Here is a 72,089-nt window from a genome sequence, read left to right on the forward strand (position 1 = left end):
ATGTGGTCAGTGCTTTTTCAACCCCATGCTCAGTTGGGGTCAGTGGTGCCTGGCAGGGAAGGGCAGGAAGAGAGCACCAGGGTGGGGGCATCTGCCATAAGTCAGGCATTGCAGTGCAGGACCCTGGTTGATGTTACCCAGTGCTGCAGAGAATCCAGCATGCTGCTTCCTCAGGAATTTTTCACAGGATTATAGACATTCACCACCCTACTTGGCCCAGAATACTTTTTTTTTTTTTTTTTGGTGGGACTGGAGTTTGAACTCAGGACTTCATGCTTGCAAAGCTGGTGCTCTACCACTTGAGCCACACCTCCAGTCCATTTTGCTTTTGCTCTGGTTATTTTGGAGGTGGGGGGTGGGTCTTGCAAAGTATTTGCTGGGGCTGGCCTCGAACCATGATCCTCCTGAACTCAGTCTCCTAAGTAGCTAGGATTATAGGCATGAGCCACTGGTGCCCAGCTGGACCAGAATACTTTTTAAACCCCCCTCAAAAAGAGAAAACTCAGTAGGGTATTTTGAGGAGCAATACAATTTTTCTCCTTTCTGAAATATTTAGATCTTTTAGCAAGACTCTTTTTCCCCAAGAGAAGGCACAAAGAGAATTGGTGGTATCTGCCCTTTGTGAGGCTCTGACGTCACCTGGAAGGTAGTGTGTCACCAGGGGGATTGCATGGGTGTCCCACCCTTGAGTTGTCAGGCAAGGAGCAAGTGAAGCAGGAACCAAAGTGACAGCACCCACTCTTGGAGATCCGGCCTTGCACCATGTGCACGAGGAGTTTCTGTGGAACCAGAATGGTTGAGTTTCTTGCTCACTGCATTGACTAAAATGAGGGTTTCATGAGCCGGAGAGAAATCCTAAACCTGCGTTTTCTCCTTCAAGTTGTGTTCGATGGCCATGTGGCAGTTTTTAAAAAGAGGTCCCCAGACTATCTGCCAGAATTGCCTGGGCCTTCTGGCCCTCACCCCAAATCTTCCAAACCAGGTTTTCTGAGGGGAGACTCATAAATCTGTATGCTGCCTAAGCCTCCCAAAGGCCTCCTGTGTACTCTCCCATGTTCAAGAACCACTGTCAAGGGTGCCCAGCCAATCCTTCCCTCCAGTCCCACCTCTGTCTCCCTTGTTGTCGCTCTTGCCTCCTGACCTTCCTGTCTGGCTCCCCAAAGCCTATTCCCTGCAATCCAAATGCCCACCCTACTGTCACCCCAAACTGTCCAGAAGTGTTCATGGGGAGCTTCCCTCTGGTAGGGATCTAGAGCTAGACATCAGGCTGAGACAGGGCCACTGTACCCCAGCATGACACTCAGGCCTAAACAGCCAAACTCCTGGCATCCTTATATTTCCTAATTTAAAAAAATTCATTTTTATTGCAGAAAAGGTCAATGTGGAAAAAAAAAAAAAAGAATAAGGAAGAAAATGGAAACTGCCACACACTTGCAAAGTAAATACAATAACTGACATATAAATGAACTTCCCCTTTCCTTTTCAAACGTTTTATGACCATTATGTCCTGTTTTATTAGTCTGGGCTACAAAATGCTCACAGCTATTTTAAGGTTAAACTTGGTAAGATTTGAACCCTGCCCTGATGAGGACTCTCTCTTTCCTACGGCTTCTCTTCCTGTGACTACTCTGTTCAAACACTGTTGCTCAGTTTTGTAGCTTGGTACAGGGCTATTGCAATGTGTTGTTGTTGCCTGTGGTTCCCCCCGCCTTTTTTTTCTGTGGTGCTGGGGTTTGAACTCAGGGCCTACACCTTGAGCCACCAGCCCTATTTTTGTGATTTTTTTTTTTCTAGATAAGGCCTTGTGAACTATTTTCTTGGACTGTCTTTGAACCTTGATCCTCCTGAGTACCTAAGATTACAGGTGGGAGCCACCCTTTGAATTAAATGAGATCAGGCATGTTCAGGGTTGTATGACCATAGACCTTCGGATTCAGAAGGTGACTTTTTATCGCCCTTCTAGAATTAGAGCTCAGACATGCCCTTTAGAGGCTAGAAACAACATAACACCCCTCTCGTAAGCTAGTTACTCCACACCAAAATGGAGTGGCTTCAGTGACATAGGGTTCCTAGGTCTTTCTCTCTCTATCTCATACACACACACACACATACACACACACACACACACTCACGTCTCCTTGACCTCCCACCTGACTTCCGCCAGCAAGAGAGGCTAAGGTCTGATGGTGGCTGTGGGTTCCTATCCAGGGCAGTTCTCCCCAAAACAAGGCAGGCCCCAGCCTGGGTGACCACGTCAGACTCCTCCCACACAAGGTGAGCTCTCAAGGTAGGAGTAGGGTGGGCGTGGCGAAGAATTCTAGGATGCTGTCTTCTCAGATGACCTTAGTTTTCAACCTCAACAAACAACAGTCAGGAGTTAGTTCAATCTCCTTCCTCTGGCAGTTTTGACAAAGTATCCACTTGCTGCTACTGGGATGTCCCAAGACTCAGGCAGAGAGACCACCTTTGTCAAATCAAAAGAGAAAAACAATGTTCTGCCATATTTTTCTTATAGGACAAAAGTGTAAAGTTCCACCCAGTGATTCTTCCTAAGGTGAGGAGCCTGTGACTGCTTAAAGCCAAGGTGGGAGGCATCTTTTGGATGCCATCTTATCTCAACCAAAGAGCATCAAATGAGGTCAGACTTCTCCTTGCCAGCTGCTCTGCCTTCCATAGTTACATAACTGACTTCTAGAATATTTTCTCATTACTAAAAATCACGTGGATTAGGCTATTTTTAAAAAGTACTAAACGGGCACTCTACCTATCCCTTCTTCCATTCCTAAATTATAACTTCTGGTAATAAAAATGTTTCAAATATAAATTATTTCTCGCAGAACTGGTTGAACTCAGGGCCTTGCACTTGGTAGGCAGGTGCTCTACTATTTGAGTCAGGTCTCTAGCCCTCTTTGAGTGGGCTATTTTTGAGACAGGCTCTCAGATTTATTCGCTGGGCTGGCCTGGATTTGATCCTCCTATGTAGTGAGGGTGACAGGTGTGAGCCAGTACACCCAGCTTTTTATTAGTTGGGATGGGTGTCTCACCCCCTTTTTTTGCCTAGGCTAGCCTAGAACCTCGATCCCTGCAATCTCCATCTCCCAGTAGCTGGGATTATAATGTGAGCCCCATCCCCAGCTTCAAATATAAATGATTTCTACAACGACATCTTAATGGAACTACTATCTGGGCTAATTCTGGACAACACTGAATCTGGCTTTGTTGCCTCACAGCACTCTGTTCCCTTTCTCCATTCCAGACCCTGTTCCTTCCCAGAGTATAGGGATGTTAGGCTGTTCCTCCCAAGTCTTCTGTTCTAGAACAAAAACATTTGGCAAAAACCAACTTATTCTAAGAAAAGCAACTCTGAACAAGGTAGAGGAATTTTAGTAATGCCCTGCTAGCAGAAGCATTTGGAGAGAAAGAGAGAGAGGGAAAGAAAGAGAAAGAGAGAGAGAGAGTACAAAGAATGAGTCACTAATGATGGCATTTGTCTTCTGTGGAGTAGAGACTTTGACATCCTTGTAATCACACCTCATGGTTGGATGCCTAACTGCTCTGCTCTACTGGAACCTAGCTCCAGATATTTCCAGACTGCTGGAAGAATTTGAATTGGAGTTTCGTGTGAGCACACTAAGGCATACTGTTTAAGACTGACAAAATATTAACAGTTGAAGGTGAGTGATGAGGACCTGGAAGTTCGTTGTGCCATTGTTTCCACTTGCTTGAAATAGGATGTTATGAAATGCTCTTTTAACCCAGAACTGGGGTAGTGATACTGCTGGGATTTTGAATATGTGTAGATTGGAATAGTGAAGAAACAGATTGTACTGAATCTGAAACGCATTTCTTCAGTCAGTCTAAAACTGACAGGTTCATTTTGAACACAGGGAATTAAATCATCACACAAAAATGTGCCACAAATCTAGCTCCTTCCCCTCTAGTAAAGTCGTATTTTTAGACTCCAGGAAGTAAAGTACCAGTATGTAAAAAGGGAGAGATCTTTGTACACAGCCCAGGTTCTCTGAAGAGATTATGAGACTTTTCATATATGCAAAGTAACCACCGTCCTGGGCTGGCCTTGGGCCCTGCCAGAACTAGTCATGAAGTCTGCACTAGCAGAAATGCAGTGTCCCCTGAGATGGTCACACATGCTTTACAGACTTGTAGTTAGAGTGACTATTGTTTCCTGACATGAGAACCTGTCATAAAACTATGGTCATTGGAACCTAGTTTAATAGCTGACCATGTGCCTTATAGCTCTTAGGATAGCTTGCATGCAAATACACAAAGAAAAACTCGGCCATCCAGAAATCTTAGGGGATGAGTCACTTTTACTCTTCGTGTTACTGGTATCTTTCAGCAAATAAGACTTTAACCCTTGTGTATGGAACTCCTTACAAAGTTATGAACCTCTATCATGTCACAGTCGCTCCTGATTTGGTGACTTAAGCACACAACACAGTTACTGCGTTTCTTAGCGTGGGAAGATGTGGACAGGGCTACCAGCTCCTACACTAAACGGTCCCACCTGATGCCTTGAACCAGCTCTTCTGCCTGCTCAGGTCTCAGCTAGCTCTGCTGCCCCCTCTCTGTTGCCAGCCTCCTCCCTCTGACTCTGCCCTTTGGTCTGTGGTTTCCATCTTCTGTGGACTGGAAAGAAGATTGTGGCCCTTTAGAATTGTGTATAAAGTACCTGGAGTCTAAATTATTCTAAATGAAGGGCTCAACTAAACTGTCACATTAGCACTGGATCTTATGAACTCCTTCCTGCCGGGTCAGAGGTCAGTATTCTAAAAAGGACAAGTCTTAGCATCAAAATACCATACAATTCTCAGAAGTACTGACATATCTGTGTTGTATTTTGGACTCCATGTTGCTTTTGTCACTTATTAACATTAGAGTGTTTCCATTCAGATGTCACCACAGTACACAATGACTAAACTCCACATTATCAAAAAGAGTTACTACCCATGAACCCAAAGTACATAGATTCACTCATTTGAAATTGAAAGTTGTGTGTGTTTATTTTAACTGCTCAAGAGGTGGTTAGGTGACAAGAGGGCAGTGCTACAGGGCAGTGTGGCACGGTAAAAGTGAAGGCATGGATGTGGTCTTTGGGTACCATGTGAAGTAGTGTTTGTAAAGTATTTGGTAAGCATTAACTTCTATTTTTAGGCAGAGAGAAGAGTGGGCCAGGACTGAAAATCGGTTCTAAAACAGAACAAGAGTAAATTTCTCCATCCTTTCCTTTTGCTTTAAGAAAAAAGATAAATAACACAGTAAATATGGATAATTTTCTCTTTTGAAATAAAAATAATAGTAAAATTTATTAGGAAAGGAATTTTGTATAACAAGATAAAAGTGGGGAGAAATGGGGAAAGAAGGGAGAAACATTTCCTGTTCTCCATGTAGGAAATGGGAGTAGAGATTCAAAATGGCAGCCCCCATTTTTTAGTCTTAACTGGAAAGCTGGGGGAATGCACATGGTCAAAGATAATGGATCTGGGTGGCTGAGATGGCTGCTAAAACAGGGAGGTGTCATCCTGGCCCACCCAAATCACAGAGAAAAAAAAAGTGTGCTTTAGAGCTTTCATTTGCCAGAATATTCTCCACTTATCCAAGAAGCCTAGGAGCTTAACATCTCAAAGACAGAAAGAAGGATAGGTCATTTTCTATATACTATTTCTCACTTAATAAAAATTAAAAATAAGGCAGATATTGGGGGGATCTCAGTTTGAAACCAACCCCAACAAAAAGTTAGTGAGACCCCATTTCAACAAATAAGCTTTGTGTGGTTGTGTGTGCCTGTGGACCCAACTACCTGGGAAGCCTAGAAAGGAGGATCACAGTCTGAGGCTGGTGCTGCAGGGAAAATGTGAGATACTACCTAAAATATAGGTAAAGAAAAAGGGCTAGGGTTGTGCCTGTCTTGCAAGTGCAAGGGCCTGAGTTCAAGTCCCATTACTGCCCTTCTGAGTTAAAAATATTTTGTTAAAATACCTTTTTAGTAAACATTTATAATTTACTATTAAATAGTGAAATAGAAAAATGGATAAGGGGAAGAAGGCATAGGAGTAGTTTGTAGCTCTTTTGTCTGTAAAACAACCGTTGCCTAAAACAGAATCCTAATGTAAATTACTGATGGCATCTCAATATTCTGTGGACATCTGACAAATAAAAATGCAAAGAAAAAGAAAGGAAATGGGCAGGGTAGTAAAAACATCCATGGGACTTGAGCCAACCAGAAAGCACTTCAAAGGTGACTTGTGCTTGGTGACTTCTGTGCGGCTTCTTACTGTATACAGAGAAGTCCCACAGGGAGGGACTAAGACGTGGAAGCAGTCAGGGTCAGGCCGGGGCCAAGGGCTCCTCAAGGGAGCAGTGAACGTGGCTGACTTTCCTCAGCTTTATGGTCTCATGAAACACACACTCACCTGCAAGCAAGTGAAGCCCTGAGTTGGTAATTAAACACTGATTTGGTAAATGAAAGGACAAAGTCTGAAGATGTGGCATTAAATTAGATGCACCGTTTTTCTCTCCAACTGTTGGTTGAGTCATTTCCAAAGGCAGACTGCAGAACCTCCGAGCTGTGGCTGGAAATGAGGAGGAAGATTAGCTCAGGTGCTGACCCCTTTTCGTTCATGAAGACCTGAGGCATGGGACATGGGGCAGGACTTTCGAAGCATTTAGTGAAAGCCAAACAACAGTCAAGAAAAAAAAAGAGACCCTTGCTCCTACACAGGAATGGGGACGCCTTCTCCCTGCTGCTAAGCTGCAGGCTGTCCACACATGAAAAAACAAGATGGTTGGTGGTTTTTGTTACAAACATTCAGCCCTAAACAAATACCTCAATTCATTCGTTAAGCAGCTGGTTGATCCATTTTGACTCATGCTGCCCAGGTGATGGAAATTCCACTGAAAACAGCAGGAGGAGTTGGATGAGACTAGGTAAAGTCAGGTGTCTGTGGAGCTGGGTGGGAAGAGGCAGTGATTCACAGCAGGATGAAGATAAGCCGGTTCTTGTCCAGATGAACTCACAGTGGTCCAGAGTCCATTTTCTGAAGTCATTTTAAAAGAGGAAGTTCACTTTAGTAAATAGAAAGTAAACCATGTCAGAGCTGCACAGGTGAGACTTCTGGCAAGATGCGACCATCAGCGTTGGAGGAGGGATGACGCCTGATGCCTCCTGGTGCACCATCCCAACCAACCAGTGAGCACTGATTTTGATGCCTGTAGGCTTCATCTGATCACACAAGGGGTCACGTACAAAGAGCAGAAGAGAAATGGGGTCAAGGTGAGGAGGACTTTGACCTTCATTACATTTTTAAAAATTAGTTACTAAGGTTTTTTTTTTTTCCTAGAGAAAAAAAGAGACAAAAGCTGTCAACTTTCCTTATAGCCTTGCTCTTATCATATAGTTTCCAAATCTGAGGCTGTAAGAAGTTGTATATAGACCACCATTGACAAAACTAATGTCGGATACATTTAGGGTAGACATTTTTGATACTGAACTTGTAGGTTGAACTTGATCCATGGTGGGAGGTTTGTATACCCTGAAGTGTACTGGTCTTAGCGGTTTGCTGGGAAGTGAGGGTGTGTGATCAGCCACCTTCTCACCAGCAGGAAAGGGTCCCCCATCCCCACACCAAACCAGATCTCATCCACCTGTCTGTCAGGCAAATCCGAAGCTTGACTTCTCCAGCTTGCCCTCACAGTGTTTGGTCAGTTTTGGAGAGGTCACCATCATGTGCTTTGCGTCACTCCTAGAAACTTCCAGAGGAGTGTGATCGTGTTGTCGTGTTTTGAAGAGAACTATCCTCAGAGCTACAAGACCACGGGTGTAGATCCACTTTTGCTCTTGAGGCCTGATGTTCATGGGCAGATAGGTCACCCGGCTCCCCAGGGCCTGACTGTAAGATGGGGGCGTCCCATCTCAGGGTCCCTCCTCCCTCTGAGGTTCTGCTGACCTATGAGTACTGTCACCAGTGGTAACAAAGGTCTGGTAAGCTGGCACTGACCCTCAGGGAAGGCAAGGAGGAACTTAGAGCCAACCGAACACAACCCGTCTCATTACAGGGCCAGGGCTACCAATGCCCTATGCGGCACAAGTGTCCGGGTGACAGAGGATACCAACAAGTGTGACAGTCAGTCAGGTTCTCAGGAAAGCAAGAGTCTTCCAGCTGGTAAGAACTTTTGTAAATGTCACAATGTACCCCCAGTACAACAATAATACGATAATAAAAAAGAATCTTCCAGCTTACTCTCCTGTGTTCCCTCAGCCTCTTTTGAATTGTCATGTCGAGATGATGACCCAAAATCCCATGTCAGGAAGTATTACATGTCAGATTCCATTACAAATCCCTTCTGTCCTGCTTTTAATGACAGAAGCATCGGATTGGAACTGACTCAAAGGATACAGGGCAGGAAACATCCACCCCTTCCTCCAGTAGAACTATTTCAACCCCCCCACCCCACTTTTTTTGGTGGAACTGGGGTTTGAAACTCAGGACTTCAGGGTTGGCAAAGCAGGCGCTCTATCACTTGAACCACACCTCCGGTCCATTTTGCTCTGTTTATTTTGGTGATGGGGTATATTGAACTATTTGCCCAGGCTAGCCTTGAACGGCAATTCCCAATCTCAGACTGCCAAGTAGCCAGGACTCCAGACATAAGTCTGTAGTTCTCTTCAAAACCTTTTGAAGAGAACCCACTCCATTCTTCAGACCCCTGTGAACAAATTTCTCTATTTGTATCTCATTTAATGTTCACCAGTCCTCAATGCTGAGAGCTGGCCAAAGGATTAGGACACATTTTAAATATTATTTAAAATTTTTGATAATGTAATACCTGGTACAAAATTCAAATAATACAAAAAGATAGTTAAGATAAAGTAATACTTCCTTCCACTGTGTACCCTAGCCTTTCTCTCTTCCATACAACGATCTGTTTCCCAGATTCCTGGGTATCTGTTCAAAGCTGTTCAACACAGGGTCTTGGGTTTTGGCTCAGTGGTAGAGCACAGGGCCCTGGTTTGATCCCCAGCCCTACAAAAGCAAAACAAAAAATATTCAGTACACCTATAAGACTTTGCATCTATATTCGTATTATTTCCTTTCACAAATGGAAGCATAACACATACTATTATGTGCTTGTTTCTTTCTCTCTTTTTATTTTTTGGTGGACCTGGGGTTTAAACTCAGAGTTTTGTGCTTACAAAGCATGCACTCTACTCTCTATCTCAGCCTCCCAAGTAGCTAGGACTATCGGCATGAACCACTGGCACCTGGTACTTTTTTGTTCTTAAAGCTGTATTTGGAACTCATTTATTTTAGAACATGTAGAGTTGCCCCATTCTTTTTAAATTTAATTTTTATTAGCATAAATTAATTGCACATAGGGGTTTCATTATATTTACAACACATGCCTATAATGTAGTTTGATAAGATTCATCCCATCTATATTACTCTTTCTTAACTCCTTTCTATCATTCTTTTTTGATTGCAGCATAGTATTCCACTATATAGATGGTCATAATTTATTTAACCCAGTCTTCTTTTAAGAGAACATTTTCCAAAATGTTGCTATGGCAAACAGTGCTACAATGAATATTCTTTACTACACCAGTGTCTTGTCATTCACTGTCTTGTACTGTTTCATGTTCATGTGTAAATGTCTATCTTTTCTTTTTTTGTGGTGCTGAGGATAGAACCCAAGGCCTTTCACATTTGTCTTTTCAGTGAGACTGTAAGTGCCTCGCAAACTGGAATAAACATTGTGTTGTTCTGTGATTCTAGAAAAAAAAATGCAGCCTATGCACAGAGTTTGGGTGTCATGAATATTGGATGAAAGAATTAAAACTTAACTGTAGGTAGGCATGTATATACCTGTAATCCCAGCACTCAGGAGGCTGAGGCAGGAGGATTGTGAGCTTGAGGCCAGCCTGGGCGACGTAGTGAGACTCTGCCTCAAAACAAAAACAAAAACAAAACAACCCTCAATTGTGTCAATGGTACACACTTAAGAGAGAAGCAAATAGTATTTGAAAGGTTAAGTGTATTGCCTAAATCACAGAGAACCAGCCAGTCAAAGGAAACACCAATAAAATGAAATAAGTAGATAAAACTAAAGCAGATATTTAGATACGTTCTAAAAATAGAATGTGTTCCCAATGTTTACATGTGCACGCAGAGCAGATAACCCAATTGGCAAGACCAGCAAGGATAATAAACAACTCTGCTTGAAAAGTCAGTCATCTTGTGAGGCAGAGGCAGATGTCTCCAGCTTTTGGAATTCCATTTACTAAGTGTTGACTCCAGTTCACAAAACTGTGTCCCAGTGACCTGGAAAAGTTAAAGTTAAACATCACCCAAAGTATCTGAGTGACTAGCAGGAGACTCTTCCTCTCCAGAGGGAATCTAGCTGAGCCCAGAGGAAGATAAAAAGGTGAAGGAAGAGAGGAAGGAGTAGGGTAGCTCAGGAGGAGGAAAGCACACTCTGGCCACAGGACAGCTCTGGAATAAATCAGGAAAAAGGGAATGACTCGATGACTTTAATTGTCTTCATCAGCTGTCAGGGGTGAGCCACGAAGAGAATGCTCCTTTGTTAACAAACAAGGAGGGTGTTGTTATCATGATGTTTAATGAACACTCATTATAATCTGGTAATATGAAATGTGTGGTCTGATTGGTGGATCTCAAAACAATTATGTCGACATCTCATAGCTTAAAGATCATACAGTTTCGCAACCCATTACCCCTTCAAAACAAAGAGATTTTCATACACATAAGCTTTGTATTAATCTTTAGGACTCGATTTTTCAAGGATTTCCAAGATCCCCACCTACAGTGACTACAGTGTTGATACCATTTTTTTTTTTTTGAGGTAATAAGTTTTCTTTGACCTCAAGGGAAAGAGAAGGGAAGGGTAGCTAGATGAGTTGTTTTCTTTGCTCTTTCTCTCTTTTCTCTTTAGTGACCTTGAAGGAGCAACCCATTTGGTTGAAGAAGAAGATCTCAGTTCACTCTTAGACCCACTCCTCAACTAATAAAAGCCCTGTCCTCAGGTTTATGGGTTGGAAAGCAACAAGTAAACTACACGACACTAGAAGATAGGAAGTGTGGGTGCCACACAGCACTGAAATGCAAGAGTAATTTCAGGAGCATAATAATTATCCAAGGTGGCAGTTTGGTGAGGGGACGGAGGCTGACACTCCTAAGCTTGAGTAAAGTGCCCTGGAATCTGAGTGGCCATTGAAACAGTCTACATTTCAAGTTCCTGCCTCACCCCAAAGTGCTGGCAGCAACCTCAGAGCAAGACCCACCTGGGCACCTGTGGCCCTGACCCACAGGGCAGAGAGCCATGTGCTGGGTCATCAGCACCTCCTGAGCTTAGCCAAGAGCCACAGGGCAAGGCCACCCTGTTTTCCTTTGCCACTGTGACCAAAACATCATGCCAGGCAGAGTAGCTAGATGGGAGTGCCATAGCTGGTGTTTCAACAAGGCTTTTTAGTGTTAATACATCTTCATGAAAATGGCCAACAAGCTTTACCCTGGTTGATTTGTAGAAATGGACTGGGAGGTCATCTGGTTTAACTGCTGCAGTCTACAGATGTGGAAACAGAGGTAGAGAGCTTACCTGTCTTGCTAAAATCATCCAGCTGAAGAAACCAGGAGTAAACCCAATTCTCCTAATCTCCTGCCCTCCAACATCCCCTAGTCTAGAGCCCTTTCTACTTCCTGACACCAATACGCCCTGACACCACCCACCATTCTTGCTGCTGCTCTGGGGTACATTCTTTCGGCATAAAATAATGGCTGGCTGAAATGATTTTAGGCATCCTATAAGACACTAGGATAGTTTGATGGTAAAACCTAGAACACAGACTGTTTTATACAAGGTTTTAAAAGACAGGAGCAGCTTAGAGCTTTGTTTGTTTATGGGGCTATCCAGAAACTCATGCTTCTGAAGATCTGCAAGGAATCCAGAGTGTAGTCCTATTTCAAGGAATCAGACTCCTGCTCTTAAATTATCACCAATTTATAACAACTCAAATTTTCATTGTAGCCCTAACCAGATTTAATAATCATTATTGTTAATATTCTGATGAGAAGTTTTTGTTGCTATTTTCTTGCAGACCCAGGGACTGAACTCAGGGGCTTACACATGTTAAGCAAGTGCTCTACCACTCAGCCACATCCCCAACCTGGTTGTTGATATTCTGTTCTATTATTGCCGTATGGGGTCTAGTACACATGTAGCAAGCAGAATATGAGATTTTTCTATTAAACATCTGAACCCAAATATAGTAAGAATGTGCACTGTTCTTACTCAGATACCTTTTTGAACCAAAGATAATCATATGTGAAAGATACCCAAAACATTGTAAAATTAAAGGCTGTAAAATCAAAGCTGGATTTTAGTGTTTCTAATTAAATTTGATCTCTCTTAGCAGATATCAATTAATATAACTAATTTACTTAAAAGAGGCCAACAACATTAATCAAATTATACATTGCACTTTCCCTCCTGAGGCAGATATTTCTTTGAGGCCAAGTCTTGGTCTTGTTCATAGCTGACCCTCAACCCAGCCTGGCCCAATTATTTGAAGTACATCAGGAAGGCAACTAATGGTCTTGGAATGAACAAATGAGTGAATGAATGGGTAAAAAATCCTGGAATTTCTTTACATTATTAGGATGATAAACCCACAACTTGGGACAAAAAAGATAAATAAAAGAATCTTGGGATTTTATGTATTCCTGTCTTGAGAGGATTTAAAAGTAAGAGAAAGAGTAGGAAGGATTTCATAAGCTTTTTTTTCTTCTTCAGGAAATGGGTCAAAAGAACACAAGACTGTGTAAATTCTATTTTTCAAATCCTTGACAAACTCTCTAACTTGATAGTCTACAAAATAAAGTGTAGGTTCAGAATATGTTTAAAATGACATCTTTCTTTAAAGATCTGTGTGTTTTGTGGACTAAGGTTGATGTGCTAGGATAGTCAGTTACAAGTTGTGTGAACTTAAGCAATTTCCTTAAGACTATTTTCTATGTGCACTGGGTTAAGGTTTTTGGGTTTTTTTCCACCTGATTCTTCTAATTTACTTACCCTCTCTGGAGTTTTTTTCCTTATATGTAAAATGGTAACAAACTTACCTCAAAGGGTATTTGCAAAGATAAAATAAGATGACGACTAGGTCAGACCTGCTAACTTATTCAGGATAAGTTAAATGAGGGGCATTATTTTTATGATTATTATTGTATTACAGAAGCACCAGAAGCTGTATTTAAGGTTCATTTTTACTTTCTGTTTCTTCTACTGGAACGATGCCATTTTAAATGAATACTACAGAGGAAAAACAGGCATGACTCATGAATCATGTGGCCTATGGAACCTTAATCTCTTGCTCTCTTCATTTATCTCATGAAGGAAATGAACCAAAGAAGGAAAAACTAAGGCAAGAGTGAGAGAAGACAAGTTACTCCGATAAGTGCCCCCTGATTTCTAGAAAGCTTATCTGCAAATGGCATGGTCAAACAGTTCAGTGTAATTTAAAGGGTCTGCAAGACTATTAGAGGGTGGTTTGTAACCCCTTACTGTGTTTTCTTTTCCCTAGCACTTCTACTCTAAGAGTCTTAGAGTAAGAAGTATATTGTAAAAGACTGAAAGCTTTATTCTGGTCTGGATGACACTCTGATCTATTGAAAAACAAGCCAACTTCATTCTGGGCCTTGAAGCTTGACAGTGACTATGTCACGCAGTAAATGACCAGAGACATTCCAGAGTTCATGACTGTTGTGTAACAACAACAACACTTCAAGGGTGGCTGCAGGCAGGAGGCACAAATACGCCCATGTGGGGTGAATGTGGAGGAACCACTCCCCTGGAATGCACCATTGCTCAAAGACAGCCAGGCCTTCCTCTCCATCCCCACCAACCAAGTGCTGGGGGTTGGAGCAGGCCTGACTGGAGGGACCACTCTATTTTCAGGGAATGACAAATTGATTGTGCTGATTGGGTGAGAGTAGTTAACCTGCCCCCTGCTCCGGGACAACTTGCAGGAAGATTTGTTTAGTATTGGCTTGTATAAGGAAGGGTCTCAGAGCAACAAGCACCCAAACAATCTGCTACCAAAGAAGACGTCAACCAAGCCTCGACTAGCAAATTCTCCTCCCCAAGTCCCAGCAGCTACTAAGCTGCTGGAGAGGACATTCCATTCCACTGAGAGAGAGAGAGAGAAGGAGACAAGATGGCAGCTCTAAATTACATGTGCAATGGCCCGTGAGGCTTGTAAACATTTAAGGAGTTGATTGTTATTTTCATTCCTGACTGGTTTGGTGGTGCAAATGACAACTCCATAAACGGCTGAAGCCCAAGCAGAGTGCTGAGGACATGTATTTGTGATGATGAGCTATAGTGAGTGGTGAATATTCATGACAGAGTCAATCGGACTGCTCCCTAAGCATATCTGTTGATGTGTGAACCCAAAACAGGCCTTGGTATGGAAATCAGGTTTAAAGCCTTCACTGAAGGAAAGCACTTGTGATCAGTGGCATGATCAAGAAATGTCACTACCCAGGAGCTGAGAGAGGGGGAGATGGGGACTGATTGTTCAATGGGTATAGTTTCAGTTTTGCAGCATGGGAAAGTTCGAGAGAGCTGTTGAACTGTTATTGTACTGTACATTTAAACCTGCCTAAGATGTACATTTTATGTTAATGTAGTTTTTTACCACAATAAAAAGAAGAAAGAAAAAGAAATGGCACTTATTACCGAGTCTGCCCTAAAACAGCTCAGACCAGATGTATTGCTATGCTCCAACCTCTTCGGTATCCTTCCAGGTCCCATTGGTACAGGTGCCAAGGAGGCAGGTAGAAGCTACTCTCAGGCTACCCAAAGATCACTGTGACCACAGTTTGGGCTTCCCAGAACCACAGCACTCTGAAGTTCATGTTCTTTCCTTTGCTTAGTGATCTGTTTCCCAGGCATGTAGTGATTGATATAAAAGATTGCTGTGTCTGAGGACTAACGAGTCTATGTAGGCCAGGAAGGCAAGCTTAAGGACCTCTCCCCTCCCTTTCCCCCAATACCCCTTTCTGGCCCCCAACACCTTCTACCCCCACATGCACCATCAAAAGGGACTTTCCCTCTCTAACCACCAGGGTCTCCAGTGGTGAGCAAAGACGATGACAAAAGACGTGATGTGGTTTCTGCTCAGTTAGAAGCACAGGAAAAACTTTCAAACAGCACTTAGAGGGGAGAAAAACCCAAGCACGGAAGGAAGTCTGTGCATCTTCAGCACAGACATTACCCTGCTTTTTTCTTTTTCTTTTAAATCTTTCAGAAATACTTGACTGTCTTTTGGAGAAGCCCAGAATGGGCCCACCGGCCCTCAGCTGAGCTCACTGAGAGGCAGGGCTGAGTGTCCACTTGGCCACTTTTAGACATTTCTCTGATGTGAACAAGACACAGACCCGGGTTTACGAGATGCTACTCTCACATCTAAGTTATACAGCCAGTTTTAGAAGATTCCTTCCTTCCTTCCTTTTCTTTCTTTTCAGCCAGTCTTTTTAAGAGCACACAATTCTTCAGGCCATAGATGAGCGATGATATGCTAGTTCACTCTAGTTGAAACAGCTGTAACCGATCTAAGATGGGCTGAATGGTTTGCTTTGGATAATGTAATTTTCAGTCTGGAACCCACGTGTAGGTCAAAACTAGAGGAGACAAAAAACTACCAATTTGAAGCAATACAACTATAAATCTTGCAGTTTCTGTTGGTTGCAAAAGCTGTATAGCAGGTGGGCATGCTGAAAAAGTCTTCCAATAATCCTTGGAGGAGTTGAGCCTTTCATAGCCTAGGAACAAAAAAGTAGACCAGACTGCTCTTTCTCAACTTTCATCTCTGCCTCCAGGTACATCGCTTAACTGTATCTGGACAATATTTAAAGCAGAGAACATATCTCCTTTGACCCAGAAGCAGAATAGTTTGTTTTTATGTGCATTTGAAACAGAAAATATGTCCATTCACAGGTTTTTCTCTCCTTGTAGAGAACACACAGACTCCACGCTCTAACATGGGATGAGTTTTAAAGCTGATTTATTCAAAATTCTATCTGAATTCTTGTAATCACCCAGTGCCCCTCAGCTACAGTTATCATGTCTCTGAGGCTAGTTTGGTGGCTCAGTGTCCTCTTTGGAACACCGTTGACCTGAGGCTGACATAGAACTGCTAAAGCCCGACACGTACCCTTTCTCTAAGCACCAAGCACACTGCGTCTGGAAGCTGACAGGAGGGCTGCCTATCCCAGAGTGATATATATGTTTCTCTTAAGGGGGAATCTGAATGAGCTTCAGAGACATGAATGGTTGTGTGGAGTTGCAAGTGAGAGGGATTCAGAGTAGTGGTGAACCAGCAGGCCATGGTTCTCCAAGACTCTATCTCCTCCTTCCTGACACGTCTTCGAACTAGGTAAGAGTCAAGCTCCTGACGAAGCAAAAGCCAGTAATTTAGTGCTATAAAACTGCTGTTTTGGCAACCCTGCCCTAAGTACAGACAATTCCAGTGACTCCACTGAGTCCTGTCCAGCTGGAGTATTGTCTAACTGCTAATGGAGGATACAGAGTCAATTTCCAGTTCCATGCATGAACTTATTGTGTGTCTTGGGCATCTCCCTTAACCTTCCATCTTCCATGCCTTTGTTTTCTCACTTCTGGGCTCGAAATGGCCAAGCCCACCCCATCTACTTCCTTCATGAAAACAAATTCAGGAAGGAAAATTCATTGTCTTCCACCTTCCCACCAGCACAGGGGCAGGAACTCCTGCACTAGCAGCAACAGCAAATACCAAGATGTCTGTGGGGTTTTCAGGAAAACTTAGCCCCACTGGCCAATGGACAGAATTACAGTCTTACCCTATATTAAATATGGAAGAGGCTTGTTAGAATTAGACTCATTCTTTGATTGAACACTCTGCTATGTGCACAGATTAGTGGTTCATGGGTCATCTGGGGCAAAGGTTTCCCTGGGCTGGCTTCCTCAGCACTAGGACACTGGAGAGCTGAGCCACAGAGATGAGGGTGTGCTCAGGGAGGGCAGAGGCTCATCCATCAAGTGCACAGAAAGCTCTTTCACCATAGGTTGGCATTTGTAAGCACACAGCTCCCACTTCTTATCCTTTAAAGCAGATAACCAAAAGTTAGCTCTGTGTATAGGTGTAGAAGTGAGTTCTAGACTTGACATGTGTGGGGGGAGGGGCAGCCCTGCAGCTTGGAAACCGGCTGGTATCATTTGGCACCGGCCATTCTTTATGACACTGAGCCTGTCTTCTGCTGGACTCCTGAGCACATCCATCCCGCATCCGTTTGTCATCCTCTTCAAGGAGGCTCCAAGGAGGGCAGTCACACCCGGTAGAACCGGTCCACTTCCTAGTGCTCCCTTACTTTCTCAGCTATGCAAAGGGGTGGAGGGAGGGTGGCTATGATTGGCATCTCCTTTGCTCCAGATCAGCCCAGATGTGTTCTTAAGAAGGGTCATTTCTTGGCTCACAGTACAGAAGAGACTTGTGCCAGGGCCACCATGTGCTTGTGGGGACATACCAGGAATGACAAGGAGCACTGAATATGAAATCACATGGTCATTTGCAGAAAGAGGCACAGGCAGGAATGGCTTCAGACCTGAGCTTCCCAGTCTGTCTTCTCAGAAGGTCATGCACCTCCCCCTCGTCCTCACCCCTTCTTTGTGCTGCGTGCGTCCTCCAAGGGTATCATCTGCCTTGGAGTGTCAGCACATTGGAGAGATGACCAAGGCATATTTTTTTGGGGGGCTCTGGGTAGTAATGTGGACCACCCGTGTCTGTGCTGGGGGTAATCACAGTGAAACTGAACACTCATGTAGAAAATGGTGTCCGCCCACAGGCACCGGCCACACCAACTGCTGCGGGAAGGTGAGGTGCGGAGTGGAGGCTCAGGTCAGCCTCCAGATTCCACGGCTGGTGAATCAGTAATAACTGGAAGCACGATTGCTTTTTCACTCACTATTTTTTAACGGTTTATTCATAAAGCAATTTTTCACTTTTCACTTATTTTCAGCCCCTTTCACATCTATCTACTCACAGTTTCTGTCTTGGCTTAACCTTTCCCTCTTTCAGCTCAATTTGTCTTTATTCCCCTTTTTAAACTTTGAACCGTTAAAAGTGGTATCGAGGCCTACATTGCTTTGCTAACTGAAATGTTTCCTTTCAACGTCCCCTTAGGGTCTTTTTATTGGGTTCTCATTCTCTTCCTTAGTTGTCAGTATTTCTGGTCCCTGGTTCTTTGGATGGCAATAAACTTGGATCTTTCTCACTTGTCTTGCAGGTATGCCTTTGATTTAAAAAAAAAAAAAAAAAGACAAAGAAAAAGCAAAAGCTGATTAAATTAAGCATTCTAGAATCCATGGCACTTAAATCTAGCAGGGATTTGATTTAACCATAACCCACTATTTTCATTAAAAGAATTTTGATTCCTTTCAGATGAGCGTTTAATTCCTGGGGAAAGTGCCTGGTTCTCACAAATTAGCAGGACCTTTGCAAGCTTTCTCTCTTTTGCCAAAAGAAGCCACAATAGTTGTTTCCATGTAGGCTTACCTCTCATTTCCATTTTCTCTGACATCTGCTCTCTAAATAACAAAGATCTGCCTATAGCAGCAATCCAGCATTCCAAGGAAAGAAAAACAGAAGAAACTAAGTGAAAAACGATGGAATCTTAGCATTTTAAAGGTATAATACTTCCAAAAGAGAAAGAAGACAACCCAGCAATGATTCTTCATTTTAAGAATCAGGAAACAGAGGCCCAGTTTGGTTCCAGAACTTTCTTAAGAAAAGATGAGGGGGTGAACCAGGACTAGAACCAAGCCATTAAACTCTGAGTAGAGACTCCCACCTTGGGTGTATTTTTAGACTTGATCTTGACAACCAGAAGAGAGTTAGGTGACTCTATTATTGATCCTCAGCTGGTTAGTCTCACAGAACACCACTATCAAGCTATTTGTACTAAAATTGGACAGGTAAGAAGGAGTTACATGGAAGGGGACTGAGGCGTGCCTTACTTCCTTTGCTGTGTGGATGGGAACTAGTACTCAGGGGAAGTCACACTGACAGGAGGAGGAAGGCAGAGATGCTCCCTTTCTTCCCAAGGAATAACTAGCCGACTGCCTTGGGGCCTGCTCTACACAGTACCAGATGCCACGCTCTGGAGAATGGTACCAGGCCTCATTTTCCATCCCCTTTCAGAATCCTTCAGAACTCCAACGTGGAATGTCTTTTTCAATAGACAGCAGAGCTCATTTCATGGTATGGCCTTTAGACAGGCTGCCCAGATTTGTCTAATTATACAAACGCATAGCGTTTTCTGGGAGGCCTCAGGAACATTAAAGAAACTTATATTCTCTCCCATGCCTGCTATCTGTCTTGTCCCAGGTACACGATCGTGTATACAGTTGACAAAAATGTTTGAATTGTAGACCTGTGAAGGGCTTGCCGGAGCATCTGCTTCGTCCTGTGTTTTCAAGCTAGCTGAGTTCTCCCTAAGCCCTCCAAGCTTGCAGACTCTGCTCCCTCCCAGTGTGTGTGTGTGTGTGTGTGTGTGGGTGTGGGTGTGTGTGTAGGGGGAGGATAACGACTCAATATGTTACAAACCTTAAAGGCAGTCAGTCTTCTCAGTTTAAACCCAAGTCCCTTCTGCTGTGGTTTAATTTCACTTCCTTTGCTCTGATTCCCACCCACGATGGAGAACCGCTCGCTGCCGTTATCCACAGGTGACCCCTTCAGATGCCTGAAGATGCGGAGTTCGGGCATAAATCCATGAGAACAACCCCCTTTTGTTAATGTACTGAAGCGTTTCTTAGCAAAATTGCCCAATGGCACTCATCTGTCACTTCCTCTTTCTTCCTTGGTGGAGGTAGATGAAACTACATGATGACTGTGTTCACATTTGTGCTGAGTACAAACTTCTATCTTAAACTCAGAGAGAAGGATGTGTGCTAGCAAGCTCTGGGTCAGTACTTGTCAAACCTGGAAGGAAGAGCAGACTAGGAGAGGGTTTGTTAGTTTATAGTATTTGGTGAAATTGGGCCATGGAGAGAAAGTATTTGCATAAATTTGGCTAAAAATAACTTTTTGGAATCTTGCTGCAGTTTTTGCCTGAATCACACATTAAGGCTGTATTGAGATTAAAATCACTTCTCATTTATTTAGGGAGCAGCTGTCACAGCATTTTGAGCAGATGGATTTGAGGTCTTAAAGTTTGAAAAAGGATGTGATAGTTCCTCTATGGGTCCAGAAACATTTATTATAACCATTGTCTACCCAGGAGTGGATCCTAAGGAGAAGGCCAGTGCTCAGACTGATCTGATTTCTTCTGGCTAGACGTTAATGAGATGGACAAAGAACTCCATGGAATATCAAAAAAGGAAATAGAAGTGTCTTCTGGACCGGTCCCGAGCACATTCTAACTTTCCTCCTCTTCATCAATCCTTTAGCTTCCCCTCTGTGCTACCGCCTTCCTTTTTAGACCAGATTAATACTGGAGACCTGGTTTTACCTTAGAAATCCTTCCCCAGGGTAGCTCTAATTACTTTCATTCCTCTATTCCATCCCTTTCTCATTATCTTGTTTTAAAGAAGGGTACCTCTCTTTCCTTCTCTCACTTACACATACTACACCCCCCCCCCCACACACACACACATACCAATTTATGGTTCCAAATTGATTTCATTTCCTCCAAAGGAAAAAAAATCTAGAAATATGTCTATAAACTCCTGTGGTATCATATAGTCTGCATATCATTTTATGCTCGGGAATTTTAGGCATCATTTCTACAGAGCTTTTCTTTAATTAAGGAAATTTTCAGAAACAGCTGACTTCTTCAGACTTTCTTTGCCCATCTGTAGCTGTGGAAGGCCTCAATCCCACATGGACTTGAGCTGGTGGACTTGTGCTTGTAGCACTTACTGTCTTCCTGTATGTTTCCTTAAACAGCTAAGGCCATTCCCAAGTATTCCCAAGGTACACACCGCTCAAGAAGGTAACACGATTTGCCAAGTAAAGAATTATGATTTATGGTAGTAACTGCTACACTCTGGCTGTTTTGGGGCTTTGTTTTGGGAAATTATTACCACAATGGTTCTGTAGAATTTAGGAGTATAACCAGCACCAGTTGGCACGTTTATGACAATAGGGTTCTGGTTTTCTTAATTTCACAGTTACACGTTGGCAGCATTTCAAATTCTTGCCACAGATATTTCAGTGAATTTAAAGAAACATTAAAAACAAAATATAGGGCAGTTTTGAGTGTCCAAATGTAAGAAGGAGCATTATTTTCTTAACATGAAGTTAGCATGGAACCATGACCTTGGCAATGGATAAAACGGGAACCATGAAAACCATTTTCAAAGGGCCTCTTGATTTTTTGTCTTCACTGAGGGCACTGTAACTTTTCTAGAAGCATCTTCTAACCACATCTACCACATAAGATTCAAATTTGCTTGTGCCTTCCATCTGAAGACAGGTTAGTCTCTGGTATACCCATGGACAAGCAAGTAGACTCATGGCCCACCACTTGACCCTTGGGTCCCATGGCCATGACACCACAATTCTTGGGTTTCATACTAATAATGCCCAGATTCTGGTAAAGTCAGCTTTCTGGAAATTTACTTTAAGTGAAGAAGTAGCAAATCTACTTCCCAAGATGTGAGGGGGAAAATGAAATGTAGGGCATTTCCCAAGGTATGCTTTGTGTTAGCCACTGAGACAATCTTGATGTCACCAACAGGTGTCTTGAGTTCAGCTTCCCAGGGCCCTTCACCCACGAGTAGGCTGGGCTGGCGTGCACACACACACACACACACACACACACAGGAACAAAGCATTTTTGAAACTGATTCAAGCACTTATCATCTCCTCACCACCCCATGTCTATCCACAAATTAAAAATAAAAGTCCAACAAGAGCTAACAAATCTTCCCCCTTACTGGTTAAGGCTTGAAATACCTTTCTTAGAGAGTACTTTTATAGCTAATAATTACACAGAAAAACCGTATGCTGTTGAGGATTATGAGAGACACAGCAGGGTCTCTGGTATGGTGCCCGAGGGAGGTGGGGGAGATAAGCGTCATGACTGGTGCTACTGGGAAAGGGGTGGGGTGGGGATGGGGGCGTGGGATGAAAGGGGAGAGGCAAATTGTGTCCTATTCAAAATGTGGTCTGGGGCCACACTCACACATGGACTGGATAAAATGTCCCATACTGGCCCTTCACTCAAAACACTAGACAAGCATTGGTAAAGCATGAACATTTATATTTAATTTACATTTTGACAATTTGCACATAAATAACAATGTAAACCAGTACGTAAACATAAGATAGTCTTGTTCTAGCAAAGTAAAAAGCCAGTAACTTTGGTCAGTTTAAACTTTGAGTAGAGGAAAAAAATAAAACCACTCTTAATTGTGGGCTCAACATTTCACATGTAAGAGGCCTAAGAAAAGAAAGATGGTAAGAGAAGCAAGAAGTCTTTATAAAAATCCTCAAATACAAGAATACATAAAAGGAAAACAAGAACACATGTGCTCACTGAGAATAAAAAGTATTTGGTGTCAAGGTCTGAGTGATGCTTTGGTTTACCTACAATTAAGGACTGTATCTGTCAAACACTGAAACATCAAAAATGGTCAGTCTTGAGATAGGGGTGTAGCTCTGTGGCAGAGAGCTTGCCAGGATGTGCTAGGCTCTAGGTTTGATCCCCAGCACTGCAAAAAAAGAAGTCAGTCTTGCCAGTTATAGGAACAGATCAGTAAGGCCCGTGGATTTCCCTGGATTATTTGAAGTTTGTTTTTCTCTTTGCAAGTTGGTATTAGTTGATGTGAACAAATGTTGAACACAGAAAATAGGATGAATAGTAACGCGACAGTATTTAGGAAGGAGTGAAAAGAAGAGAGTGTAGTGGTGAAAGAATAATGAGATTTTGATTTCTGTGACTTGACTGTGACCACATAATCAGGCGGCAAAACAAAAACACAGCCATCTCAGATGATCTCTAAAAACCAGACTGATGGATCTCTTTCTCCCCGGTTGCTATGTGGTCCTCTCCTCTGCATCGAGCCTTTATGGTCTCTTGTAATAGGCGAGGGGTGCCCAAGCACCCTCGACGTTTATGTCAAGTCTCAGAAAAAGATCTTCTTTGCCCTTAGGAAAAGTAGGTTCTTTTACATGGGGTGGCTCACAATTTAAGTGGTTATAAATATATTATATATACACATGGCATAGTGGTATAAATAGACTTATAAATATACATCATTCTTTGCTACACCTCGAATGCCAACAGGTAATCTTTGGGTTTAGCAGAGGAAAAGATAGAGTGAAACAATCTATCTTTCTGGAGCCCGCTTACTCCGCTTCTCCTCCAGAGTAGCAAATCATGAGATAAGACACCACTTCCTGCACTCCTGGATACACTCAATGAGGTATTCGTTGTTGAACAACTTTGCAATGCCCTTTCATCTTCAATTAAATTAACCATAAAATGCAAAAAAAAAAAAAACACAAATACTGAGGAAATCTTGAGTTTTACAGAAAAAATACAATTGATGTGCTGGGGACTGGAATGTTCTTACCCGCTTTTACCTAAGATGACCACAATACCCGTTTCTCTGTTTGTCTTTTGATTATATTTTAGTGTGGCCTGAGCCTATCTACTTCAAATCCTTCCCGATGAAGCACTACCTTTGTGCAATTTTTTGACATTAAAAAAAAAAAACCAAAACAAACCAACGACAAAACAATACCCAGACTCAAGCCCCCAAACCTCACACATACAAAACCACCTGTGCTTTGGAACAATTTCTCAGTGGTTTTACACATGGCATTTTGTCTTCTTCACATTTTCAGTAATACATTGGGATGCAAAAATCACGTGCCCGGTCTGAATGGCCCTATGTCTCTGATGGTGGGAGGACCCAACTGTTTTTGGGAACAGGTTGGCAAAGCATTCCTGTCACCTTTTTGGTAAAATTGTGGCCATTAAAAAAAAAAAATAGAACTATCAACAGAAACATGGGAAATTCCTTTTCCTGTTCTTTCTATTCAAGTTATAACTGGGTAATTCTGCACACATACCCTCAAAGTTATACAATGCTGTTCAAATGATTCGATCCCATGAATTAACACACCAGACATCTAACTTTGGCAATACCAAAACCTCATTTCAAACCAACAGTATAGAGGTTGACTGACATCATGTATTTGGCTACTAAATTTTACGTACTTAAACAGATGTGCAGAAATTTATCTACAAAGAATGGCCACAAGACAAAAATACAACATATGTACTCAAATTACAAAGAATCTTTCCAGTCATTGTAAACTTTTTTTAATTATTGCTTTTTGAATGATAAACTGTATAATAAATTATGAAGAATTATCATTGAAAAAATAATTATGGCTAGGCAATAATAGTCTTAGTATGGGAAGGCTATGCAAACATATCCACACAAATATTCAAAATACACGGGTTCAAATATATAGACATAGGTGTAAATAAGTATATATAATATGTATACATATATATATAGCGAGAGAGAGATATATATATTGGGAAAGAGTCTTTGTCTCATTTATGCCCTGAGATTTCAGTAACTTTGGAGTCCTTTAATTCCAGAGACGTGAGAGAAACCACCAGCTGTCAGGAGAGCTTTGCAGGTCTGGAATCACCCACGAGTAATTTGCTACAGGCACCCTGACTCGCCAAGTCATAACTTAAGAAATGAAACAAAATACTTGTTTTCTGAAAATCTTAAGGATCCATTGGTTCGACTGTTTCTTGTTTGACCTTTACAGGTACCAGAGGTAGTGGGTTGCTGTGAGGCAACTTGACAAGGGACAGGTCTGATGACTCATAGAGGCCACACCCTGAGGAGAGAAGTCCATTCCCCATGTTTCTTTGCAAAGCCACTTTCAGGCCCGTTTCTTCTTTCTCTTTTCTGACCACGGCCAGAATTTCCTTTTCCACCACAGAGGTCACATCGATGTTGTCCTCCATGTCCTCAAGCCGGTCAGCATTATCACTGATGTCAAACTTCTCAATTTCTTCATTGATTCGGGTCAGGTCCTCCACGGGCAGCCCAGTGGCGGGGGCCATAGGGCAGTTCCCCTTCAGGTGGACCTTGAGGCTGCAGAGGTGGATGTAGCTCTTGTGGCACTGGGCACACTTGTGGGGCCGCTCCCGGGTGTGAAGTCGCTTGTGCAACTTCAGGTGCACAAACTGGGTGAATTTGGCAGGGCACACCTTGCACTGGTAAGGTTTCTCTCCCGAGTGGAGTCGCAAGTGGGTCTTGAGATTGCTGGTGCTGCTAAATCGCTTGTGACAGACCTGGAGTGTGGGGGGTGACAGAGGACCCAGGAGGGAGACAGGGAAGACCAGAGAAGATTAAGAGGTGCCAATGGGAAGGGCAAGCTGACAGGCCAACACCTAGCAACAACTTGGGAGGTGTGAAGCCTTCCATGGTGCGGAATTAAGCAGGCGGGGGGTGTGGGGATAGGGGTACCTTGCACACAAGGTATCCACTGCTATTTCCCTCCCACTGGAAGCTGGCTGTGTCATTACTGCAGCCTGTCAGCTGTTATAGACAGCAAGGGGGAGCTCCACAGTCCCAACGACCAGTGGCAAGGCGGGATTCTTGTGTGGGTTTAAACTATGGGGCTCGTGTGACATGGGAGGGCAACTCCAGACATTTTCTACAAAGGTCAAAAGTTCTCCCCAGAAAGCACTGCCCACCTGGCATTCATGTGGCTTTTCTCCCGTGTGTACCAGGTAGTGTTTCTGCAGGTGGGCGAGCTGAGTAAAGCCCTTGTTGCAAGTCTGGCACTTGAAAGGCCGTTCTCCACTGTGCACTCTCAGGTGGACCTGGGAAGAAGCCACATGTGTTAGTGCTGTCAAGATGGCTGGAGGCCTTAACACCTAATAGTCCTGGCTCAAAGACTCAGATGTTTTCTTTAGAAAGGCATCAAGACAAAGCCTTCAAAACAAAACAGAGCCCCAGTGTTTTCAGAATGCTCAGTTTTGCTTGAGCTACAAGAACAAAAATCACAGGCTAGCAGAGTGCTACCCTAGCCTGAAGCCCCCATTTTTATTATTCAGGAAAAACTCAGGAGAAGGACACAATGTGTTTGAAGCCACAGAGTTTGAAGTGGCAAAAGCAAAGTAGAACCCACATGCACCAGGCCCGGACCAGGCCCAGCCTAGGCCCAGCCTAGGCCCAGCCCAGGCGCAGGCCTGCTGAAAATGTAACTTACAACCTATGGCCAGGCAGCCGAGCGAGAACAAGAGCCTGCACTTGTAGGCAGACGCCAGCAGCCCCTCGCACCTGTCTGGAGGCCTACCTTCAGGTTCGAGAGCTGGCCAAACGTCTTGGCACAGACGTTGCACTCGTATTTGATCTTGCCATTCTGCTTCTTCAGTGGGTAGGGAAGTGTCTTGTAGCCCGTCATGTTCCTCTTGTTTTTAATGAGATTCATGGCTTCGTCACTGCTGGGGGCTGCCATCACTGCTGAGGTAGCTTTGGGTTGACCCACGTGTTCTGACGTGGCTGCCGTTCCCGCCGTTGGAGACCCACTGGTGGGGCTGCACATCTTGTCCTTCATGCTGGCGGCGGCCCCGGTGAGGGAAAAGGCACTGTGGGGAGCTGGGACAAGCACCTCTCTGGGATGCTCAGGGGGAAGCAGCCTCCGGGCTCCATCTGAGGGCAGCGAACTCGGGAGAGAGGCTGGGCTGAGCATGGAGTGAGGCAGGTTGCCCCCGCCGAGGAGGTTGCTGTACACGGGGTAAAACCTGGGGAACAAGCCAAAGTTGTTGATGCTATTGATGTGGCTCACGGCGCTCAGGCCATTGCAATTCATGCCATACGGGGGCAAGAGGAACTTGGGGTAGTGAGCATTGTAAGAGGGGATGAAAGCTGGCGGGAGGTGGGGGGCGGGGCTGTATCCCGGGTAGGAGCCCAGGCCTTCGGTGCCATAGGGCGCATTCAGGTAGGTGTAGGAGTCCAGATGCTCTTGAGGGCCCGAAGCTAGGGGGGACACCGTGTTGCCTGGGCTGCTGTGAGGGCTGCAGCTCTTGAGGCTCTGCTCGGGGCTGCTTCCTGCTGAGGGGCTTGGAGTTGTGGAGGATGGGAGTGGGGAGTGAGTGATGTAAGTTGGTCTCTCCATCCCATAGGCCAGGGGAGCTTTCAAAAAGTCTTCCGGCAGAGGGGCCCGGATGGGGTAGACTACTTTGGGGTACAAGGGGATGTCGGCGCTCCTGGTTTTTCTGAAGTCATTCATGTCCTTTTCTGAAGTCAAGGGTGACATGTCCGAATGGTAGAAGTCCTTCCCTTTCGAGGGGTTGGAGTCCAATTTTAGGATTTCTTTCACACTGTACTCTCTCTTTGGGACATTCTTTGGGCAAAGTTCGTTTCTCTCAGTACTTGGTTGCTTTGGGTTGCCGTGTGTTTGTGCTGAAGTAAAGAAAAGAGAGCAATTACTCAAAGGGCTATGGAGAACTGCAGTGAAATCTTGAAAGCCGTTCCTTCCTTGTGAAAGCCTGAGCACCAGCTGGCGACAATCGACAGACACCTCTCACCCTAGAGGGCTCTGGGCCACCCACTCACAAGGGCCGCTCTATTTCCTCCTCAGCAAAATGGGGACAATGGCAGCATCGACAGAACAATAGCACCCTTGGATGGTGTGGTTTCCATTAGTACAAGCTTTAAGATAGAAAAGTGCTGTTCAAGCTAGACTGAGATGTTCATTAAAGTGGGGTGGAAAAATACTGGGGAGGGGGGTTGTTTCAGGTTAATAAAAGTCATTCTGATGTTCACAGTTTAGGTTACCTAAAGGAAATCAGCACACCCTGCAAACTAGATGTGAAAGATTAAGACTCATTTCAAGTAAGAAATAGTCATCAAATTCTCAACTCAATTCTTGTTTAATATGAACTTGATAAAGCCCTGCTCAGATTGCCTATGCCAAATAGAGTAAGGACATGGATGCCACCCCTTATGTGACACTGGCTGACAGCACAAGCATTTCATCAAGGTTCTGGTCTAACCAGGCTACCAACAGTGCTGTCTCCTGGAATCATGAGGCGTGACAGTCACCCCTGCCAAACCACAACAGGTACTTCCCAGGCCAGTTCAATTACTTGTGCACCAAAGACAACAGAGGCAACTAAGAGGAAAGCGTTCATACCTGAGGACAGCACAGATTCCTCAGTAAACAGACTACTTAGGGACAGGGGCAATGAGGACAGTTCTAGGCTCTCCATCCTTGGCCAGCCCCATCCCAAAGAACAAATGAAGCCTTAAGGGAAACACCAGCCAAGAGAGCAGGACCAGTCATAGCAGGGAAAAACCACAAAGCCCCGGCTCAGCCTTCTCTGGCAACAAAGGAAACACATCCGATGAGCTTTGATTCCTGGGGACACTCAAGCCAGCACACTTGCCCCAGGAGCACACTGAGGCCATCACCCTGTGAAGTGGAAATGCTGAGTGGAAGCCGGGCACTTGGCATTGATCATAAAAGATGTGGCAGGTTTGGGATCATGCTGAGGCCATCACATAAATGTCCTTCATTGTCTTATACAATGTCCCTGCTTGATTTAACTGAGGAAGAACTCCAGACTTGCTACCTGATAGGTCTACCTATGAACTCTGTGGAACTCTAGAATTAAACCCTTCAAATCCATTCTCCAGGATGACAGGCTGGAGGGATTCGATTCCAGTTTGAGAGCCCGGGGAGAATGTTATCTCCTATGGCTGTTATCAGTTACTCTGGGGCTAGCCAGAAGCCCCAGAATAAACACGGAACTACACTATCCTATCGGGGAAGATGCTGATCAGGGGGCAGTGATGGAGAGCTTGTTGAGGGAGGGTGATATCTAAAGTCACTAAACTAAAATAAATATCCTCTTATCAGGCCAATATCAGTCTTTCAGTGAGGCCCAGCAGGCAGGAAGTTCAAATTGTCACTTTTGTTTTTTAAAGCAGAAATGGTAAAGTAAGAAAAAGACAAGTAAGCTGGAAAAGTGATAGGGAAGGCATCTCCAGCCCAGGGAAGGAATTTTATGGAGGAAAAAAAGAAGACCTTAGAGGCATCCTCAGACTATAAAAAAGGAGAAAAAAAAAAAAGCCACCTTAATAAAATAAAAATACAGTAATGTCACCCTCACAACCTTGTGCCAGTTTTTATTTATCTAAGTTTCACGATTTTTTTCATTGACTTCAATACTTCCATGGTTCTAAAGTACAACAAATTATGGCTTCAAGCATAAAAGTTGGAAGTCCATTCACAGTACTAAATATGCCCCCATATTTAGTCCCAAGTTCTTTTTAAGCACCTTAATTTAATTCAATTATTGAACTGAAAATAAAGCTGACAATGGTTGAGGCCAAGAAACAGAAAAGTAAAACTTTTAATTTTCTATGTAAAATACTTATTAGCACAAGTGCCTGGTATACAGAAAATCCACAATTAATGTTTTCTCTCTCTGATGGCTTCAGCAAAGTCGATGTAAACCTTATCTAAAAGACTATCCACAGTGGAATGTTAGCCTCTCAAAAATGTTTTTTAGGTGGAAATTATGGAGTCTTTATGAAGATACATTTTTTAAAAATCGTCTTTCAGCAGCTGAGTAATCAGGGGAGCTCGTGTCATTTCTGGCTCTCCCACTCAATGGCAGCTTGAGTTAACATGAAAAAGAAAATCAAGATCTGTTTTTGTTCTTAAATCTTACATGGCTGTAGGCGGACGGAGTCATTTCAAGAGCGAACTGCTTCTGAAGGCTCTGAATGGCTTAATTATGCCGACTCACATTTTCGATCTATAATAAGAACCCCAAGACTACAAGAAAGAACCTAGAAGTTCTGCAGTAGGCAAAACAAAGTCTGTTTTCAACTGAAACTGAGAAAGCAGATTAACATTTAGAAGTCTATAATTTGGTCAACTGTTTTCTAGATGGGTTAGTTAGATAGCAAAGAAAAAAAGAATTGAGAGGGGTTAGGGGCTTGACTCAATGGTTCCCCTCACCCCTTAATGACACTTTGTGATTTTTGGCCACTTCCTTTTATTTTTTTCAGTTTGTTCTCCATCACATCTCCTCAGTCATGCCCTCCATGGAACCCTCACACAGATGCCCTCCCAGACCTCCACTGTGCTTTGAGCATGGAAACCCAATACAACTCACTGTGGACACACAATCTACCTATTAGGCCTGATGAAACAGTGGAAATTTTCCTGAGCAGTCTCAATCACCAGTTGCCACACCTAAGACAACTGGTTTCACAATGGGCAGCAGGAGTTGTGTGCTGGGACTGGTTACTGTTAAATCTCATTCTTACTAGGAATACTGGAAAACAACATGGTACCTGAAAATGCCAACCTGCCATTTAGAAAAATTCTGCATCATCAAAGGGGTCAACTGAAAGGACTAAGATGTCATTTCACGGTGTACATGAAAGTTGCTGCTGAACATAAGGAATAAATACTGGAATCTTAAAATACAGTATAAAACCTTTCATTGGTGAATAAAAATGCCAGACCTTTAAAACCTTTCTTTGATTGGCACAGGACAGGGAAATGTGAAAAAAGTCACAGGAGCAGGGGTCAGCCAGTGGAATACTATTAATAAAAATAAAACAAAACAAAATTCAAGGACTTTCTCCAAAACCACATGTATAAGGAGGCTCTCACAGAGAAGTGGCTGGTAGAGGGTACATTCCATGAAAACTCAAATATACCCCTGTGTCTTTTACCACCAGGCCTTAAGCACAGGACTGGGCACATACAGACGCCAAGACCACAGAATGGCTCCTGGGGTGCTCTCCCCCTGGGGATATACCAGGAGAGCCTCCAGAAGCACTGAGGAGAGAGAACTGGGAGAGGAGTTGCCACCTTTTGTCAGGAGGATTGATAATCATTACGTTCCCGTTGGCAGCCAGTTTGCTGTCAAAAACCCCAAGATCTTTCTCTGACGCTCAAGGGTGTACTGTGGGTGTGCTAAGGACCATGGTCACAAATCCTAGGAGCTGACCTCCTACAGGGGAGATCCAGAAGCTTTTATAGCCCCAGATTTTCAGAGAGCTGCAAATGAGGTTTAGAGATCTAAAGGAAATCAAGCAAACTGAACTGGGTGAGATGAACACTGGTAGCCAGACACTGGATTGTTATGCCCAGGATAAATAATTGGTTTGTTAATTAATCCTTAAGTGGAAGTGAAAAATCCAATTTATGTTAAACTTAATGTTTATTCCAAACATCTCAAAGATGGGAATATGAACTAAAATAATTTAGTCTTCAGATAAAGTCAATGAGAAGGCAAATGGACAATTAGTAAGTCCCAGAAAAGGGGAACTAAGAATTCTTTATGTTTTTCTTGAAATGTTTGAAATAATACTAAAACAAAAAGTTACCAAAATTTCAGCATTTAGTTTTAATTTTTGAACAAAAAGCTCATTTTTAAAACTGCTAAAAGATTTAGCAGTCTGAGGGGAAGGGGGGAAAGGGTGGAGGAGGGGGGCAGGGGAGGGAAATGACCCAAACAATGTATGCACATGTGAATAAATGAATAAAAAAAAAAAAAGATTTAGCAGTCTAACCAAGAACATCCAACCATACTTACAATAGAGCTTAGAATCTTAAATTAATTCTTAAATTGCTCATAGAGATCACTAGAGAATGACTAAAACAAAGGAGCCCTTTGCAGAAAGAGGTCATGACAGCAATTTTAACCAAGTAAAGAAAGTAAAAGCTTATAAACCTAAGGAACCGAGAATTTGTTAAGATAAAGTGATAGGTGGTTACGGTAATACTGATTAGGAGATCAGATTAATTAGCTTTACTATAAGGAAGGAAGCTAAGATATGACAGACCTCTTTAGGGTTATTCCACTTAGAATAATATTTGAAAAATCATGACTGAGTTTTTCTAGAAACAGTATTACAATGTTCCACATCAAACCGTGACTTTATACTCAAATGTGCAACTCCACAATATTTCAGTGCAAGCTTTCAGCACTGACACGTTACCCCCACAGTGTGTCTGGCTCCATCCCTCCTAAGCACCAACCATCCATCCTTCTTTGCATAGGTTAGAATTGGGGATGTGTTTCACACTGTCACTTTCTGAATCCAGCACTCAAAAGAAGCTCTGAATTTTCTTCAGATGATCAACTGTCATAATAAGGAATGAGGACTAAAAATTTCCTCCCCTCTTCCTAGTCCCTAGTCTAAGCCAACTACTTAAGTCCAACAGAGGATGAAGCTATATAATTAAACAGCATATTATTAGCTCACAGGGGCAGAACTGACATTACTACATTTTGAAAAGTGTGTTCTGTAATCCACTTACTGAGATTCATGGTGAGCTCTCCAGGATAAGGGTAGTGAAGCCTCTCTGCAAAGTCCCGACAATACCACACAAGAAGTTCCTGGTTGGCAGGAATGGGCTTAATGGTGTAGAAGTAAATGTTCATCCCGTTCTGACACGCAGCCAGGCTTTGCTCCCGGGCAGAGTGCGCTGGATTCACGTAGCGCATCCAGTTGCTTTTGTCCTCATTAAAGCCATCTATGAAGTGGTGGAGTTCCCCTCTGGAATAGATCTGTCCCAAAGAGAAGACAGACATGGTGTAAAAGGAAGCCAGCCTCCCCAGCACCCCTCAGAGTCAACCCAGGTGAGTACCATGTGTGACTCCTGCTCCCCATCGCCTAGCTAGAAAAAGAATCGATCAGGTTGGCAAGAGTTGTCTTGAATCAGCAGAAATGAGGGCGGAAGCAGGGAAGGCCCACTTTGTCAGTTACCCTTTCCATTCCAGTTTTATCGTCTTTTCATGTGTGTGTGTGTGGGGGGGGGGTGGGGGGGATAACAGAAGAATGAAACACAAAATTTCATTTAAGGAGCGGTCTCGAACTGATGAAACCGCCACAGAGATCTACTTTTGCTACAGCACTGAGAGGCAAAAGGGCGACACTAACTTAAGTTCCGACTGTGCTGACTTTTAGTGCTTTGAGTCACTGGGTAGAAGAGCAAGCTTCTCAGCTGCGTCAAACTGAGTCTCAGCTTTTTCTATGGCCTCTGTACCCGCCGTTTCCTACACCCCCGCCCGAGGCTCAGACTATGCAAACATCCTCCACCCCCAACCCTCCGAGTCCTAAAGTAACACTTGTTCAGATGAATACTTGGAACCCTGCCTTTTTGTGGAAAGGCTGGGTGGGGCAAAGGTGAACTTCACCTGCCATAACAAAGTGAGCACTGGGACAGAGGCCAGAGCTCGACAGTGTACGGAGAAGTCACTTTTCCTCTTGGTAAACATGTTCAGCCTTGCTCTCTTCCCAGCCAAAGGAGGGAAGAGGGATCCCCCTTATCTGTGAGGAGTTGGGCCACAAAACCACATGCAGCGCCACAGGCTTGGGTTTTTGGAAAAAGAACAGGAAGATAGTGTGTGGTTCCTTCAAAGGCAATGCCTAAAGAATTCAGAGTTCGTCCTCAAAGTACCTCTGGTGAACAGATGCACTCAGGGTACTCGGTAAACAAGGCAGAGCAAAGGAAAGGAAAAATTGAAAAGATACACTCTGACTGAAGCTATGTGCTAAGACCACTCCTTATCCTTCCCACAGAAAGTTTCTTTCTCGCCTTCCTTTTGAGAGCTACTCCTTTTTTGTCAGGCTTAAGATCTTGCCTTATATATCCAGCGCCAATACCTGGTCATCTGCAACTTGAGTCTCCAAGGGGTAGGACACTTGTTTGCAGCACAGATTTGTTCTAACAGGACAGCAGGTCACTGGCTTTATTCTCAGTCACACACTACACTAGCCTATGAATCGTTTCTGCATTGCACTCAAACGTTATCAGAAATAAAAAGGAACTCTGTCCCTTTAACACAAGCAGTAAACACCAGAATCACTTTCTTTTAAGAGTAACTTCCTGTAAATTGTGAAGGGGAAATACGTGTGGCTTCATCAAAGCAGCTTGTGAGAGCTTTTGCGGTGTGTTTTGTTAAGAGAAAATGGAACAAGGCTGGGTGAATTGGGCTATCAAGAGGGGTTTTCAAGTTTGTTTACTCTGATGTGCAAACTTCCAGGAACATGGGGTTCCATCACTCTTGACTCTTCACTGTGGCGGAAACTGCTTTCTACAGCTTTGGGTACATTGATTCCAGTCAGCTTTCCACGGGCTACAGTTTACTGTATCCTCATTTAAAAACAGAACTGCTGGTGCCATGAAGTCACACACACACCCCCACATGAAAAGAAAACAGTGCGCACGTAAAATGAACACTGCTGCCTGTCACCTCACTGCATTTCCATCTATTATCAAGAAGATTAAAAACGTGCTGACTCATAGTACAGTTACAAGAAATGTCACTCGTTTCTCAACTTGAACATCTCTTGGACTGTGAAATTTGCATGAAACTTTTTCTTTCCTCACAACAGATGTCCATATTTCTGCCAGCAAAATCAGAAGGCTTTTAGCAACATGTGAGCAGTTAGCTCCTATCATAGCCTTTGCATGAGAGAGATCAGTTCACATAAAGTCTCCAAGGAAGGCCTTTCAGTTATTTTTAGTGAATTTTTAAATGAAACAGGGACCTGGAACAGTGAGGGACCATTCTGAGGTGTTTCTGGCCTTTTTTTTTTTTTTTTTTTTTTCTTTCCAAAATGACCAAGTATCAATACCTCACTGTGTAATCTGTGTAATTCAGGCCTTCTGACTCCAAGATTAATACACCTCTCTGGCTCATGTCTGAGAAGAATTTATTGGCCAAAAAGGGAAAAAAAAAATGCATTCATTTTCCCATTTTAAGTCATGTACTGAATATCTTTTAAGCACAAATAATTATTAAATAAAAGTTGAGAGCACACAATCCTTAGTGAATCTACAACTGTTTCACTTGGGAAATAGCAAAATAAATTTCTGGGAACACAAAACTTCCTGGACTAAAAAAGAAAATCTCTTAGGAATAGCTTCTGAGTAATTCCCTAATAGAAGTCTTTTATGATACTTGTCAAAAAGATTCTAAGTTTTTCTTAGGCAAAAATACCAGCAAAAGCATGGTTATTACCATGTAGCTATTTCTCTAAAGAATTCAGATGTACATTTTATGTAAGTATGTAAAAAAACTGCTTTCTAAATTTAAGTAAGCATCTCTTCATTTTCTTTCTTGCTTTATGGCAATACTGGGGCTTGAACTCAGGGCCTTGTGCTTGCAAGGCAGGATCTCTATAATTTGGGCCATAACCCAGTCCAGCATTTCTTTGTTTTCTAATTGAGGAAACTGAATATCCTAGGGACATCATGGAAAGAGGGATATGGTTTTTCTCTGTGCATTCCTTATTAAGCCTCTTCATCAAGAATTCTATCTCATTAGCTCACCTCTGGGATCCTTTCTAACCCTGATGTTGCAAAGGAGATGGTATAGGCCAGACCTTTTGAAAGGATGTTAGTACAAAGCTTATTATCTCACATAAGGTGAGCATTTTCCTTAAGCTGTAGGAGTAACTTCCATAGCTTTATGGGGCAGGTTGGGTTAGTTCTGTGATCCATCTCTGTTCTCCTGGCTGTCTTCCACCCATCTATACTTAGTGACATATCCCTTTAAGATAATTCATTTATGGTAACTCTTCCATTCAATTAAAATTAACTCAGCAAGAAATCAAGAAGGGGTGAAATCTAAGGCTGGTGACTCATTACTACTTCCTTGCAGAGAAATGCAAATGAACCTACTTGCTTCAAGCAAGCAGTAAACTGTTTCCTTTCATCACAAAGCCCTAATGAGTTGCAAAAATCAAGATTCATATAGTTCATATCTCCATCACTAACCATCTACAGCCTGTATTTCCAGGCCGAACATTTAAGCAGTTTCATTGCACTTGCTCACCATTCCTGTTTCCATGTGGCCGGACCCTGCATACTTGCAAGTTGGGGGGCGGGGTGAGCCCCAAGGGTTTCTCAGCACAGGCTGAAAAGGAAGCAACCCTGTTTGCTCTTCTAGCTCCATTTTTTTCCCCTAAGACTTAAGGACCTGAAAATTTTTCCTTACTTACCCGCCAAAAGTATTTCCTGTTGGCATTCTTGGGAACTGTATCATTGGTGTAGATTTCACCTATTAGGGGTCCAAATCGTGTTCCCTTTGGTATGTATTCTTTACTTACTACTCCAATAACCTAAAGGGAGAAAACAAACAAAATAATTACTTTTAACTGTGAAATAATTACTTTTAACTGTGAAGCCTTAACCAATCTTGTTATTTTGATAAATTGAACTGTCAAGTGATAATACAATCAACACTAGAAAGGAGACATTAGGAGGCCCCCAAGCTTCCCCAAAGGAAGACAATCTTTTAAGGTGTAAGATCATAAGCAAATACTCAAAGCATTAAATACTATATGTGATGATTCCCCAGTGGCTGAAGGTTCTTTACTTATTTACTTTTCATACTAGAAGATCATAGAAGATAACCATTCTATTACAGAATGAGACACTGCAGAATTAGATGGTCAAGATCAGACATTTCAGCCCTGATCCTAATTTCCTATTTCTTATTCTCCCTTAAACCATAAACACAGTGTACTCAAGAGGAATAAAACAGTTTTAACCTCAGAAACCAAAATAATGCTCTTTGGTTGTTCCACAAAGGCCAAAGGAACCAGAAACCAAACACATTATATATTTTTTTCATTCCAGATGAGGTTTTTTTTTTTTTTTTTCTTCACCCCTCATAGCTTGCAAGTTCTCTTTAATAGAAGAAAAATCTTTCAAGTAACTTTGTTCTTCTCTAACATCTACTCAATAGTGGTCAAAATCCTCCTTTGAAAGGAATCTACACTGACTGAGCTGTGGGTTCCAAGATCTGTGGGAATGACCTTCCCAGACTGAAGGTATGCATTTTGACTTTGTAGGGCAGGGCTTCACTAAAGAAATGTGTTAACTATGCCAGTTCCTCCTTAATCGCAAATTTCTTTTGTGGGGGATTAAAAAAAGAAAAATCATCAACCACGAATCAGGAAGCAATTTATCACTATTCTAAAGAACCGAGTGAGCAGCCCTTTACAACATTTTGCAGTTAGTTTTGTTTTGGTTTTATTCTCTCACCTTCCCATTTTTATTTTCTTTTGGTTCCAAACAGCCTAGAAATTACTTACTAAATACCTTACTGAAATGGACTAAGGGTGGGGCAAAAGATTATTATTTATTTCCACGGCTGGAATCATGCCTTAAGTGGCAGATCACTTGTCTAGCAAGTACAAGGAAGGCCCTGAGTTTTAAACCCCAGCACTACCAAAAAAAAAAAAAAAAAAAAAAAAGTAATAGTTTTTCCAGTTTTATTGTTTCTGGGGCTCCTGTATATTTTTGTATCTGAAATGGCAGGTACAAATATGTGAATCAATGCATGTTCAGATGATTTACAGTGGAATCTGAGATTTTGTTTACCATATACACTGGCACCTCATCAAACCTCATCAAGAATTTAAACCTCTATCTAATATGGAATAAGCCCACCTACACAGTTTGACACATTGCTCTCTCTTGTAAGTTGCTTATCAGCAAATGATTTTTTTCTAAAGCAATTCAGTATTCAATATACAAGTTAATGGAGCATACTCAAGACTGGAAAAAGAGAGAGAGAAAAAAGAAAATTTCCTACACCTAACACAAGCTGAAACAAGGTTGGCCAGCTAGAGCGTTATTTTTGGTCCTTTATCAATTTCTGGCAGAGAGCTGAAAAAAGCAGATGTTCATTTCACCTTCCTCCTCAGCCTTCATTTACATCTATTGTAATAATGGTGAACTGTTTCAAAGAACAGTTCAAGAAACAATGGTGTTTCAAGAACACCATTATTAGTATTAGTATTTGTTAATAGTGTAGCCAGTGGAGACAGGAGCATCTTAGAGCAGTGTTCAGATAAAGATATATACTGAAAATTGCTTACTCAGAGGCTCATTATTTAGGACATATTATTGAAACTCATTAATTTGAAAAACTCATGGAATTGACTTCTATGACACACAAATCATTAGACATTCCCATTGGAGTGATTATTCCATAATAGTAAAATGACAAACAGGAAAAACAAATAATGCCATTTGTTGTCGAGCCAATAATTAGCAGCTGATATTTTCAACACATCCACTTTAAGGCAGTAATTTTAAGAAAGGTACTCGACTGGTTCTTCAACTCTGTTGTAAATTATAGTCTCTTGCAGATAGTGTCTTGGGAGTCAGAGCTTTGATTATCAACAAGGAGCTAGCTCTACTTTAAGGTCACAGTTTTTCTTCCCAATTGTCACTCTTCTACAGAACACACCTCTTTGTTTTCAGTTATCAATCTTACACTTTTCCTTGTGGCCCAAAAGCAGTCAACTAGAATTGTGTTCTTTTGACAAAGGAATGTGGGGGGAAGCATTTAAAACCTGCTAAGCACAGCTATGAACTAGTCACTGGGGAAGATGTAAAACAGAATTGGTGGAACTTGCCACATATTATGAAATTCAATAGGCGAGACAAGAGGATAATTAAAAAGAGGAGGGGAGCCATGGTCCGCGGCATGGCCTAAAAATCCCAGCTGCTAAAAAAATCCCAGCTGCTACGGAGGCTGAGGCAGGAGGCTGGTGAGTTCCAGGCCAGCCTGGGCAACACAATGAGACCCTGTCTCAAAACAAACAAACAAACAAAACGCAGCACTCTGGAGGTAGGAGAGAGGTCTATGACAGTCCTCAAGCCTTAGACAAAAGAGCTTCAATAGTAGGTTATCATTATAAGTAAGACAGACCTTAATATTTAATATTTCAATTTTTAACATACATAGAGCTATAGAGTACACATAAACTAACACTAAAGATAAATAGAGACACAAAATCATAGGAATTTTAGGTGGGAAGAACTCCTGTAGCTTATAAACCACCTATATCACCGGGTATGGTGTTACACACTTGTAATCCCAGCACTTAGGAGGCAAGAGGATCATAAGTTCAGGGCCAGCCTGGGCAATATAGCAAAACCTGTCTCAAAACTCCTGAAACAAACTGAAAAAAAAAAAAAAAAAACCAAACCAAACCAAACAAAGATCCACTTATCCCCACTCCAAGTCCAGCACTCTAATAACTGACAATAAACATCATCTCAAATCCATGTCTGACATATTATTCAAAGACAGTATAAAGGCTTCAACTCTTAAGATTATGATGCTTGTCCAGGTAACTCTGGAGAGAGATAAGGAACCAGGGTTGTTCTTAATGGGAAATAAAAATCCAAATCCTAGTTCTCCCTCTGGTCCTAAAAGATCCAGATGTGTATCTGAGCCAACCCCTTCTCCCTGAGCCACCATTTATAGCAGTCTATGAGCAAATGCTACAGGGAAACCTGATGTGTATTTTCAAAGTGCTAAAAAGACTAATTGAGAGTGTGTTCACCTTAACTCAGGAAGGAAACTTCAGCTTCACTGGAACTGACCAGGGTCCTAAAGAATTACTGCTAGGGACAGGCCGCCGTGCGCCTTCTATAAACCTATCAATGACAGCACACTGGCTTCCACACGTCCATGCCTCGTCCACCCTCACAGAAGCCTTTCCCGCATGCTTTATGTACTAGGCAGACCCCTCTGCCACCTGGGCACATCTGTCTCTGTCAGTGGCCTCAGCTATAGAACATATTCTACTTGCAGCTTCCGGACAAAAACCAGGGCTTCTTTTCAGTTTTACAAAATGAAGATTTTATAGCTCAGGTTGGGCTGATGGGGGTGCTGATAATAGGAACACTATAGGTTGGTTGGCTGGTTTGTTTTAAAAGCAAACACACACAGAGCAGATTTTAAGCACAAATATCATTCAGGTCTCAGTGTGGTCTGAGCATCCTCACATCAAATTACAGTAAGATCATTTTAATTGCTAGTCATCTCTAGCAAATCCTACCCTACAAAAACAACACAATTAAAATTCTATGTTTACTCTAAGGACCATTCAATCTACAATGCACCCTGTTTTGAAAAGGAGTGAAAGGAGCAGAGATGTTTTTGGAAGGTTTCCTCCTTCCTCCTTATCTTTATATTAAAGGAAACAAGGTATTGCCTTGGTACATCTCCCAAATCAGAGTTTGACGACAGAATTGCATGTTATGGTGAGATACTTTTATAGATGGCTTGAGTTAATAATGGACTTAGAATGGATTAGAATGGACACCAAGTGAGTCCCTATGATCTGTCTTGATGTTTATCAGCACAGGACTTCAGGAGGTCAGATTCACAGAGAAGCCACAATGCCCCTTGGGGACAAGCATCCTCAGTGGAGGGCAGAAACTTGTGTAGACTAACTACTACTTCTAAAATTCTTTGTAGTCAAGTATTCACAGAAGATTATTTCAGGAGAATGAGGGGGAAAATCCCCACAAAAGAGTAACTCATTAGCTTAAAAAGCTTTAAAAGTTTTGAGTAGGATGTCTATATTTGGTTTTAGTTTTGGAAATAGGAAGTAGGAATAACCCATTAAAGGTGTAGAATGATTCTAAGTCAAATTTTAAAATGAAGGTCGAGATCAGAAATAGGGTTTCTATGTTTTGTTTTTAAATCAAGGGAAAAAAAAGGTGCTGACACATAGCACAAATTCATAATGAAAAATGATCTTGTTAAAAAAAAATTCCACCGTATGTCAGCACGACAGTACATAATGTAACATCTTCTGCTATTTTAATGAAAACGTTATAAGAAGGGCAAGATAAATCAGTCAGATAAAAACTATATGTAGGAAAGCTTTTTCCCTATTTCCATGGCTTGTGGCACTTAAAGAACTAATTGAAAATGATGATATAAATATTATATCATCCCCAATGCTTTGGTCCTGGAACTGGTTTGCAGATCTCACACCCTCCATGGCTCAATTTCACCATCTTCTTTCACCACCCCAAGGGAGCTATCCCTTCCCAAAGTTCAAAACGGAAGGGAGAGAGACACAGAAAAACAGGTACAAGTCCTGGAGTCAGCTTAAGGCACTATGACGTTCAAATTGTTTCCTGGTTGCTTTCGTGATTAGGGAGTAAAGAGGTACTAAGCCCTGGTCAAGTGTTTTAGTGAAGTAAAATGTGGGGAAACAAGGTGAGGGAATCCTGGCCTCTGATATGTGTTTTAAAGGATCTCCTTTAGAAAACTCGGGTACTGTCTGTTTTTTTGGTTGCTTAACATCTTGAAACAAGGAGCTATACATTCAGAGGAAAACAAAAAAACAAACAAAAAAACCAAGCAAGCTTCATAAAGGAGCCGTTCTTCAGACGATAAATAAAACCACAGTGACACCAAGAGGGGCCAGTGTAGCATAATCTAGAAGTGCCTGTTGGAGAAGTCAGAAGAACTTTGCTCCCAGTCCCTCGTCTGGCTTTAACTATAGCCTTTGGGTAAGTGACTATCTCTCTGAACCTTGGACTAAATGATCTAAGAGCATAACTTGACTCAGTCACGATTTTCAGTAGAATGACAAAAAATGAGAGAATAAGAACACTGTAGGATAAAATGGCAAAGATGACCCACAGAATAGAGATCTTGATTCTTGTTCCAAATGGACTGGAGAGGACATGACACAAATGAACCTTAGGAACAGACCAGTATTTAGAACTGGAACTGATATGAGAAAAAACACTACACCTTTTAAAGCCACAGTCAAACCTTAAAAGATCCAAACAAATGCTACATTGATTCCAAGGGCCACATATTAAGAGACTTTCTGTTGAGAAGAGCATTACTTTCAGGAAGAGGTATAATTAGGGCCGACCTCTGGGGTTACACTTTTTTTTGGTAACATTTATGTACAACTACAATTTAAATTTTGCTTTTCATAAAATCTGCCACTACTCTCTCAGCAGGAAAAAAAGAAAAAACAAAAGTTGAGCTTTCATGAAATTCCAAACAGAATTACTCTATTTAATTTTAGACAGCTGTGTCTCCCCCTTACCAAAAACATTGAACTCAGACACACAAACAGGAAAGAGACAAAGTGTTTCCCAAACAGGCTGCCGGATTCCTTCAAATACTGTTCCTTAGGGAAGGGGGAAAGTGATTTGACATGGCTGTAATGAATAGTCCCAGCAGCAAATCCTGGATTCTCAAGGCACATGACCCCTTTTCACTGTTTTCGAGGGCAGTAACAGGACTGACAGAGCTGAGATAATGGTACTGGTGCTAAGTCTGCTGGGGCAGATTCCTTCTCCTCAGCCCAGCAGCTCATCAGTGACAGCAGCAGTCAAATTCCCAAAACAAGAGGCGGTTCTGCAAGTTATTTCACAGCTCAACCTCACGCCTAGCTGTAATTGTTATATGAAAGGGTAAACACAAATCCAGTGGTTCATTCCCAGTTTAGGTTTTCAGCCTCTTTGAAACAACAAAGAGCGTACCCACTTCAGAGGCCAGTAAGGAATGGGTCTGCCAGCCCAGCCAGAGCAAAGGAGCTGCGGCAGATACACAGTGGTTAGTGAAGTCATCAGGGACAGAGGACACTTTTACGTGACCCTCTTCTCAGTTTATGCCATCACTGTAGTTCATGAACACGTCAAGGTTTGGAGAATAATTTTAGAAACCCAGCTAATAAAAGCTGGCTCGTTAAAAAGAATAAAGCCATCTAATGACCAAAGGGAGACAAAAGAAACGAGAAAAAAATTTTTTTCTAAGAAAAAGTTTCCTCCCTAAAAAGACACTATACACTGTGGGGTCAATGGGTACAGAGTTATCCCCACAGTTTGCTGGCAATGTTGCCCACCAGCTGCTGGGAGTTGGCTTTTCCAAGACATGTCAATTTGCCAAAAGATTTAACTGTTTACTAATTAGTATGGAACAGTTGGAGGCTTAAGGAAATGAGGACTGACTTAGGGAAAGAGAAAGCCAGGAAAGAAGGGAATGAGGAGATCACTTTTTGGCTGGTATTTATTTGCTGATACTTAAAGAGATTCTTAGAATTCCCAGAGATCTACCCAGCTTGGAGTGAGGAGGGAGACTGGGCACCAGGTGCTCATCTGGTTCAGCGATCAACCAGGAGGCTTACCTCTTTGCTGTTGGTGGCATATTTGAAAAGCAGATTCCTTGGTAAGGATGCCTCTGCCTGAATGGAAGTCCCTCCATCGGCACCAGAATCCCAGGGGTGGTCATTCACAATGTAGGTACACTTCTCCTCAAACTCAGCTTCTGTCCACAGAGTCATATCCGCATCCTCCATGTCCATTTTCATGGTTTCCCCGGTCCCCTCTGCCAACCCTTGAAACTTCACAGCGCTGGAGCTACACTTGGGGGCAGCCTGGAAGAGAAGGGGAAGGTCTTTAAACCCCATTGTCCTGGCGATCCTGGGGCTCCCTCTGAGAGAGCGATGACTAATACAGTTGTCTGAAGACTTGAAAAGCAGATGCAGAGTGCCTGGTACAGTTGAGTAAGAGCCAAGAAGAGCCGTATAAAGCAAGGTTTTAAAAATGCTCTTCTTAGTTGAAAAAGAGAAAGAAGAAGAAAAAGAAGAACGTGGCAACTTCACTGGGAAAAAGAGCTACCTTTGAACAATCCCTGGCTTTACCTCTCACAGCAGAAAAATGTGGGCGCTGCGTCCTGTGTCCCAGAATGCCTGGGGTCATGGCCGCCAGACCCTCAGCGCTGTGGAAAAGCTGCCTCAGAAAAGTGTCACAAACAAGGAGAGGAAGAGGAAGGAGGTCTGTCTGCCTCTGAATGAAGCTAAAAATGGAAAGCGTGTGTGGTGCAGGAGCGGAACCCAGCCTGCCTTTCCCAAATGGGGAAGACTGAACTTTCCCACCAGCTCCCAAGCCAGGCCACTTTCAAAACAACTGCCCCCCCGCCCCCCAGCCCCTGAGCACTGCGCTTTCATCCTCTGGCATGGGAGACCCAGGCTGCATCCTGCCAGCATCACTGGGCTGCAGCCTTCCCGGCTCCTTTGGACCACAGGAAAAGAGGAGGAGAAATGGGGAAAGGGAAAACACCCTGCAGTTCCTTTGGATTTGTGGGCATCTCCAGCCAAATTGAAAAGGCAAGAACAAAACATAGAAGTATTCGATAGAATTCCCTGAAGAGAATTCCTTTAGAGCCCTCGGCTACAAATAGCACTTTCCATTTAAATCTGAAAGTGTACAGATTCCCAGAAGTCACTTATGTGCTACAGTTTACTGTAACTAAAGTTATAACAAATTCAGAAGAAATCCGAGGACAAGCCCTCTTTCCATTTGTAGATGGGTAAGGATATTCCCCCCAAAAAACTACCCTCACACTCAGAAAAACGGCTTTCCAAGGAGAAAAAAAGGCCAACAACTTCTGCAATGTCGACCCACATAGACGTGTTTGATAAAGATGAGGGATGAGGGTATCACTTCCATGGAAGAAGGGCGCTCGTTCAAATGTAAACATAACCCTGGGAATCCTTCACGGTGGTTTTACATTCTTCCACTTCTTCCCCAAGTAGGATAGGATGCTCTTTTTTTTTTTTTTTAAAGTTAGATGCGAAGCTGTCTCTGCTTCCGTGACGACTTAAACTAGCTTTTTTTTTTATTGAGTTCCTACATGTGGAGTCATGATGCCAAATAAATGTTTGAAATAAAATAAAACTGAAAACCTAAGTCAGCCCAGAATAGTTACTGTGATTGCCGTGGGTGGGCAGGAGCCACTACTGAAATTTCAATTGGCAATTATGTCTAGAACTGAAAGGGTTAATGATTCATAAGGAAAAAGTCTTCTAAATATTTGACAGTGCTAAGTGCAGGAACGCAGAAGCGTTTCTTGTCATATATATATATATATATATATATATATATATATACACACACACACATATATATTTTAAAAAGAGCGAGAATAAGAAGAAAGTTTTCAGGTCACTTTCAAAATAAAAAAATAAGATCAAGTTCCTTACCAAGGTCGTACCCACACGTTTTTCCCAGCAAAGATCCAACATCTGAGCTCGCGCTGGCTCATGTCTACCCAGTCCGCATTGTCCCCGCGCCCCGGCGGGCCGGGCCCAGTGGCTGGCGCGCGCGCCTCGGGTCCCCCTGCCGCCCGCGCGGGCTCCGCTCCGGCTCCCGCTCCCGCTCCGGCTCCGGCTCCGGCTCCGCGCGGACAGGTGCTGCGCGCTGCTCCTGCCTCTCCGCGACACTGCAGGGCCGAGTGAGTGTCACGGCGGCGCTGTCTGTGTTAACCAGACCCGCCGCTCTTTCCCCTCCCTGCTGCAGATTAGCCAGCCACTCGTCTGAATCACTCCCACCAGCTGCATGGAGTGGGGGCGTGGCCATACCTGGGCTCGGCCGCGCCGCGCGAGCCGAAGAGCTAGCGAGTGAGAGGGCGAGCGAGCGAGCGAGCGAGCGAACGAGCGCAGGGCTTTCCCCCCTGGATTGCGAGACAGAGCGGCAAGCTTCCTCTCTTCGCATCTAGATGAATTTCAACATTTACTTGGAATCTTCCGACTTCCCTTTGAAGGCACTAGCGCTCCACGTTTACTTGCGCTGCTTTGTATTCTAAATATTCCCGGTCGCCCTGCTTCCTGTCGTGAGCCAATGAGGGGGCGCACACTCCTTAGATGAAGGGAACCTAACATTAACCCAAACAGCGTGTGGCTCCTCCGCTCCAACCCGCAGTTACAGGATACACAAAACTTACTACGGAAGGACAATTGTTTTTGCATCTAATGTGATACAAGGTAGCTACCTAGCCCTGAAGTGACTGCCTATGAAATATGCAAGTGTTCCCCCCACCCCACTCCCGTTCCCCCAACTCGTAAGACTCCATTTCTCCTTGCTAACTAAATACATTCAAATGTGGAACTAACTTCCCTCTTTAAACTATTTGGTAAATGAGAAAATAGGAAAAAGTTATAAACCTACAGATCAAGTGTTTTGTTCCTTTCTTCTTCTCCCGAAACCCACAGGCACACTTGTGAGCGGCGTGTGAGTAAAATGTAGAGCATTCATGGGTCCACGGTTACGGGGAATATTGATCACTACAAGTGAAGAGCTGTTGGAGGCAGTAATTAGCCGGACTTGTTCTGAGCCTGGCTGCCTTTTCCTCTAGCCCCAGTCAGTCCTCTGGTGAAGGAAGGACATCCTGTGATGATGGCATACAATGTCCTGTTTGTTTATTATTAAGAGCGTGGACCTTGCATTCCTGCTTCTCATTACAAAACAAACCAGATGCTTTACTTCCTTCAATGGTCTTGTGCCTTCAGCAAGGAATCCTCTAATTCAGACAAACAATGACGCAAAGGGTCCATTTAGAGCCGGAGCAATACAACTACTGTTCAGACCCTGAAACACAAGACTTCCACTTTTCCTGCCAGCCTCATCATAGGTAGTTAAAAAAAAAAAATCCTCTCCCCTTCGACCTGAGACTGCAATGTCTTTTCTAGCATTTCAAAAATACATGTGCATACACACCCACCCACATCCACACACACACCTCCACATCCACACACCCAGTCCCAACCTAATGATACCAACTTAGTCATACAGTGAAGAGGACATTTGAGTATTTGTTTACAGGAAGAAATGAAACAAGGAAAAACAAAAGCCCAACTCAATCGTACAGAGTTTCTTTCAGGAAACTTTTCTAGAATATTTTAGAGGGGAGGGTGGGAAGTAAAAGATTATATGTCAGAAAATGGTAATGGTTTGATAAAGCCCTTCTATGATCTCTGTAATACACAGCAATTACATTCCCACTAGGGGACATAAGTGGCACATACACCCTTTTCACTGCTGGTCCACCTGTTATTGCATGTTGTGCCAGAGGGGACGCTAGCACCAAGAGGAAACAGGTCACTTAGCTAGCTGATGTGCTAGGGGTATAAAACTGAATGAACAATTCCTAAGAGCTCTCTGAATGCTCAGAGATGATAATTAAACCAGAGAAATCCAGCCCTCTCGAGAGGGTTTATTAACTGATGCTGAGTCAGCGCCACAATGGACAGAAAAACAATGTAGTCATACTGAAGGCTGGCCTCCCTGGCACATCAGTCAACAAATATTTCACTTCCCTTTCAGAATCAAACTCCGTACACGGGCCACACATACCATGCAAAAGCCAGGGAGTCAACCATCATGGAGTCAGGGGATGGGGAAAAAAGGCTGATATTCAAGGTGAGGTGCGAAGGGGGCTATTTTCAGCCAAATATTTTCTTTAATGACTGGAAGATGCCAGTGAATCAACTCACTGTTAATTAATATCAGCCTGCGCTCACCTTCAGAGGTGGTGAAATGGGCTTGAGTCTAGGAGGACGCAAACATCAAATACCAGTGTGGGGCTTAGCCAGGCAACCCTAAAATTAGTTCCAGGTGTTCCAGCTGAGCTGGACAAGGCCATGGGTGGAACTTACGGAAAGTAGATTTTGAGACAAAGTGTTGGAATATAACATCCTTCAAATGTCTTCTTCTTGTGTCAATGTGAAAGGGAAAAGCAAACCAACAAAGTTCAGGCCAACTTTTGACTATGCTTATAGTGGTCAAGGATGGGTAATATCATTAAAATGAAGAACACACACACACACACAAAGGAAGAAGGAAGAAGACAGGGAAAGAAGCAGGCTCCGTAACAGAAAAGGCCATGTTCATATTGTAATCTTTAGGTATTGTCCAGCACAAAAATACTATGGAGGAAGAAAAGAGATTGCCTTGTGAACTTCACTCAGCCCTTCCAGAAGGCCTGAGCAGCCTTAATCTAGCAATGCTGACTAAAGTTGGGTTGTTGGCACTGTCCCCTGCAGAGAGAACTCTCAGAGGCTGCCACTGTCTGGAATCTGAACAGTCTCAAAATGTGTTCTTAAGTAATAACTTGGTGCATTTTTAGTCATGATATTATTCCCCCACTGTTAGAACACCCAAAAAACCCTCATCAGTTATCTTTATTAATCAGCGTCTCTCAGCATTTCTTGCATTAAGAGTGTTCACAATGCAGCACATAGTAAAGGATCCAAAAAGCTCTGTTCTCAGAAGCCCTGATCTATTCCCTTTGATGGCACCATCACAACGGCTCACCAAGCCCATGTGAATTCAGTTTCTGCTACTGGGCCAGTTTGTTTTTTTTTTTTCCTTCCAGTCCTTGGGTGGTTTGGGAATTGTGAGGTAGGCAGCCAAATGACTGTATGGGGGGAAAGAACTATTGCAGCATGAAGGCAAGCTGTGTACCAAATCTGGAGATCCGACTCTACTATGGGAAACATTTTTTTTTTTCCTAAGGAAAGTAAAAAATGGGATTAAATATGCTCAAGATGAAACGTGTTTTCATTTTCGAATTCAACTCCTGCTATACCCAAACAAGGTCAATGACAGGCTAACCACATCAAGAGAACACCCCCCACCCTCTTCTCCCCACCCCCCACACCCATTTCCCACTTCCTGTAAGTTAGGCATCTTCATGCTGGTAAACATTTGGGGACCAACTGTAGGCCTGAGCCTAAAAGAGGGGCACTGTGGCTTTGAAGCCCTCCCACGTCTCAAAGCCAGGCTGAGAACTAGAGGGACACTTGGTTTTTAAATTTTAACAGCCTTTTCAACTCAAATAACTGGGCTTGCCTTTTTGGCTGCCTTCCTTTTTAAAAGCCGGACAAGAAGAGCAAGTTTGTGTGTGAGAGAGAGAGAATGTATGTGTGACACATGCTATGTTACGATGCAGTGTGTGTGTCATTGGTATGATATGTGTATGATATGTTTCAATGATGTGTTAAATCAATTTAAAAATAGCACAAGCTTCCTTCTCATGACACAACGTATCTCCCCAAAACACTGCAAACATTCAAGGCCTAAATCTGGGGAGGGTAATCCTAGTGGGCTGTGAAGTGTTTTGAAATGAAGTCAGTGTTTTGACCCCCTAAATAAGGGAAACAAATATTAAGTAAATTGAAGAGCCAAAGTAGCGTTCTCGTCCCTTTGTAGGAATGAAGTTTCGAAAACCAACACGATGTCTGAGGTCTCGGGATTTCCAGAACCACCTGTGTCATGACACCTAAGTGTCTTCTTGGCCCTCCCACCACAGCTGTGCTCTTACCTAATCATTTACATAGTTTAAATTATTCATTTAGTTTGACATCTACCAACTTAACAAATAACACTAGCAAAAATGATTGTCTCTGCGGCATTTGTGAGGAAACCTCAGTGTGCTCCTAATATTTCTTTGGCTAATTATGTTTTTATTATGGTGACTATTCAGACACGAGAGGGATATTAATTCCCGAAAAGGATGTGGGAAAGGAGATCATTTCTGAACCCAGAAGGCATTTTTCTAATTCTATACTTGGTGGAAAAAGAAATACATAAATCTAAGCTAACAACAGGAGGCAAAGCCCAGACCCTCAAGAAGACACGAGAGACAGGGCAGGTGCACATTCTGAAAGGAAGCTTCCTGACCTCTTCTCAAGAGTTTGGGGGAAGGAAGAGTCGCTTCCACACCAGTGAGACTGTGGGACAGATGTTTGCATCTCTTTCCTCTTTCTGAGGGAGGAGAGGCCTCACTGCAAGAGGGGAGGGCCCACCGTTTAAGTAAAAGGAAGGTAACAGATGGGAGCCTTTACTAGGTAAGATTAAAGAACTACCAGTGAGTTAACAACAAAGGATGAGAGGAGAGGGGAAGGATGAGCTGAAACAGCAGAAGAGCAGCATCTATTCCAGGATGGCAGCCCAGGAGAAGGAGAGGGATCCTGAGGTTTGCCTGTCTCAGTGCACGTTCCAGAAACCACAGAAAACCAACCAAAGGAGGAGGGAAGACCCTTTAGTACTTTTTATTAAAAATGGGACTTATAGTTTCTTCGCATTCTAAGGGAAGATTCAAGACTGTAGAGGCTTGGTTGTGTGTGTGTGTGTGTGTGTGTGTGCTGGAGGAGTTAGGAAAGGATAAAGAGACGGAATTAAAAGGGTTAATAATGAAATAATTTGAAATATTCTCCCAACACACACAGTTTCTCTCTCTCTGTCTCCCTCTCTCACTGGATCATACATACAACTGTGCACCTGAGACGCCAGCTGAGACATGCCAGCTGCTCAGTCAGTGAACAAAACCAGAGCTCAGAGGGACCCCAAACCCAGAGTTCCATGGGTCCTAGGTACAGGTGGGCTTGGAAAGGGGGAGAGAACCAGTGGCTTATTGAAGAATTTTTTACATGTGAACTGGTGTTAAATGTGAATATTTAAATTCAAGCCACTAAATTCAGTTGCCTGGGTTTGGAGGAAGTCATTGGTGCCTTAAATGCCCCTTTTTCCATCTGAAGGCTGGAGAGGTGACAGAAAAAAGAGAAGGCAAAGGTATTACAATGAGAAACCTCACTTATTAGACACCTTATCTTTTGAAAAACTCTCTACTGTTGACTATGAATAAGCTGAGCCCCCTTTCAACAGAAGATAGTGTGGCGATTCTGAGGCCATCAGCCTGGCCTTATCTGGTCTCATCTACAGCCCATTGTTTCCTGAAAGTACACACAGAGGAAAGCAGGATGCAGACTTCCCTCCAAGGTGTGCCTCTGAGGCCTGAAAGGCAGCACTGCATTACCCTAGAATGGGCCAATCACACAGAAAGTAACAGCTCAGTGCTTTTTCAGTGGCGCCCCAACAACTCTTTTGAAAAGAACAGGCACTGTCTTTAGGACAGCTAAGCCCACAAAGGCAGTCCATTAAAAGTTTTAGGAGGTAGACTGCCACCAGGATCCTCTGGAGGAGAGCTTGCTCCTGACAATAGACAATTAAAGCTGATAAATCCAAGCTACTTGTTGCTGGTCTAATTCCCCCTAATTGTATGCTATTTGTCCCTGGCTCCTGCATTCAGGGATGAAGCAGCCTAGTCTAATCTCCAGAGTACCTGACCTACTTCCTATAGGATCTTTTCTGCGTTCTTTTCTTCCCATCTGGACCCCCTTTCCTCTTTTACTTCTTCTCTCTTCCTCATAGCTCAGAAGGAGAAGGAAAGATGTCAGGGGGTGGAGGGGGAAGAGCAGAAGGCTGCATTCAAATCAGTAACTCTGGGAGCCTCAGACAGGTCACTAATCTGTAACAGCTAATCATGCTCACAGGCACAGCAGTGATTAAACTGTGCTTTGGATTAAGTTCCACAAGTGGCACGGGGCACACTGAGGATCCAACTGCAAGATCACTGCTGGCTGCCAACATGCATGTGCTTACGTGTATGGAGGACATGCCTCAATGATTCTGTTTGTAGTTGGTGTCTCATTAATTGCACTGCCACCACCAGCTGGTCAGAGTGAGCATTCATCTTCACCCTGCACCCCAAAGGATGCAATTTTACCTAAACAACAGTGTGGTGTGCCTGACCGTGCCTGTTCTTCCAAAATGAACAAATGGAACAAAATCTTGTAACTCAAGCTTGGTTCTTGGGTGTGTGAGTGTGTGTTTGTGTATAAAATTAAGTAATTTCATGGTAATGGGAATCGAACCCAGGACCTCTTGCATGCTAGGCAGGTGGTGCACCACTTGAGCCACACCCTCAGCCCTTGTGGGCATATTTTTAATGCTGGAAAAATCTTTACAGTGCTACCTATTCCAACTTTTCTCTACTCAGTATCCTGAAGAATGTATAATAATCTGTCCTTTAAAAACAGACAGTTTTGGAAGTAACAATCTCAACAGTCAAGAATAATGTGTAACCATACATTGTATTTAAAAACAAAACTTTGTAGCTTTCGATACATATAAAATATTTATAGGTGAAATTATGTTTTTGGGCATTTGTTTCTAAATCATCAGCGGTGGGGTACAGATAAAGGTAAAGCAACACAGGTCTTGAGTTGATCATTGTTGAACTAAGTAGTCAGTACATTATGTATTCTTGAGTATTTTATAAATGTTTTATAATAAGCAGTTTGAAAAACAAAATTTCCAGTTCCAGAACCCGTAATAACTCACTCAAGGCCCTCAAATGGTTTTAACTCCGGTTTATCAGCTTTGTATTGCTTTGTATTAGTGTGGATAAAGTTAAATTTAAGAATGATCAGAGTACATTGTTATGATCTATGAAAATACTACAAGGAAACCCATTAGCTTGTACAATTAATATACACTAATAAAAATATATGAAAAGAAATGAAAGCTAAATTGAGAAGCATTGCTATGACAGAAGGCAACTGCTTATTTGTCTGCTGTCTTCCCCCATCCACAGAACCGGCCTTGGGATTGCAGTCTTTTTAAGTTTTCAGTGCCTGGCAAATACAGAGCACTTTCAGTGCCCTTCAGATGTGACAACAATCACTGAATGAGTTTAACTTTGCCTTTCTAATAAAATTGAAAATTACAAAGGGTACAAAATCTAGTGACCCTACTAGGAAATGATAAAAAGCCCAACTATGTGCTATGGGAAGTAAAACTTCTCACCCCCATCTGAGTCTGTTCTTGAATGATGTATCCTCCTGTAGAAAGAGGAACTACGAACAAAATATTGCAGATAACTCACTTTTTCTCTGCGGTAGTCTGAGAAAGCGGCTGGCAACACCCAGCAGGGGCTCCACTGATAAACTGTGTCAAACTCCTACCATTTGTCAGCTCCAAAGAGAGGGCAACAAGCTGAAAGATGGACTCAGGAAGTACATTTATCTGGTGCAACACATTAACTAGTATAAATACCAGCGCAAAAAAGTAAACACATTTACTCAGCAAGAAAGAACTAATCACAGGTACCTCGCTCTTAACCCAGTGTTCTCCAAGCTCTCACCTCCTCAGGAAAGCAAGTGACACCAATTTGTCTCGATGTTTTACTCAGAATAGATTTAAAGAAATCAAAGGTTTATTTCCTTATTGACCTCTACTTCATCAACAACTAGTTTACATTAACATAAAACGTTCTGTCAGATTTCAAGAGTTTCTCTGGTGATAATGTTCTCTTACTCTCTAGAAGAGAGGTTTTCCAAAATGCCATTGTGAATGAAAACACAGCATGTGATATTATTCTTGAAATTGTTATGCATGTTAAATTTTTCCATTCATATCATTCTTGATATTCTTGGAGGCATCTGTAATACAGAAATCCCAACAAGCAGCAGCACAGAAGCCAGTAGACAGCACTGCCACGGAGTAGCTGGCTGAGGGTCAACAGTGTTAGGCATGGAAGCCCCTGGAGAACAGGGGGCCTTGGGTTTCCTTTCCCCATGTTGATGGCGTTTTTGCTCACACTGTCCCCATGAACTCATTCTATTGAACAGAACTGTCTCTGTGATCATCCACCCATTGGGCTGTAAGCAATGAAGACCCAGCACTGAGTATAGTGCCTGGCCTGTATTAGAGGCCATACATGCTGAATGAAAAGATTAAAAATGACTCTTGTCTCCCACTTGCGAATGATGTATTCCAGCTCTGAAGAGAGCATACTGTCATTCAGCCCTTGGTCATGGAACTTAAAACATGTTTCAGGGCAGAAACCACAGACATAAAAACATGCATGTCTACGGAGGAAGGGAAGAACCTACTTGTGACAACAGCACTTGGAAATAAATTCACCCACTAAAACAATGTAATAGATCTTGCAAGCAAATAAGACTTCCACAGTTTTTGTGGGGTCTGCTTTTGTCCACTCTCCTATACGCACATCCAGGCACTGGACTTCCTAAGTTTTTCCTGCTGGTCTCAGAGTCTTCCTCCCCTTCACAGCTACTCTATCCCACAGTAATTAGGATTAACTAGAGCAATTAACAAAACAAACTCCATGCTGCTTAGGGGACTGATAATTCTGGTTGCAAAACTCTCTTAGGATTTGCAGAGCAGTTTAAGACACAGATAAATAAGGTATGTAACCATTTTGCATATAATCCATTTGTTTATGGGTACAAAATGGAATTTCACATCTTAAATATATAAGTAGTCTAAAGTTACATTTTGCTAAACATTACGACTTCCTCCTATAGCATTAATTCAGATCTCATGAATCTGAGCTTTTGTTTGTAGAGCTATAGAATTTTAAACTCTTCAGAGAGAAATGCCTCATTTTTTCTGTTAGTAAGTAAATTAACAGCTCTTTGTGCTTTTAAATGGAAGATTTACGTAAACACAATCAATACTATCCCATTTTTCCTGAATGGGTTCTACACAAAATATGATTTCATGCTTAAAGTTTTCACAGCCAGTATCACTGTAAATTATTTTCTCTGTACACAATAGTAGCATTATTTCAATATTTGCTTACTATTTCATACCAGTGCTGCATGAGATTTCAGCCTTTTAAAAAAGTTTCGTATACTTTAATTTGATGTTACCTATGGTGATTTTTATGAGAGTGTTATACCAACCCCCTTGACTTCTGGAATAAGAGTATAGTGATGAAAGAAAGCAGCTTTCTGCAACTTGACCTGAAAAGGGACCGTCTACATTCAATTAAGAGCATGCACTCCCTTCCACTACAAGTCCTGATGAGCATCTGATACTAATAAAAGTCTCAGTGTGTTAAAACTGGAAAACAAACACAACAGCCTCCCAGGGCAAGGGAAGAGACTTATCAGAACCAGGACATTTTATGGTTAAAATAAGGCTGTGGTTAGTTCTTAGATTTCCCAAGAAGCCATTGTTGCTAATAAAAATACAATTGTTTCAAAATATACATAGCTGGTAAAGAGTCAGAGCTAAACTAAAACCTGGCTAAAATATCATGTCAATTTCTAGAAATCTAATTTAGTATAGGAAAGTGAGTATTTTTGAATGTTTTTTGCTTTGAAAATGAAGTCACTAAAGGTTAAAAGCATGACTATTCTTTCTGAATACTGGTCAATAAAAATCTGGTTTTAGAGAGAATTTCGAAATATGAAGGATGTTGACATATTAAGTATTGAAAACAAATCAAGTTCTGTTATATTGTTAACATTAACTTTCCCTCCAATTTCATTGATAATCAGTACGGTTGATGTTTTCTTACCCAGAACATTTGGGACCAGTAATTTTTAAATTATACTAACTGTTAAGCCAAAGACTCTTAAAAAATAATAAATACTAACCTTAAACATTGTGTTTTAAACTTACATAATCTATCAGTACATCCGAGTCTGCCCATCTTTGAAGCAGGGCCCAGGCCTTCTCGTTGAGATCATACCTCTCTCTGGTCGCAGTCCACATGCATTTACCACAGAAACCCTCCCACAATGCACTACCCTCAGTACAAGTAACCCTAGCACCAAATCCTCCCCCAGTGATTTTATAGTTGCTTCACTCACACCTATTTCTATTACAAGATTTTTCAATCAGGTTTATCAGATCTTTCCACAGTTTTATTTGATTTTTTAATTAATTAATTAATGTTTTTGAGACAGGGGCTCCATAGGTAGCCTAGGCTGGCTTTGAACTCAAGACTCTCCCATTTAACCACACCCAACTTTCTGTTTGGTTTTATTGGAAACAAGTTTTCATACTTACCCAATGTTGCATTGGCTTATGTAATATTTAGTTAAAGTACATGCTTACAACTGACACTATCAAATTTGGGAAGGAATACAAACAACTTCCCAAAGCATAGAAATCAGAAAATACGAAGTAGAAATGTCAGGCAGACTAGAGGCCAACTAGAGGAGCATCAGAGCTGAAAAGCTGGTGTGTTACACACAGCAGGTCGGTCAACATTTCTAGGAAATAACCAATTACTAAATTTTTCTAAGCTATGTCACTGGAGTTATAAATTGTTTTGAAGCAGGTGATAATGGAAAGAACAAAGAAGTAGTTCTAATTTTAAAATACTTTTTTTCTTCACATTTCTTCTGAATTATAAAAAAAGATTTCTAATAATTAGTAAATTTGAAAGATTGACTTTCTAAAATATTCCAATCTAAAAGGTATAAAAATAACATGAAACTGTAACATCTGCTGAGGAGGATATCATATAACAATGTTTTTTCATACATAGAATTACCTGAAACACTCGCTGAATTTAACAATAAATAATTGCTGACAGAACTCGGAACAAAAGCAAGATGTTTCCATAGTTCCACTTTGGGAATGAACAATAGTGATGCTGATAAATGAAGCGCTCAACTGTAAGTTAGAAATTCCTAAAACATTTACACTTAAAAATAACTTACTACTACTTTTAACATATAAGTAAGCCTCGCTCATGGTAATACTTCTGTAAGTAAGGAAGACATTGACATTGCCTGAAGTATAACCACCTAAACAAACTCAGGCAGGGTGCTGGAGGTGGGGCTGCTGGTGAGGAGGCAGCCCCAGGTACAATACACCAGTCAGATCTTTAACAGCTCAAAATGAGAAAGCAGAGCCTGTGGAACTCAGTTCAGAGACTCTGATTATAAAAGTACCAATTCTGGTGGGAGGTGAAAAATGAGCAGGCAGGGGAAAAGGATTGAAAGAGAACTCAAAGAAAAGTCAAAACACGACCCTTGAGTAAGGAAGCAAACCACTGTGGTTCTTGATTTTCCAACTCCTGTTTTCAGACTCCAGGAGGCAGCTTTACTGAGCTTGTCTACAGATGTCTATGAAACCACCTCGTGTGCCCTATCTATAAACTCCCAACAGCAGGCTTTATACCTGAGATGGTTTACATGGGGTTATTGGGCTGTTATCAAGTGAACCTTGAAAAAGTTATTGTTAGTCTTTTGGTGTAGATTCAAGCATCTAGTATTAGTTTGTACAAGGGAATATAATTAGCCTTATAATTTACTTTCACCCTTACTACTGTGAACATATGTCTACACCATTCTTAACTGCCACTGAGTATTCCAAAGTACAAATATATGCCATGTTTTATTTAATCAGCGACCAAAGATACATCACTATTTTTTCTGAACTCAGGGCCTCATCCATGCTAAACACACACTCTACCACTGAACTACATCCCCAGTCCTAATGTATTTCCAGACTTTTATATAGAAATTGTGAGAAACTGACAATTTGAGTCTGAAGTTAGGAGTGTTCAGTCCATGGAAAATTATAATCCCTAGGACTCTTACTTAATTTCTCATTTTTCAAGAGAAAGAAACTGACTTCCAGACAGAGTAATTTTTCTTTTGGTCACTAATACAGATCCACAATAACTTATCTACAATCCCTAAATCCAAAAAGGTCTGAAAATGGAAAGCTGTTTCACTTTTTATTTGCACTGCTATAGGATCAATTCTTTGCGACTAAGATGCAATGACCTTAATTACGTTCTCCCTTTCTAGTTTCACACCATTGCAATTTTCATCACCCCCACTGCCACCAGAATTACCATTCTGAATCACAGCTTTCCCACACCGTGGCCCTTCCCTCCCTTACACCCTGACAGCTGACCCAAGACTGCCTGTAGTTCTGTCTCAGCTACAAAGCACGAACCTTCATGCTACTTTCTGCTGAAACACAGTGTTTAAAGAACACCTCACCGAGGGTATAGGGATCATACTTTACATGTATTACCTCTCCAGATCTGATTTCACAGTCACATCTTGGCCTGAGGGGTGCAGGTGATGATGGTGTGGGACCTACACCAGGTCAATACTAGAGTCAGATCTTCCTCAGTTGGTCGCTGGGCCTGTGTTTCCATGTACAGTGACTGATATATTTATTGAAATCAGTTACTAAGTTGTAATCCTTTCTCTTTTCACACAAACTTCAAAATCACAAATAACTTTTAAATAATGAAATACTTAGCCACATATTATCTAGGCAAAATATAGTTCCTTTATACTGTTCAAAGTACACAAACGAGAAAATGACTTAACATAACAGCCTTGCTATTATAAGATCAACGCTATAACTGGGTTTAGAATATTCATGTACACAGGCACACAAAATCATTTAATTCTGTTGGTTGCCTGGTAGCCAAGGGAACAGCCAGCAGCCAGTTCTCATCCCTTCTCCTACTCCTCATAACACCACGACTTCCCCTTCCCAGGCCCACCACAGTGCAATCTGTAGACAACAGAGGCCTGACTTCCGGGGAAGCTCAAAGGCCTGCTGGCATAAGGTTCCCTTCAAAGAGCCCCTGGAAGCCTGTGTGGGATGAGGAGTATTGAAACCATCCTCTTTCCAGAGAAGAGCTAAATCCACCCCGCCATGTTTCTGTTCTCATTTACTAGGGGCTCAGGACAGAAATGGTTAGACGGCGGTCGCACAGCTTCCCCCACGCAGGCAGGCAGTACCACAGCCAGCAGGAGAAGCCACACTCACATCTGGGTCAGGCCTCACAATGGGACATGCTGCAATCTGGCTATTTGGTCTTGAGTTTCATTCAGACAGGGTCATAGAGGAAAAAAACACTGAGCAATGGGGGAGGGAATTGCTCTCTGTTTCTCTTCGCTTCCCCCACTTGTCTCCCTCCCTGTGCTGTAACAAAGAATGGGGGAACTGTGTGTTAGGAGTATGAGTGCCTTGTTCTCAGGTGAGCTACAGACAGTTAAGTGTTAAACTTTGGTGTAGAGTGGACAGGAAGGTCTTAATTTCCAGAGCTACCTTATTCACAGTCTAGAATCATTGCTCTCTCAAAATATCCCTGCAGAATAATTTCCAGGTTGAATTAGTTGTTGTTGTTGTCTTTCAGAAAGCAAATTTACTCTTTACTTTTCTCCTTATTTCCTGCCCACAAAGAGATAACTAAGAAGTAGAGGACAGCTTTTTCTCAGAAAAGGTAGAGGGTAAGTGTCTGTGATATGGTGCGGACATAAATACGAAAGCTCAGGCAATGATATAAAAAAATGGAACACAATGATGGTATGTCATTAAAATATGTCCCCCAAGCTCCTTCAGTGATGGACCCCAAACTTTGCCACACATCAAAACAGCCTGAGGAACTTGAAAATATCGATGATGTTCAGGTTGCACCTCATACCCATGTGAGTCACAACACTGGAATGGCAGCAAGGCACCACTGTTTTTTTAAAGTTCCTCAGGTAATTCCAATGTGCTGTGCTGTCCAAAGTTTGGGGAATATTGCTTTACTGAACTAGATGCCCACCTTTGGGATACAATTTACATTTAAAATATCCTTTTTCCAGGGCTGGAGGAGTGGCTCAAGTAGTAGAGCACCTGCCTAGGAAGCCCAGAGTTCAAACCCCAGGACTGCCCAAAAATAGCCTCTTTCTTAATGCAGAGACAACTTACTATGGTTGTGGAAAACTCATGGGAACAGCTTCTGAGTTGATATTACATTGGACTGATATTGATGCTTGTCTCTGAGATTACCAAAGAAATGGGGACATGAGGCCAAGGACATAAATTCTCCAATCAAAAGAATCATTTTGATGGTCTCAGTCTATGGCCACAGACTGCACCTCTAATTCCAGTTGTAGGTGAATTTTGAGACTTGTAAAGTAAACCACTCCCAAGAGTGTGGATGAGTAAACACCAAAGCAATACCCAATACCAGAAAATCAACTCAGAATTCTACATTCTATTCCAAGTGGATCGGGATCATCATCTTGGGTTGGATATGTATTATAACCTATGTTGGAGATACTATAATACAGTCATATGTATTCCACAAATTCTGATCATTTTCTGAATTAGAACTTGAATGGATGACATGACAAGATGCATTCTTAGTATAAATGGTTCAAACATATCACTATAAATCAGGATTGTCCAAAGAAATAGTCTGGAACATTGTTCAAGATTGTCTTGAGAATAGATGTTTGAAGGCAGCAAAAGCTACTCTTTGGGGTTCAGCATAGTATCTAAACTCAGTCAGAGATAGTCACTGGTAACACATTTTTCAAATGAACAAAATATAGAAGCAGTATGCTACAGAGTAATTATCCACATATAAAAAGTGTCACCAGCATTTACATAGAGAAAAACACTTAAAAAGATATTAATCCTTAAAATTTTAGGATAAATCTAAATTTCTAGATATTTACAAATCATACTTTGTTCATGTAACTTTTCTGGAAAGAAAGTTAAGCTGTATGTACCAAGAGCCTTAGGATTCCGAACCTTTGGTCCAGTGATTATACTTCCGTGTATATATCCTCAGAAAAGCAGTATCTACAGAAAAATCCAAAGTGATATAGGCATACTTAATTACAATGCTATAATTAACAGGAAACAGGCTGAGTATTTAAATTTATAGAAATTTGCCAACTAGATTTTGATACTGGCCATGTGATTTGGCTATTATTCAGTCATTTAAAAAGTAGGTAATATAAGAAAATGCTCATGATAAACCACTGGATGAAAAAAGCAGAGGCAAAAAAACATACTACAATTTCAATTGTATTCTTACAAGTACTAGAAATGTCCTATCTTTCATGTAAAAGAGAAACATGTAAAACAAACAGAAGGGGGGCATCTGAACACTGATTCCCAATTCTATTCCTCTAATTAGTCTTAATGAAGTCAGCAGTTTTGTCATAAATTTCAATTAGCTTTAATCCCCATCTGACACAAACCCACTGGTCCATATGTTGAGTCTTTCAGTTGATCAAATGTAACAGCCTTTGAAAACTTATTTAGCTAAAAAACATGCAACAGACAAAAAATGACAGGCATGTAGGAAACCTGAAAAGCTAATCATTAAAAATAAACTGAGGGAGAAGTGGTGGATGGAGGACGGAAAACTGCATTAAATCTATTTTCCAAATTTTCTCCTTCCTTCTGGCATCACAGCCCATAAGAGTTTAGAAAAATGCTTTAAGGTGATAAAACAGGAGGTGCTAGAAGCCAGCTCCCCACTTCCTATCTCCTCATGAGGTAGCCCCTTCTACTGAAGTCAGGCAACCAGGGAAGTAGCACATGAGAGTGCAGTTTTTACCCAGCAGAAATATTTAGCTTGGCTGTCAGCCAGGGAACGCTGGAAGAATGGACTGAATTAGGGGATTTACCTTCCACGTGTTTGGCACGTGTCTTTTAGGGTATCTGAGATGTCCCTCTCACTTACTCCATGGTCTCTAAACAGTGCACAGCCCTCCCAAAATACAGGAGAAGTAATGGAACTCCCTGTTTCAGTCATCTGCCTTCACGAATTGGACATTTTTCTTAGGTTTCAGCTTGCTTTCTTTCCATGGTTGATATAACTATAGAGGGAATGAAAAAGTTACAGTATTTTCTCTAAATTCTAAAAGCACTTTTGTTTTTTAACTCTCAAGATCACTTTGGAGTTGCTCAAGTTTATAAACAGTTTTGAAAACTCTGATTTTAAGAAAAAAGTTCTCTATCATAAGGCAGCTTTAGCACCTTCATTCACGACTTTGTTGGAACTATTTATGTATATGCATGTGTTTATTTTACTTATGTATTTATTTATTTCGGCAGTACTGGGGTTTGACATCAGGGCTGGCACTTGCTAGGCTCTTGTAAGAATAGGCGAAAACATTACTTTTGTTATTTGGGGAGAGAAAATGCTTGTTTTTCCTCTTCTCTTTACAGGAGGTGACATGAGGCTGGCATAGCCCTAGAATTGTAAAGGTTACCCCAAGACTACACTGTGAAGGTGTTGCTCACCTTCATTGCAAACCCCCAGCTCAGTACACCCCTCATTAACAACATTCTCCTGTATGACTATGGATGTGGGTAATTTAATCAGGATTGTAACAGTGCTGAGTTGAAGTGGGAGAAGTTTTTGTAAGTGCAAGCTTTAATGAACGCTTTATGAGATACTATAATTTATGTGGAATAAATATATAATATTTATATATAGTAAATACATAATTTATGTCAATATATATTGCACACAGATACACATGGAGTGCTACACAAGAGGCTGAAGACAGTTGGCATCTCTGAGGAAAAGAACTGGGTGGCTGGAGATGTGTGTAGAACTTTCATTGTACGTTCTTTGGTGTCTTTAGGATTTTGAACCATATGAACATATTTACGTATGCAAAATAAACGTAACTTAGATAAATTATACATAAGTTGCTTTAAATTTAAAGAATTTAAATTGCTGAAGATATGCTCAATCTTGATGTAAGCCAATTTAGCAGAGTTGCACGTTTTTGTTATGTAAATATAATTGTGTAACATATACAACATAAATTTTAGTCATTTTTAAGTGTGTAACTCAGTTTTGCAATGATCAGCACTATTTCCAAAATGTTTTCATCACCTGTAAGAGAAACCGCACCCTTCTTTCCTGATAATTTCTATTTTCTGTTGCTGTAACTCTGCCTTCTCCAGCTACCCTCACATCAGTGGGAAAATGCAGTATTTATCTGATTGTGTCTGGCTTGTTTTACTTACCATAATGTTTTCTGGCTTCACCCCCATGTAGCATGTACCAGAACTATTCTCCATTTTATGGCTAATATTCCATTGTACAGACAACCCACATTTTATCTTAAGAATGGGCAATTCCATTCTTCTGTTGATGAACACTTGGGCTGTTTCTGCCATTTGACTACTGTAAGTAGTATTGCTATGAACACTGGCATACAAGCATCTGAGTCCCTGCTTTCGATTCTTTTGGAGAAGTATTGGATCATATGGTACATCTTAGGCTTAGCTTTCGGAGAAAGCAAACATCACACATATTAACACAAATATTATACCAATAGGAATTTATTCTAGGGAAATAACTCTGGATGCATCCAGAAAATTACCTACTAAGTTTTTGACCATAACATTGTTGTGTAATATTGAAAGGCTGGAAGCAGTCCAAATGTTCAATAATATGGAATCAGTCAAATGTCTTCTTTATAAAAGCAAAGGGTGTGTGGCTGTTTTGGAATAGTGGTTAAGAGACTTAGTTCTGAGGTCATCCTGCCTGGATCTTGCCTCTACTATTTACATGCTGTCAGACTTTAGGCAAGTTAATTACCTTCTCTGCTTCTCATTCTTCATCAGCAAAATGGAGATAATAATAGCATTAAGTTCCTTGGGAGGTTGCAAAGACTAAATCACTTAATACATAGGGCTCATCTGGAAAAGGGTCTGGCACACAGAATACACTTAATAAACGTCCACAGGTATGACTCAAATACTTGACAGATAGCACATCCTACCTTATAAATAATGATATTGCAGAAGATATGTAACCACTGGAAAAATACTTGATTCCTAGCTGGCATTAGTACAGTCATTTTGTTGGGAAATATGTGTGTATATCTCCAGAGGAAAAAAAGGAAAATGTATCACAGAATATTAATCATCAGATAAAATGCACACAGATATACATATGGAAAGCTATTGTAGAAATGCTATTGATTTTTTTTTCTGTATTTTTTCCAAATCTTTAAGAATAACTATTACTTTTATAATCAGAAAAAAACCTTAAAAATTTCATAGGGGAGGGACAGAAAAACACTGTTTTTTAATACTCAGCACCATTTTTAATTTGGATTCCTAAAAGTAAACACATTTCATTGTATTATCTTTTGAAATGCTGTATGCTAAAATTCAGTCTGCTCTGAGGGAGAATCCTACAGAAAAGATTCTCTTCCACAAAACTGCCTACTTGATTAAAATCTTATTTAAAAATCTTTATTAAAATCTGATAATTATCTTTAATGGTGAAGTTCTAAGGGGGACTTAGCCCTTTTCTCATCTCCCTTCTGCCTTATGACATGATCAGTGAGCTCCTGTCCAGCCAAATGATGAATTAAATGTATGATAGTTATGACAGGTGAGGAGTACACGGACTGGCTTAACCAGCAGGGATAAGATAAAACCCCCATTTAAGAACAAAGCCCCCACCAAAGTTGGCCCATTAATGACACACACTGAAGCTCTTTATTTGCCTCATTTTGGTAGGAGCAGGCAGAAACCAGAGACAATAGGTGGCTGGGCAGGGCACCTGTTTCTCCAAAAGCCTCCCACCCAACTAATTGGAAATCCTTAATATTCTGCTAAACATGTCTGAAAGACAGACTCAGCTTCCATGGATGAGGCCAAGGCTGCCTGTCAATGCTGCATTAATACAATAGACTTAAATTTACAGCTGGACTAAGTGGAATTACTGTATATAAACCATAATATCTATCTGCAGGGATCCAGCTAAGCCCTGGAGAGACCAGTCCAGAAGGGCAAATCCAAGGAATTTTGGAAATCAATCCATTAGGATTATGGGGTAGTCCCCTGATTTTGGAAGTCACAGGCTCAATCTATGGAAGCAATGAAGTCTCAATCTTCTTTTATCCTAACCTCTTATCTGAAGGCCTGTTGACCCAGTTTTTATTTAAAACAAACCGAGAAACTACAGATGACATTAAAATCACTTTCTATTATATTTACACAACATTATTGGACAGACAAACTGGTCATATATTAACTTTTGTGTAGTAATTAAAGACATACTTTGAAGCCTATTTGTATACCAAAGTATAGCCCTTTTAATACATAATTACAATAACCCGAACATTACTGGTACATGCTAAAAGTTCGTATGAGAAAAACTGTTGGTTATGATTTCCTCCTCCAAGACTTTTAGCCACTGCTCATTTCAGCCTACTAACAACAGAAGGCATTGTAAATGGAGCAAAGTTACGAAATGTTCTCTGAAAATGTGGTGTTATCTAGGGCCTAGCTCTTGTGAATTGGTTTGTGTGGGAGAGTAGTTACCCAAGAAATATTTGTTGAATAAATGATAAATACAATCATTGACAAAAAGCCTTTAAAGCCACAGATAGTCCCCAGCTATCAAGGTAACCCCTGCAAGTACTGTGACAATCAGAATAAATGTTTAGGTGGGAGTTCTCAGCCACTCCAGCAGTGTGTGCACGGTTAAGTCACCTGGACACAGCTGTGGCTGGTGGGGTACATGTGGGAATAAGGTAGGCTGAGAGCAAGGGAGCAGCATCTCTGCTATGTCAAAGAAACAGTGACTCAGGCAATCAACTGTCCCTAATTGCGTGAGTGAAGTGAGAACCCCATGGCATCTGTGAGGCTCCAAAGATTCTTTATAAGGCAGTCTGCTGTCCCTCGGGTCCTACACCAGTGGAGGGTCCCCTGATCAGTGCTAGCTTTAACCCAGCATGTGTGAGAACTCTGGCTCATCCGCATTCTTTCCTTGTCACTAAGGAGAATCAGCTCTGGGAACATCCAAAGGGCTGAGCTTAGGCCTTCACTGCCAGGAAAACCAGTGAGAGGATAAGTCTCTGCACTGCAGCCTTTCTCTGGTCCATGCAGGAGCAGAATTATTCCCTAGGTTCAAGACACTTGGATACTCTTCAGGTCTCTGCATTTGGACCCATTGCAGAAACATCCACCTGAATTTTAACAGCCCAAGTTTCCCTCCTGGTGAAGGGTCTGAGCCATCGCCCGTACAGCCTTGTGAATAGGCCTGGGTTTCATCTGTCCGCAGCTCAACACCCAGAGAGGACGTTTTGCAGAACAGCCAAAGAGCAGAGAGGCAAACTGCTTTGGGGCTTATCTGAATGACGACACTTAACTTTCACCACCTGGGCTGGGCTTCGCGGGGGAAACAGCCACACTCAATTATTGCCTCTTTTCCTAGACAACTACTGTTTATTCCCACCTCCAGCTGATAGGAACTGGTGGAAAACACGATGCTATTTTTAGATAGGACAGTGATTTCCTCTTTTATCTATGAGAAATGTACTTCCTCTTACAATTGGGTCCATTCCAGATGCTGGATTGGGGGTAAAAATACTAGGGAATGTATGAGCTTTTATGTTTCTAAGACAGTTTTAAATTCAAAGTTATTGTCTATGCTGTGCTCTATTAAAAGGTAGAAGTAAATAGAACAGAAACTAAATCAAGACACACTCTGACACAATGAAGAAGGATAACTTACTTTAAATTAGACCAGTATTCAAGGGGGAAATTAACCAAAATAAGATCTTAAAAGCTTCTTGACAGTTTCTGCCTTCTACCCTCCTTTTCAGCTCTTACCCACACCCATCTTTTAATTTGTCCCCTGGGGGGTGCTGGGGATCAAACTCAGGGCCTCATTCATGCTAGGCAAGCTCTCTACAACTGAGTTATATACCGGGCCATCTTTTTAATCTCAATCTACTGAATGATGAAATCAAGAACTTGATTCAACAGATAATAAACTTAAAATGGAATTTCCAGTATTGACTAACAAATGCTTTGAAGATTAAGCATAATGCATTTCCTTTGTATTTTTCTATTTTTAGAAAATTATTTTTCAAGGAACTAGGAATTACTAAATTGACTCATTATTTTTATATATGAAGGAATGACTTAGAGAAAATATGTGTCACCCAGGGTACACATCCGATTCTTAAATACCTGGAAACAAGGACCACACCTGACCTGTTAGCAATTCATGCTTTTACTTTAAAATGTCATTCCTCATTTCTTCATTTCTTGGTGGGGTGGGGGCACCACAGAAGACATTTCTAAGATTAAGATTTTAAAAACTACTTGAGAAACCAACTGTAGACCACACTAGTTAGTGCCAAGATAAGATAATCTGCCACGCTGTGAAAGACTAGGAGTACAAATGCTTGCTGCATAAGGCAGCCTTTGAAAACCCAAGCACATTATTTCCCCTGGTGTTTTTCTGCCAGTTGAAGAAGGGTCTGGAAAGGAGGTGTTGAGTTAGTTTACATTGACCTCTGCCTGACCTGGAGGTAGAGGTTTTAAGAGCTAAGGCAGCAGTCACAGTCAGGAAGCCCCAGAAAACAGCACAAGAAAAGGACTCCATTTGTGGGGACCCAAAGTCACCCCACCATTCTTAGTGGAAATGGAGGGCATCCCCTTCGCCCTTTAGGGGAAGGGAATCCATCCATCTTCATTTAGGCATTTTTGAGGAGCGGGGGTGCAAGAAGACAGACTGCCACTTCCTTTGGCTCTCAAAAACAGAAACCAGCAACGATTATTCATTTCTACCCCTAATACCCATCCCCACCCCCAAACCTTTCTAGCAGCAGCTAAGGAAGAATCAACATTTTCTGAACACATCAGTGGTCCTCCTGTTGGGAAACCAACGGCTGCAAGCAGCAGCAAGCCAAAATTTACAATTCAAAAATGGTGTGTTTGTGTGTTGGGAGTGGGTGGTGGTGGCAGTTAGGTTGTAAAAGATTTGAAAACTCTTCACTACCTTTTCTATACTGAAACAACTTGCTGTAAAGGACGTTTCACTCTCAGAAAGCGTCAAGTGCAGGCCATGTTTTTGTATTCATCCCTTTACAATTACTTTTAGTGTGGATCTGCTTCCTTCACACTCCTGTTAGCCACTGTGTAAAAGTACTGGGGGGGCACTGGAAATGTACCTCACATTGAGTTGTGGTTTAAATCAGTGGGGGGAAAAATCAGTTTTGAAGTATGAGTTTTCATGTTATAGATCAACTTCCCAGAGGGGTTACACATTTTCTTTCCCTATGCTCAAGTTTCCTATAGGACAAGGAAATAGAAAATTACCCTTGGTACTTAGAGCTTAAAAAACAAAAAGAATAAATACTTCACATGTCAGGGATGTGTTTGTATACATACATACATACATATATATATATAGCAAAATACATTTTTAAGATTCTATAGGCAGTTCTACATTTGAAATGATCAAGAATGTCTTCATAACTATCCTAAAAGAGTTATAAAAACAAGATATGTAAACATGGGAGCTAAGAGGTTTTTTAAAATTTTAACTAGCTACATCCCACTTGTTCTCCAAGGTACCGACCTCACTGATATTTGTTTTTGCTTCATCTAGCATTTTCTGGCTATTTTCATTTTTGCCAATCAGGTAAACAAAACAGATTGGGGCTGTTAGTTTGGGATCAGAATAGATCCTCTCCTGATGCTGACTCTTCTGCCCCTTCTGCCATGTGAAGACCCAGTGTTTGCCTGATCCAGGTTATAGCACCAAGGCACCATTTTGGAAGGAAAGAGCAATCATCAGACCCTCAATCTGCTGTTGTCTGGATCTTGGACTGCCCAGGCTCTGTAACTATGAGAAATAAATTTCTGTACTTTATAAAGATTAAAAAAAAAAAAAGAAGAAGAATAGATCTTCTCTCCAATGTTATCTGTTACTGTGCTTTGAAACCTGCTGTAAATTCTAAATCCTTTCTTAAAAGAGAAACTGTAGATGGGCCAGAGCTGAATTTGCCTGGTGGATATCATTAACATTTCCCCAATGCCTCTGAAATGCATGAAGACCTCTGCCCCTAATTAGCTGAAAGCTTTAAGCCCATCACTCAATGTCTCTGAGCCTCAATTTTCTTATTAAGACCTTCAACTCAAACGAGAAATAGTGTGTTTTATATCTCAGGACTTGTTGCTGGGATATAAGGGCCAAACTTCTTATTGGGGGGTGGCCAAAATGAAGTAGAGGAACTCAGAATCTAACTGCATACTAGAAATGATACTAGAAATAACAGCGAACTTAACAACATACTTATCATACCACAGTGCAGATAAATTCAGTTAGAAGGAAAGACAGGGAGATCCTGGGTGGGATGGTAACTCCTGAGCCAGGGGTTTCAGGACAATGAAGATTTGAAATGCTAGAAGACATCCAGTCTAGGTTACTTGAGCCATTTCACTGGTCTGGCTACATCCATGAGAAGCAGGGGGCGTGGCCTTGGGGTGTAGTTCTCCTTGTTTCTATGACTGTATCCAGATCATTTCTCCCAGACCCAAGACCAACTCCAGTTCCTTTGAAGCACATGACATCAGGCATCTGTTATACTACAGTTGTTAGCACCATCCACAAATCATTTGGCCAACCCCTCCCTTACTGACTGGAGACATCTATAGCTGATTTACTGTCTTCCTCCCTACTAGTACTTCTTGTTACTTCTGACATCATCTGATCTCCATCCCAGTCATCCACTCATGGTCCACACCATGTAGCACCATGAAGCATACTTCCTTCAAAACTTCTATCTCCAACCTCCTCCTCCTTAGTCTTCCCAGCACATTTTTCCTACTTTGACACTAAAAATTCCTCAAGTCATATCAGATCTTCCAGTCCAATGACCAACTGCCCTTCCTTTTCCTTCAATATTTACCACTTGTTCGAACTTCCTTTATCACCCTATTTCATGTTGATGGATGTATCCTTGTGTATACTTTGCTGTTACATAGTCCCTCCTTTTTCATACGTGCCCTAAGCCCCACTACAAGTGAGTTATGTGTCTATAGTCTCTACTTCTTCTCATTCCAGTCTCAACCAACCCATTGCAATCAATCTTTCATTCTGACAACTGCACTGGAATCACTCCACATGGTCACCAAAGACTTGCCAAATGAATGGTTCTCATCTTGTTTATCTCTTGAGTAGCACCTGACACAGTCATCATCTCCTTTTTCAGAAAATTCTTGATTTGGCTACTAACTACTGTACTCTCCAGTTTTCTTCCACCTTCACTGGCTGGTCTCCTTTGCTGAATCCTCATCTTCCTCCTTGAAAAGGTGGAATGACCTGAAGCTCAGCTGCCACACCTAATGCTTGAATTTAAATACCCATCTATATTAAATCCATTTTGACAACTTCTGATTTTAAACTCCACCTGGAGACATGCCCCGAGGACCAGATTTCCATGAATAGTTCCTTGCTTTCTTTTTTTTCTTTATTTTTCTTGGCAGTTCTTGGGTTTGAACTCAGGGCTTCATACTTTTGAGACAGACGCTCTATCACTTGAGGCATACCAGCAGCTCGTTATGCTTTGGTTATTTTGGAGATAGGGTCTTGCCAGTTGTCCAGGCCTGTGATCCTCCTATTTTAATCTTCTTGCTGTTGCTGGGATGACAGGCACACACCATCACATCCAGCATTTTTTTTTATTGTTTTATTATTCATATGTGCATACAAGGCTTGGGTCATTTCTCCTCCCTGCCCCCACCAGCATTTTTTAAATTGAGACTGGGTCTCACAGACTTTTTTCCCTGAGTTGGCTTGGAACCGTGGTCCTCCTGATCTCAGCCTCCCAAGTAGCTAAGATTATAGGTATAATCTTATAGCTCCCCCCTCCCTTTTATTTTTTTCTATTTGTGGTTCTGGGGATTAAACTCAGAGCTTGCAAATGCTAGGCTATATCCCCAGCCCTAAACAGTCCTTATTTGACTCCTTTATTTTGGCATTTTTATGAACATCTCAATCTTAACTCTCCAAATCAGAATTGATTTTCTCTTCCCAAAATTACTATGTCCCTTATCTTTTAATCTCACTGATTAGTACCTCTGTTCACTAAGACCAAACTTAAGAATCATTGGCTATTTATGATCATTCATGGCTTTCTATCTCCACCACTGACATATAGCCCATCAGCAAGTTTTACTAGCTTTACCTTCCAAATATATTCCAAATCCTCCAACCATATCTCATGATCTCTACCAATACGCTCTAGTCCAAGACCCTATCATTTCTTCCTTGGACTATCTGAATGAATGGATCTACCAATTGGCCTTAATCTGTCCTTCTTGTTCCTACTGTCCAGTTTTCACTTACTCAGCACTCAGAGATGTGAAAACATAAATCAGATGAATCATAAAACTTGCCAATGGCTCACCATCATCATCAGAATTAAATTAAAACTCCTTACTCACAAGTATACAAGCAAGACTCTCTGTTCTTCCTACCCTTTGGACCTTATCTCCTTTCATTCTCCCACTGGTTGTCCAGGCTCTAGCCACACTGGTTTGAGTTATTGTTGCTGCTGTTTCTCTAACAATTTATTCCCACCTTTGGTTCTGTACTAGCCTTCAATCATACCTTACAAGGATCACTCATTCTTTTCATTACAGTCTCAACTGGAATGTCATCTCCTAAGAACTTTCATGTCTACCTTTATCTACAACTGCACCTTATCCTATCATTCTCTATCTCCTTACATTGTTTTAGCTCCACTATTTTCATCACTATTTCTTATTGGTATCTAAAATTGTATTAATTAATTCATTTATTGATTTATCTGTCTCTCCCACTAGGATCCCCATTGAGATTACAGAATGTCTTAGTTGTGGATAGGATTTAATCCACTATATCTTCAATATTTCAAACAATGTTTGGTACATATAAATACTCGAGAAATATTTGCTAGACAAAAGAATTATTGAATGAGTGGATGAAGACTTTGAAAGCTTATACATTTAAATTTGATTCATTGAGTAATTTTTGTGCATAGTGATTTCATTTATATATTGAAATGTTTACCCCCAATGTGATGGTATTTGGAGGAAGGGCCTTTGGGAGGTGATTAGGTCATGACAGTAGAGCCGTCATGAATGTACACTCATAGTTTACTCTTAAAAGGGACCACAAAAGCTACTTGGGAGGTGGAGATCAGGAGGATCATAGTTTGAGATCACCCCAGGCAAAAAGTTAGGGATGCCCATCTCAATCAATAAGCTGGGCATGGTAGAAAAATTGAGACCCTGCCTGAAAAATAACTAAAGCAAAAAAGGGCTGGGAGTGCCTGCCCAGAAGTACAAGTTCAAGCCCCAATGCCACAAAAAAAAGGGCGGGGGGGCGGATGGAGGTAGGGAAGGGAACCATAGAGAACTTTCATACCCTCTTTCTATCCTGTGAGAATACAATGAGAAATTGGCAGTCTGCAGCCTGGAAGTGAGCCCTCACCAGAACCCACCCACACTGGACCCTGACTTTAGACTTCCCAGACTCCAGAACTGTGAGAAATACATTTCTATTGTTTATAAGCCACCCCTCTATACTACTTTGTCGTAGCAGCTCACGCTGACATAAGAGGCTATTCCAAGAATCATATGAGAGTTGAAAAGAACTTTTGCCAAATATTGGTGTAGGGTGGTACATATTTAAGGAGGGGCCATGGAAGAAAGAGTCCCAAAGCATTTCAACAATATATACCTAGTAAACCAAGAAGGGTTCCCTGAGTTCAAACCCTAGTATTGCCCAAAAAAAGGGGGGTGGGGCTCCCTGGCCAGGTGCCAGTGGTTTACACCTATAATCCTAGCTAATGGGGAGGTTGAGATTGGGATGACTGAAATTTGAGGTCAGCCCAGTCAGACAGTTCTTAAGACCCCATCTCCAAAATAACCAGAACAAAATGGATTGGAGGCATGGCTTAAGCAGTAGAGTACCTGCTTTGCAAGCATGAAGCCTTGAGTTAAAACCCCAATACCACTAAAAATATTAACTAAATAAAATTAAATTAAAAAAAAAAAAAGAAGGGCTCCCTGGCTCAGGGGAATGTTAGGAGGAACTGGCACAGGAGCCAGAGAGTAAGAATGTAAATTAATTTGGATCAAGTTCTACCTACTTTTAAGAGCAAAAGTTAAA

At 41.9% G+C, this 72,089-nt stretch overlaps 1 protein-coding gene across 5 annotated transcripts; it reads right to left on the minus strand.

Annotated features, from left to right (window-relative positions):
* Positions 1 to 22,317: 22,317 nt before the first annotated feature.
* Positions 22,318 to 45,102, minus strand: Prdm1 (PR/SET domain 1). 5 transcript variants are annotated; one of them, XM_020186855.2, is made up of 9 exons: positions 44,932 to 45,102; positions 44,460 to 44,468; positions 43,446 to 43,495; positions 43,075 to 43,328; positions 36,103 to 36,222; positions 32,411 to 32,660; positions 26,414 to 27,522; positions 25,809 to 25,937; positions 22,318 to 25,403 (listed from the first exon to the last, which is right to left on the minus strand). In XM_020186855.2, the coding sequence occupies exons 1-9, from the start codon at positions 44,991 to 44,993 to the stop codon at positions 24,828 to 24,830; spliced, it is 2,559 nt and encodes an 852-aa protein (XP_020042444.1). In that variant the 5' UTR covers positions 44,994 to 45,102; the 3' UTR covers positions 22,318 to 24,827. The 5 variants fall into 5 exon arrangements, with proteins under 5 accessions (XP_020042444.1, XP_020042443.1, XP_073933784.1 ...); XM_020186854.2 differs by lacking the exons at positions 43,446 to 43,495; positions 44,460 to 44,468 and having other exon boundaries at positions 43,075 to 43,323; XM_074077683.1 differs by lacking the exons at positions 43,446 to 43,495; positions 44,460 to 44,468; positions 44,932 to 45,102 and adding an exon at positions 43,568 to 43,846 and having other exon boundaries at positions 43,075 to 43,323.
* Between the last annotated feature and the right edge of the window lie 26,987 nt (positions 45,103 to 72,089).

The sequence above is a fragment of the Castor canadensis genome, chromosome 1 (assembly GCF_047511655.1).
Source record: "Castor canadensis chromosome 1, mCasCan1.hap1v2, whole genome shotgun sequence".
Taxonomy (NCBI): domain Eukaryota; kingdom Metazoa; phylum Chordata; class Mammalia; order Rodentia; family Castoridae; genus Castor; species Castor canadensis.

Bases quoted from the DNA above. Each gene is read 5' to 3' on its own strand.
- Prdm1 (XM_020186855.2), bottom strand. From the start codon at position 44,993: ATGAGCCAGCGCGAGCTCAGATGTTGGATCTTTGCTGGGAAAAACGTG. The intron at 25,938-26,413 runs GTAGGCCTCCAG...GCTTCTTCCCAG, and splicing joins GCCAGCTCTCGAACCTGAAG to GTCCACCTGAGAGTGCACAG. The intron at 25,404-25,808 runs GTGGGCAGTGCT...CCCACACTCCAG, and splicing joins AAAAGCCACATGAATGCCAG to GTCTGTCACAAGCGATTTAG.